This window comes from Humulus lupulus, chromosome X (assembly GCF_963169125.1).
Source record: "Humulus lupulus chromosome X, drHumLupu1.1, whole genome shotgun sequence".
Lineage (NCBI taxonomy): Eukaryota > Viridiplantae > Streptophyta > Magnoliopsida > Rosales > Cannabaceae > Humulus > Humulus lupulus.
This window is the reverse complement of record NC_084802.1, coordinates 189,407,110-189,479,198: the sequence shown is the minus strand read 5'-3', so window position 1 is coordinate 189,479,198 and position 72,089 is coordinate 189,407,110. Positions and strand designations below refer to the sequence as shown.

The 72,089-nt window shown below is 36.0% G+C and overlaps 2 protein-coding genes and 1 long non-coding RNA gene across 3 annotated transcripts; all 3 read right to left on the bottom strand.

The window, feature by feature from the left end:
- Positions 1 to 15,542: 15,542 nt before the first annotated feature.
- On the bottom strand, positions 15,543 to 19,569 carry LOC133805124 (protein NRT1/ PTR FAMILY 4.6-like). The gene is made up of 4 exons (XM_062243224.1): positions 19,352 to 19,569; positions 17,616 to 18,053; positions 16,633 to 16,766; positions 15,543 to 16,401 (listed from the first exon to the last, which is right to left on the bottom strand). The coding sequence occupies exons 1-4, from the start codon at positions 19,565 to 19,567 to the stop codon at positions 15,543 to 15,545; spliced, it is 1,647 nt and encodes a 548-aa protein (XP_062099208.1). The 5' UTR covers positions 19,568 to 19,569.
- An 11,065-nt stretch (positions 19,570 to 30,634) lies between these two features.
- On the bottom strand, positions 30,635 to 31,548 carry LOC133804416 (uncharacterized). The gene is made up of 3 exons (XR_009878461.1): positions 31,238 to 31,548; positions 30,852 to 30,928; positions 30,635 to 30,680 (listed from the first exon to the last, which is right to left on the bottom strand). It is a non-coding gene; the product is annotated as an uncharacterized LOC133804416 (long non-coding RNA).
- A 30,608-nt stretch (positions 31,549 to 62,156) lies between these two features.
- LOC133804048 (protein NRT1/ PTR FAMILY 4.5-like) lies at positions 62,157 to 65,141 on the bottom strand. The gene is made up of 6 exons (XM_062242197.1): positions 64,916 to 65,141; positions 64,680 to 64,770; positions 64,358 to 64,575; positions 63,708 to 64,142; positions 63,489 to 63,616; positions 62,157 to 63,382 (listed from the first exon to the last, which is right to left on the bottom strand). Exons 1-6 carry the CDS (start codon positions 64,916 to 64,918, stop codon positions 62,515 to 62,517), a joined length of 1,743 nt encoding a protein of 580 aa, XP_062098181.1. The 5' UTR covers positions 64,919 to 65,141; the 3' UTR covers positions 62,157 to 62,514.
- Between the last annotated feature and the right edge of the window lie 6,948 nt (positions 65,142 to 72,089).

Genomic DNA, 72,089 nt, shown 5'->3' with positions numbered 1-72,089 from the left:
TCCAGGACATGGCCTCTTCAAGCCTAGCCTTGACTCGATCAAACTCCGCGCGGTCTGCGTTGGCCTGGGCAACTGTAATGCCCCGAATTTTTTTGATGTGTTTTAATGGCGAGAATAGTAGGCCGGGAGGGCCATACTTGTTTAATTATGCCATTAAATGAATATATGCATGTATATGTGAATTATATTATAATATGATGTTAAATGCATGCATGTGGGTCCACATTTTTAATTACAGGGGTGTGATGATAACTTGGCCCGTTGAGGGTATAATTGTATATTTGTATGCATGTCGCTGATATGCTGTTGAGACCACATTATAATGTGGGTTTGTTCGAGCTATTAGGCATGAGACGATCTTGGAATATTGATTAGCGGTCTAGTCATAACGGGTTTAAGTTCGGGGCTCGGGATGAGTCTCGGGGTAATTTTAATGATTAGAGCATTACCAGGAAGTAAAGGGTAACGGGATATAAATTATTGGTGTTTGGGATTATCAAGGATAGCGATAATTGGAGAGCGTTAATTATGATTAACGAGATAGGTTGGAAATGACAAATATGCCCTTGGGAGCTTTAGAAACCCTTAATTGACCTAGGGGTATAATGGTCTTTTTACCCATAGGATAGATATAAACTCTTTAGGCTGTGAAACAGAGGGAAAAACAGAGCAAGTAAGTGAAGCTTACCCGTACCTTCTCCTTCCTTCATATGTACTGACTAGTCAGGGACACTGACCTAAAGAGTCAGAAATGGCATAGTGTCATGAACGCCGAGCCAAATGAAGATTAGATCTAATCGATATCAGTGCTGAATGGCTCTAAGGCATTAACGCTGGACCGACCCTAAGGTCGATGAAACTTATAAGCGCTTGTCTAGTCTAAGACTAGTTACTAGAGCCAGCGCTTAAGGCCCCGGTGACTGTTTGTCACATGGCTAAGTAATGATGTTCCAGGGTTATGACTCTATGGTCATGAGGAAGGTTATGTTGGTGACTAGTCACCATGCACCTATCCTGTTCGAACTAATAAAAGTTCACTTATCTATTAAGCCCCGGTGACCCTATCGTCACAAGGCTAAAGGGAGCTAGACCCGACTTAGTGACTTTTGCGACTGTCACCTATTTGTTTGGACCGATAGTCCTGAATGATTATTACGATCATTGTTGATATTATATCATGCTTTATTGTGTTTTCTTGCAGGGCCTTGGCTCATGGGTGCTATGTGGTGCATGTAAAGGGAGAGAAAAGCTCACCCAGCCTTGAGTGGAGAGCTTAGGTGGTGATGTGTACATATGTGGCAGTTTGACCACCACGGCCAAGGAGTTCACAGAGGAACTAGGGGGTTTACCCTATTTTTGCCGCTTAGGTCGGCGGGTTTGTAATTTTGAAACTGTAATGACCATTTTGAGTTGTAAATAACTTGTAAATGTTTTTTTTATGGGCCCATGGACAGTTTTATGTATTCAATAAAATATATCATTTCCTTTTTATTGATTTTCCACCTTAACCTGTTAATGACACTTAGAACACGTTTTTAACCAAAGGACTTGGGTAGCGAGCCAAATTTCTGGTTCACCGTAACTGTTCTGGGGTAACCAGGGCGTTACAGCAACCGCCTTGTTCAAGGACTCCCAAGCCTGTGCCGTCTCCCGAGCCAGGGCCTCCTTGGCGGCCTCCCTTTGGTTCACGGCCGCCTCCAGCTCCAGTTGGAGCGTCTCCATCTTCATAGCTGCCTCGGCCACCAGGTCAGCATTCCAATGGGACAGCAGAGCGTCCTAGAACAAAGCAAAGTTAGAAGAATCCTTATAAACAAAAAAAAAAAGGGAAGAAAAAACACGAGGCGAACCTACAGCGGTGGCTTGATGGCGGAGGGCCTGGGAGATGAACAGCATGTTCGGGTTGACGATGGTGGCATACCGTTTGAGTTGGAGGTTGGACATGGTGTTCCCCACCTGGTCCAGTAAGTCCGCTGCAAAAGGGGTCGTGTCCTGCCCCAGCTTAAGGCGAAAGCCCGTCTCGGCGGCTGGCCGATCCACGATCGGCTGGGGGACGCTGAAGGCCACTGGGCACTCAGCGAACTCAACCTGACGACAAATCGTCAGGGCCTTGTATGTCTCATCCCTCCTTTCCCAGCCACTCTCCAAGGTCCGGGAAATGAGCCTGGACTGCTCGTCCCGCAAGATGGCTTCCCCCTCCTCGGGTAGGGCCAATGTATGGGGAGGACCGGTGTCGCCGAAATCTCCTTCGCGGCGAGGCATCTTTCCCTGTATGACTCTGCAACAGAGCCAGCCCGCCTCGTCCGGGGCCTTTTGTTCCCGGTTTCGGCCTCTGCCGCACCCAGGTCCAAGGCCCTCTTCCCGGAACTCTAGCTTACCGCAGGTTCCGGCTCCAGATCGATTACTGGGGGTTGGGCGAGGTCGGGGACAGCGGCCGGGTCCACGGCCGTAACAGAGACCGCGGCAATTGTGACCTCGCCGGGTCGGGGATCTGCCCCTGGCGTCCCCTTGTTGCGGGAGAGGTCCGGGCCCGGCGCCTCGGGTGTCTTCTTGGCAGCCTTTTTTGCTGCGACCCTGGCCGCCCTCGCGACCCGGACTTCAAGAAGCTGCCTCATCTCATCCACGGGATCAGACATGTCGGAGTCTCCTATCTAAGTGACTCAACTCATCTAACTCAACTCAACTCATGTCAGAGTCTCCTATCTAAGTGACAAAACTAAAAGGGACCCGGGACGAACCCTTATCTAAGTGACTCAACTCATCTAACGCGAAAAAGTAGACTCGATCCCCCGTATTGAAGGAACCCGGACAAACACATGAGAACTTCCGAGCCTACGGGAACGGAAGATGAAGGTCTCGTCTCCCCGTCAGCCCCGAACGTCGGGCCTCGAAGTGCTAGCCTATCCCTTGTTAAGTCCCCAACTTGGGGAGCATAAGTTAAGATCAAAGGTGAGTTACCTCGCCCTGATATGCTAGCCCTGGGGGTACCCGTGTTCGGCAAGGCCCCCTCGAAGAGGGCTTCCAGCTCGTCAGAAGCGGCCGCCTCCGACTGGGCCAAGTCCCTTTTCCGCTTGGCCACGTCCGCTCGTGCCGCCGCCTCCACTTCCCCGATGTGCTCCAGGGCTATCTGCTCCCTTATGGTGGGATTCTTCTCACACTGAATTCCCCGAAGGCTCGGGACGTCGATAGTCTGGTGGGCCGCAAGCAGTCCGACCAGTCGGAGGTTGTACGTATTGACGTAGCCTCCTACGTCCAGGTCTTCTGCGCTCAGCCCAGAGTAAAACCTCTTCTGGTCCAAGATGATCTGGGTGAGAGGAGTCTGGGCAAAAGGTCCTGCCACCCGAAGTAACATGGTGAGAAATAAAAAATGAAAAGGAAAAGAGAAACCGGCCATGTAAGGGTCGTGGAAGCGCTTACCCACTCGCTGGAAGTCCAGCAACAGCGTGGGGTTCTTCTCCATGAGGTACCCGGACATCATGAACCAGTAATGATGGACGTCTGGGGGGTGCTTCCAGGCGCTCATAGGAGTGGGGTAGTTGCCCTGCGGCTTCAGCCTGTAGAAGTCGTCCAAGGTCTTGTCCTTGGCATTGACTTGCGACTCCAGCTTGTAGACGTCCAAGGTCTAAATCCCAATTCTAGCCTTAGGTTGACTACTATTAGTGTCATAAACTACCATATGGATTGGGAACGAATCCTCGTATTCTTTCCTAAGTCCCGGAGATAACTCCCTAATCACTCCCCTGGGTAGCTTAGGGGTTCCTTGTACCCACCTCTTCTTACTATAGTTTAATTTCTTGATCCCTAAAGGGTTAAACCTAACTTTCTTGGCTATGTTCTCAACGTATATCCTAGGGAGTCTCTTCCCCATAGCCGAATATTGATTTGTGGCTTGACCTTCTAAGTGAGCTACCTCGCTCCAGGCCTGGTTAAGAGCATCCTTAACACTCTACCAAGAGATTGTGCTCATTAGAACCTCAAAACACTCTAGACACTTAAGTAAGCCCCCTACCCACTTAATCTCTTGAATGGCATAGTTCATTGCCATGATATGCCTAATTAACCTCTCAAAATCATCATAATTACCCTTAAGACTCATTTTCATTTCCCTAGTCCTTTGGATCCAATAGTCTCGGGTTTCCTTAGCCCCTCTCCCTCGGCCAGACATAACTGTTCTCTTCATCATCACCATTATCTATTCATTATGAAACCCACAATTATCGTTAGACTCAAAAATACTTGCAAAACTTAGAAATATACTTACAGTGCAGTAGCTGGGGCCTTTCTGATCTTCATATGCATACTGTGAGGGTCTACAGGAGCCTAAGTAACGTAGGCTCTGATACCAAATGTAACGACCTGACTTTTCTTAACTAGACCCACCGAACACGACTATGACTATCCGGGGTCAACTGGACCCTTACGGCCAACTTTGGTAAAAATCGGATGTTAAAAACTAAATAAACTTTAGAGTAAACTTTAGAAAATTTTACATTGGAGTACTTTGAAATAAAATAGTATTTGGATGGGATCCCATAGTTTTAAAAACAAAATGTAGTTTAAACGTAACTTAAGAAATAATCTGTGGCCATAGGGCCTTCTTTAAGTAAAGCTAGTAAACATGAAATTGATAAAACTGTTACTAGACTTAGCGGAAAACTTAAGAGAACCCTGACAACCCTGCAGGTCGGTTGTTTCACAGTATGCATACGTCAGACAGAATCCCCTCCAGCTTATTGCACTGCTCCTTAAGCTTTGCCCTTACCTACACACAGAGTAACTGATGAGCTATAACGCTCAGTAAGAAAGCTAGCTACAACTTATTACTCTACTATCCAAAACAAACTTTTCATAACAGAAATGCATATCTAGAAACTGCAAACTGAGCAACACGTCTAGCATAATCACATAAGTCAAAGTGTTGCGTAACATACTGAAAACATATAACTGAGTCATCGTGTTATCTGTGGGGTTTTAATCCCAGTGTGGCCTCCACGACCCAGAGAATACTCACCTCCCATACCAAAGGGGTACACTCCGCTAAAACACTATGACTTTACTGACTTGGCTGATAACCTCACTGTACGGCTGCATGGGGAATCCGCCCTCACAAGGCCTTGTACTAAGCCATCGAGTTATCTGTGGGGTCATGATCCCCGGGTGGCCTCCGCGACCTAGAGAATACTCACCTCCCGTGCCAAAGGGGTAAACTCCGCTCAAACTCGATGACTTTACTGACTTGACGGCTAACCCCACTACACGGCTGCATGGGGTCCACCCTCACAAGGTTTCCCTTGACAGTCACAAACATTGCACATGCATTCATGATAACTATACTGCACTAAGCACATTCAAACCCGATAGATGGGTACTATCATGCGCATCCAGCCATATAATCACACATATATATAGCAACTAGAATTTAACCAGTAGTATACAAACATGCAAACATTTCACTAAGATTACAACAAGCTAAGTTACTCTTGGTGTATATTTCCTTACCTCTTGTCCTTAGTTTTCGTGAATTATGTCTTTGTGAGTATTTCCGATCGCGTTTAGACCCTATAATCATATTGGGACAATACGTCTTAGTTTATGCTTTACTAAGGAAATTTAAATATAATTAAGGAAATTTAAAAATCAAAAACTGAAATTCCCGACCCTGGCCCAAACCCGAGCCCTTGGGGTAAAATGACCATAATACCCCTCTCAAAATACCGAACTCAACTTAGAAAATTATTATTTTCAATAATAATTTTATCCTAGACCATTTCCGAAATTTCAAGTCAAAACTCCAATTATTTCTTAAAATTTCATTTTCTGATGCCCGAGTCCAAAACACGAGCCCCGAGCCCACTTCTTGATCTTGAGACTTAAAATTGGTAATATTGTACTTCCCAAAATATTTTCCAAGTTCTTGAAAATATTTTGTAGGTTCTAAGTCATCAAATCTAAACTTTGAAACTAATTCCCGAACTTAGAATTTTTCTTGAAGCTTACATAATAATTTCCGAACCTAGCTTATAAATTATTACACTTGGACAATTAACTAGAGAATTTTTATCCTTAATTCTCAATAATCAGATTTTTGGTGTTAAAGTACCTAATCCCAAGTCTTGCAGTAACTTTCTAAAGTTTTGGGACCAAATACCACATTTTGTCCCATTTGGTTACAAATCTGTAACCATTTGTAACCAGTTGAACACATGCACACGTGACCACCAATGGTCACCATCTTCACACACACCTTTAGCCTCTCTCTCTCACGCCTTGCCCGACCCCATGGTTCAACAACAAGGCAATCATGGCTTCTTCTCTACACCACCACAACCATCTTCTCGGCCACCACAACCAACCCATCACCACCACCGACCTTAACTCTTCTTCCACGTCAACCATGGAGCCAACTTCCATGTCCGCATCTACCATTCATCACCCATCACCAAAACATCACAAACATCAAGCCTTATCATATTAAACCATTTCTAACCCCTTAATGACGGTTTCTAGTCCCAAAACATAGATTAAATCCATATAAAATGCCCCACAAATTCATAGCCATCCTAGGAAATGAAAATATAAAATCGGAACCGTAAACTACGAAGGAAATCTATGAATATAAACCTCTTACTGTGGCCGGTTCTTGGTGTGTTATTTCTTTTCCTCAACTTATTACACAACACTATGAACACAAAAAAACCATTTTACATGAATTTGGTACTCAGAATCTAAGAGAAAATCAACGCAAAGGTATGTTCGGACTTCCGTTTTTCTTTTGACTATTCTTGTACCGAACTCCCAAGATCACTCTCTCCTTTCCTTTGCTTTCTTCTACAAGGGATTAAGAGACTAAATAAACGTGTTCAAGGTCTGTATCTTCAATGGAAACCCAAGAAAAAACACTCACCTTGCTCTTAACTCCTTGGACCCGATCGTACCCTCAAGAACACCAAGTGTTCTTCGTTTGTTTCTCTCTCGGTTTCCCTTTCAAGTTCTAACATGGCTGAAGCAAAATGATATAAACATGGCACCCCCTCACAACCAAGCTCTAATAACTACCCTTGATCATTCAAAATTTCCCACCAAAACTTGATTTGTGTGGTTGGCCGGGACACACACGTGAGAAGCACAATAATATATGTGCTGAAATGTTACATGCATTTTATCCAAAATAATGCATTAAACCATGGCTTAAAATAATTAAAATCAAATATGGTCTAAACACTAAATAATGCAACTTTGGTATAAACTTATGTCTATGATTTTATGTGAGTCCTTTCAACATAAAATCATAATTTTAATCCTATAAAATTCTTCTTGAATTTTTCAGACTCTTTCTTAGTGAATAAGTCACAAAATTATAGTCTAAAATAATTCTATGATTTTATGTGGATTCCAAACACATAAAATCATATACTACTCTTTGAACAAGATGTCCATCGTAGATTAATTTCACATTTATATCCTCATACTATGGTCTAAAGCGATCAACTCACACTTCTTTAATTAAAATAATATTCACCAAATATTAATTTAATTATTACTCACTCTTAAAGAAAAAAAATTCACAGAATAATGTTTACAAAAAAGATAATAAATAAAAATTCCGGGTTATTACATTGGGGGGTAAATGTTATCCCCATTTCCTACCTTGGGCCCGGAACCGCGATCCAGGCCCACTAGCCAGGCGATTGAGGTTGGGCCTGGCCCAGGCTCGTTTAGCAAGAAGTATGATTGTCTTCGGCAGCCCAAGTGTGGGCCCAGGCCCGGAAGGTGTCCGGGAAGAATGATCCGAGACCTTCATCTAGGAGAGGTACACCTGTTTGGGGTTACAGTCGGGATGTATGCAAACGGTCCGGAAGCCTGGTAAGCGATCTGGGATCCTGGTGGATGATCTGGGCTTGCGGTAAATGAAGAGGGACAGAAGTAAATGAACCCGGATCAAATCCTCAGGGTTGGCAGAATAAAGCATCCGTGACCGTGACCTTAACTGTATGTAGAGTATCTATCAAGCGGCGTACTACCAACGAACAGAAACAAAGCTAGGACCCTTCAGCGGCAAGCTGCTAGGTATATCCTGGTCGATGGAATCTTGTACCGAAGGGGATATTCACTGCCACTCCTAAGATGTATTACAAAGGAGAAAGCCAAGGAGTTGATGAAAGATGTACACGGAGGTTTTTGCAGGGACCACGCTGGGGGGAAAAGTTTGTCAAAAAAAAATCTTAAGATAGGGCTATTTCTGGCCAACCATGAATCAAGACTCAATGGAGTTCGTGCGAAGATGTGACAAGTATCAGAGATTTTCTAAGATCACACGAGCAGCTCTCAACGAGTTAAAGCAGATGCAAAGTCCATGGCCCTTCGCAGTTTGGGGAATAGATCTAATCAGATCCTTGCCTACAAGAAAAGGATGTGTAAAATACGCAGTGGTTGCCGTCGAATACTTCACCAAATGGGTCGTGGGTGAGCCACTCGCAACCATAACGACCAAGAAAGTTCTCGACTTCGTGGTCAAGAACATCATTTTTCGCTATGGATCACCAAGGAAGATAGTTTCGGACAACGACACCCAATTTGACCGTGATTTATTCACAAATTTCTGCAAACGGCATGATATTATCAAAAGTTTTTCCTCAGTCGCTCATCCTCAAGCGAACGGGCAAGTCGAAGCAGTTAATAAAACGCTGAAGGATACCCTGAAGAAAAGACTTGAAGAAGCTAAGGGAGCATGGCCAGAGCAGTTGCCTGAAGTCCTTTGTTCGTACAGAACTTCCCATCGGACAGCAACTGGTCATACCCCATTTTCCTTGGCATACGGGTATGAAGCTATGTTACCTGTCGAGTTAGATCCACCCTCGCACTGCAGATTAACATACGACCAAGACTCTAACAACCCGCTATTGATGGAATCCTTGGACTAGATTGATGAAAGGCGTGAACAAGCCCAGCTCCGAGTAATTGTGTAGCAACAGAAGGTCGCCCGGTATTTCAACTCTAAAATACGAGATAGAAAATTCAATGTTGGAGATCTTGTACTTCGAAGAGTTTTCCTTAACACCCGCGACCAGGCTGCTGGAGTACTTGGGCCAAATTGGGAAGGGCCTTACCAAATTGATGGGGTCCTACCCCCAAGCACTTATAAACTTACACGCTTAAACGGAGATCTCGTTCCTCCCTATTGGAATGGAGAACACCTGCGCAAGTATTACCAATGAAGAATTCTTCTTAAAGAATTGGCTTGTATAAATTTACTTTTTACAAGTTTTGGAAAAATGTAAGATCTTATTGATCACTCGTGCAGACATGTTTAGTCCATTTATTATGAGAAATAAAAGGGATTGTGCTCAGCCAGTCATTTCTTGCCAACTATTGTATTTATTACAAGTATTTGCTCATTACGTGTGTTGTTTTGCTGTATTATAATTCTATTCATATAGGCTACGAGTAGTAATGTTCAAGCAGGTTCTGGTCAAGGCAAGTGACCAAGGACCTAAAGCTCCTCGATCACTTGGGGGGCATATACGATACAAGTAAGCAAAACATATCGTTAAAAGGTATGTAAACACATGGCAAAATAAGTGAAAGCATGCTAGGGTACTTAGAGTATTTTTCAAAATTTTATATTTTGTTAAATCAAACCAAAGTACTATGCTAAGTTCGGTCATGTGAATAGATGTTATAATAATATGTAAATATGTTATAATATCAAAATGAATCCTTTTACACCGCGAGCAGTCACTGCTCGGATATAATTGTTTAATTAAAAGGAAAAGCTGCCCATGCAGCAAACAAAAATTATATATTGTCTTTACATCACGACCCGTAGGTCGTGTAGTTAAAAAAGATGAAATATAAGAGAAAAAAGAAAAGACTAAGGAGCCGGAGGATCTTGGGGAAGGTTCTGGTCGACAACGCCCGCAGCCTCGTTGTTTTCCCCGTCCATCCCAGCAGCTAGTGAAATTTCAGGGGAACCAGTAACCCTTGATTTTTCTTCCTCAGCCAACTGAACAGTGCAGCGAGCAAGCTCAGCAGCTCTCGCATTTTTAGGAAGGTAGTCAAAGTTGGCACCCTGATTATGCTTCCAGAAATCATAGAAGCATCGAATAGTGGCACTCTTGTACCTCTCCAAATTGTTGGCGTTGGCTTTCTCCAACTCCTCAATCTCTCCTGCCTATTCGCGACAAAGTCCACCTCGAGCTGTTGGGCTGCCCGGAAGTTAAAGCGGTTGGACTCCCTAAATTGGTTCCTCTGCTCGCGAACCTTTTCCAGAGACCTCTGTTTCTCCACCACTGCCAGCTGGTCAGCATGTTTGGCCTCAGCAGCTTTAAGTTCATCCTCGTGTCGTTGCTCCGAGGTTCTAGCCTGCTCGGTGATAGCGCCTAAGCGGATTCGGCCGGCAGTGAGGGTCAGCATGGCCTACAGTCAGAACAAAAGTCAGACAAACAGTAAACTAAAAAAGACCTGTTTCCGCAGAGAAATGACTTACACTGGTGAACTCGTTCAGGGTACGGATCAGGATCGGGTCGACTACCATCGTCTTTGTAGCAGCCATTTCCTCTCGACAACGGTCGTGCTTCGCAATCTTGGTGATCCTCTCGTTGATCAGTTTAAAGGCGCGACCAACCATCTTGCCCCCTGATAGGAGCAGGATCGGCCTGCTGGGATTGGTCGGTCGGGTCCGTGGGAGGAGTAGTCGATTCGGCTGGAGCAGAATGAGTCTGCTGCTCGCGGGGAGAAGCTGGAGTTACGGTGGCGAAGGGCCTATCCTCCGAAGGGCCTGCATTCCGAGCCTTCTTCGCCTGAGCCGCTTTGCTGCTCTCCCCGTGGTGTCTTTTGCTGCTTTTCTTCTTGTTCGGGGAGGCCGCGGCAGCCTCAGGAGTGCTGTAGATGTTGAACACATTGACGGATTCCATGTCTGAAAAAGAAGAACAAAGTTGGACAGTTAGATGGCATAAATGACCAAGTGTATTACGTCAGAAAAAGAAGCAAAGAAGGATTGCAAAGTCAAATACCCAAGCTATTATTACTGGTCGCTATCCTATAGACTCTACTAGCCTTATACTCACTCTTTGACATGAAGAAGTCTGGACCTAAATGTGGAGCATATTTAAAGTTGCTGTCCCTGTCGAATAGATGACAAGGGATTGGCAAATCGTTTAAAAGGGAAATAATTGTACCATTGTCATCCGACGAATCTTCAGAGAGTTCGACAGGCTAGGTGGCCTTCTTTTTTCCTTACCCCAATGGGTCCGAGGGCCTCTTTGCTGGGGGAGTGACAGCAGGTTCCCAGATCGTGATCCCAGTCGGCCTCCTTCGTAGAGGTGACACTGAGGGTTGCTGCTTATGTTCCTCCTCGGCAAAGGCGTTCTCTGCTGAAGGCTCCCTCGTGTCCTAATGAGGGACCAAGAGGCTAACCAGCCTAAGGTTAGCCTCCGTAACCAGATGCTTAACGCTCTTTTCTGCGTCAGTCATGCTGGCTAGGAGCACTGATCTCAACTCCATTTCCGAAGTTGGGTCTGGTCGCAGCCATGGACCTGGAAGACATTAACAGTTTAAGAAAATGTGGAGGAAAATAGGAAGTGAAGAAGTGACGGCTAGTGATACGAAAGTTTTACCTCCTTGTGCGAAGGCCAGGTTGTCCACGACCATGTCAGTCATGAGGAAGTACTCCTGGTAGTACCTCCCCACGTTTGATATGTGGGTTGTGTCAGTCGGGAAGGTGCGCCCAGTTTCCTAATGACAAAAGTGAAAAAACCTCGTGCCTTCTTGGTTGGGGTTGGATTTGAGGTCGAACAGGTAGTTGACCTCATTAGGCGTTGGCACGGGCCATTTCTTTGGGCTATATAGGATATAGAGTGCAGCGAGCGTCCTATATCCATTTGGGGTTATTTCAAAGGGGGCAACTCCGACATAGTTGGCTACCCCCTGGAAGAATGAGTGAAGAGGCAAGGTAGCCCCTGCCTCGATGTGAAACCTCGACCAGGCGATGAAGGTGCCCCCAAGCAGGTTCGTCCTTTGGTCTTGGCTGGGTCTAACTAGGGTCACCCCCGTGAGATCATATTTCTTGAGATAATTGGTGATCATCCTGATCATCACTCTGCTCGCAGGAACCAAATGCCACTCAACATCTGGCTGAATGGTGTGTCGGGGTCTGGCGTGTCTTTGGATGTTGGGGTCAGGAGCATTTTTGTCTCGACCACTGGTCGAGGGAGCAACAGCCGAAAGAGCAGGCTGATGAGAAGTGTTTGGGCTTTGGGCTTTGGTTTTTGTGCAAGCCATATTTTGAGTCAAGACAGGGGAAGTGTTTGGATTGGCACGAGAAAATGGAATTTCGGGTATCAATGATGAAGGTTGTTCTTCGTCCTCGAGCAGTTGAGCTAGCAGGTCGTCGTCGATGGGTCTTTCTCCTCCCCACGGGTCTTGCATGTAAACTGCGAACAGAGAAAGGAGGAGATGTGACGCCCAGCTTGGGAGCTTATGTTGAAAGTTGGAATAACGTTGCTCGCGTCTACGACCAGCATCATTCTAACCGAAATACTAAGTTCTATGCGAACAGTTTGAAAAACAGATCAAAAAGTGAAAGTAAAAAGTTTTTCTCGAAAAAGCTTTTTCAACTCCAAAGGGGCGGGAAAAACCCAGTTTTTAAGCTAGCCTAAAAATCGAATTTTTACTTCGATTTTACGCCCTAAACCTATGTTCCTGACTATCAAACTGATTCATAACTCTTACAGAGCGAAACTACACTACCCTATCAAGCATCAAATGGTATACATAAAATCCTTACGAATTTTTACCTAAGAACACAAAAAGTTTTAGAACTCAAAAGCAGTATGCATGGCATTTCAAAGGGTTTAAAAAAATTACTTAGATGAAGGTTGGAGATTCTGAAGTGAAGCGACTTTGGGCAAGCAAACGGAGGATCCTTAGAACAGCGATGGAAGACCTTCGAAGTTTTGAGCTCTGAGATGGAGTTCTTGAGAGTTCTTGACAAGAAAATGGCGAGTAAAAAGTTAAAAGGTAAATGTGAAGATTATTTATCGAAGCTGAGATGTGTTAAAGATGGGTAATCATGAGTTACCTTTTTCAAGGCATGGGGGAGTGTAATAGCCGCTAGAAAGGTTATTTGGAAACCGAAAAGGCATGATTGGACGTGATTAGGTCACAGTTTTCAAGAACGCACGAGAGACTCTGACAGATTTCGTGGGGTATACGACAAGTTAGTTTCCTAAGTTAACTTATTGCTGGTCGCAATAGATAAACTTGGGGGGCAAATGTTTACCCAAAAAACAGATGTTGATGACGTGGCAAGGATTTTCGACACGTGGCAGAGATACTGCTCGCCAATCGACCAGAAACATTTCTACATACGGAGATCAAGTTTTATATACGACCAGACTGGTCGTATACTCCGTTCATTTATGTAAAGATCTGTACAGTTGTAATGATATCCGAGAATATCTCTTCATTATGACCTGAAGATCCGTTTATTAAGAGAAGATATTATTACTTTACTCATGTAACCATTCCTGAGCCTATAAATGTGCAAGAAATAGCTCAAGGAAGAGAATCTTTTCTCTTTTTCCAAACTATATTACTATTATCCATCGTTTGTATTGTTTTTCTTCTTCTAAGGTCTGTGAAACTCAGGAACCTTAGTTCTTTGATCACACCTTTGGAGTTCAATACTAATAATAGTATCAAGTGGACGTAGGTTATTACCAATCACTGGGGCTGAACCACTATAATTCTTTGTGTTCTTTATTTCCCATTAGATTTTTTTCTCAAGCTCTTTATTATTTTTCTGTCGTTTTCTAGACTCTGCGTTGTTGACCAAAACGAGGGTCAACACTAAGTTAAAGATTTTTCTATATAATATTAACTAAAAATATATATACCTCTCGGTTCAACTATATACTCAGCGGGAGCGGCCCAAACTTTGGCACTGCTCTGGCACCGTCGTCGTGGCGGCACAAAATTTAAATGTGTTAGGGAAATTAATATTAAAAAAAATTAAATCTTAAAAAAATTGAGAGAGATGCCAAAATATACCTGCGACGATGGGTGGTGACTGTTCGCCAGTGGTGAGGTCGGATGGGGTGGTGGTGGAGGTTTTGGGAATTTATGAGAGAGAGACTGACAGAAAGGGGTCGAGGAAGGGTCGGGGAAGGCTCAGATGGGGTTGGCTAGGCCGGTTGGGGCCGACAGGGGTTGAAGGAGGGGGTCGAGGACGGTTTGCAGAGAGAATTCGAGAGGAGAGAGAAAGAGAGGTGCAGAGAAATGAGGAAGAAGAAGAGGCTAGGGTTGATATATCATGGCCATTATTTGCGGCGAAAATTTTCGCCGCAAACCTATATTTTCGTCACAAATAAAGGTTACTGATAATCATTTAGCAAAACAGTGACGTCCCACATAAACCCTAAGAGTCAAATAATTATTTCCGGCAAAAAATTTCACCGCAAATATAAAGAGAAAAATACCCGCGGGAAACTTCCTACCAAACTTTTCAACCACATTTTCATAACTGTTCACATTTTTTGCGACGAAAATTTTCGTCGCAAATAAGATTTTATTTACTGGCGCCAAACAGCGCACACTATGGTTTTTGCGCATTTAAATACAGTTATTTACGGTGAAAAAATCTCCACAAATAACCTTATTTTTCACCGTTAATATCCCACAATTCCCTGTAAATTTTTTAGACGATTATTTGCAGCGAATTTAAATATTCGCCGCAAATAATATCACTTCAAAAAATACTAATTCTTGTAGTGGGGCTATAGGTCTGGGTTGAAGGCTTGGGTTGGTTGACGAAGGCGGAAGGCTCAGAAAGTGAAGGAACTGGGGGTGGTGGGTCTGGTGTTTCTGGGCTCGAGGACATCGAGAGAGAGCTCGGGGATGTTGGTGGGGTGGTTATGATGTTGGGGTTTTTTTGTTTACTTTTTGTTGTATTGATCTCTGGGCTTGAAGCTAAGTGTTTGGAATATTTGGGACTCGATTTGTAAATGGTAATGTAAATTAAATTTATATTATATTTATATATATATATTATTTAGCGATAGTGGAAAATCGACGATATTGATCTCAATAAGATCATTTTTAAACTATCGCCTCTAACTACACCAAACACATCACCAGAATAAACCACTCTTAAAGCATAAGCTATAATAAAATATTTACGTTCATAAAAAACTTATTTTAGATTTTTTTTCTTAATTTATAACACAAGACAATCCTATATTACATTATTAGTACCACAATTATATGGAAGGAGAAATGTTAAAAGAGTGACTAGGGTGCTGAGCTGCTTATATAGTGTTATTGGTACAAGTCAACGTCGAGTACCACACATTTCAATTAAATTTAATTGAAATATGTGAAATACAATACTAAATTACATCAACAAAGATATGACACTACTACTAAGGTATTAGTTACCCTACGGTTGCCTTATAGCTAGCAATGCTCATACAGAAGACAGACTAATAATCCGTAATCATACTTTATAAGCTTCCCCGATTCCCCCATTTATTAATGTTAATTACATATCAAGCTTTAATTTCCTTCAAGACGTCATTTTTCTCAATCACTTCAAACTTTTTGTACCTATACCAAGACGCACATAACACATAAACTCCAAAATTCACCACACTCAACCCAGCCAACAGCCAGTAGAAGTATTCCAACTTATCCCTGTTGAGGTTATTGTTGGCCAGCCATCCACCGCTGACCTTGTTGACAACCTCCACCACCACCGTGCTCAAGTAGTACCCAAACGCGAACGAGCACCACGAGATGGCTGTGCTCAGCGATTTCATTCCGGCTGAGCTCTCCGCGTAGAAGAATTCCAGCAACCCCACCAACGTAAACATATCCGCTGCTCCAAATATGGAGTACTGGTATCCGAGCCAGAGTAAGCTCATCGGTAAGGGAGTGAGGCTGTCCACCATGCCGTGCTCAATGGCGACATTCTTGCGCTTCTTTTCAACTATTCCCGCGACGGCCATAGAAATAGCCGAGAGGACGAGGCCTATCCCTATGCGCTGAAGGTGGCGAATGCCAGTGGGAATGCCAGTGATTCTTCGAGCAACCGGGACGAAGATCTTGTCGTATAAAGGAATGAGAATGAACATGAAGAGAAGTGGGATGGCTGGGATTGAGGCTGCAGGAACTTTAAAGCCGTTGATGCTTGCATCCAATGTGGTGCCTTGTTGAACTGAGAATGTTTGAAGTTGCGCCAAGCATGTGTTCATGAAGACTGTGCTGAGAATAATGGGAAGCATGCGAACTAGAATCTTTGTTTCTTCCACTTCAGTTACTGTGCACACTCTCCATGCTCCTAGTCTCTCGGCTGTTGTTGGTGAACCATCATCTGAACTTGTTATCACTGCTGCTCGGTCCAAGCACCTAATTTAGAATCAAATTAACATTAAATAATATGCGAACGTAACTGTGTTTATATACATGTGTGTTTGTTTTTCACTAGCTTTCTTTTTAAAAGACAAATTTAAACTTAATAAAATTAATTTTTATATGAATTCGATAAATGGTCAGCACTTTTAAAACTTTATCCATGTTACTATATATAGTTGCATATAGTGTGTAGTTTGGATGAATTAAAATTTCGTTGTGGCATACTTGAATTGGTCCGTTTTTTGAAGGATTTCATGATGATCATTTAAAGCTGATTCCTTATCTTGTCCAACCTCATATAGTTCATCTGAATTCTCTGGAATAGGAAGCTTCCGATTTCGAATAGAAACCACGAAAACCTGATCATCATCAATCAAATAACGCAAAATAAATATCACAATGTAATTTCTAATTCATTAAAGAGGAAATAATTAAGATTTTATCTTCTAGGCTTTATTTTTGTTGTATAAGCCAGTATATATACCTCAACTATACATATATATATATATATTACAATTTATTAATATATTGTATAAAAACAAAAATATGACCAAGCAGCAGTTTATAACTTTAGACGTAGTAGCATTATTTTTAGGACTACCGCTACCAATTATAATTAATATTAAAAAGAAATTAAAAAGTAGTAGTTTAAACTTATAATTAATTATAGGGTCTCGAGAGACAATAAAATATTGGAGAAATTTACATAATATATTTAATTTTATTAAAAAATTATTACGGACTGACAATTTTTTTTCCATTTTATGATTTTAAGGATTTTTTTATGGTTTTGACAGTTTTTTTTTTTAGGTTTATATATAGTTTTTTTTATGTTATTTTTTAGTTGTTTAAGTCTATGTATAGTTGTTATGTTATTATGTTTATGTCTAATTGGTGTTTGATTGTTTTCGCATATATTTTGAATTTTTTTAAAACGTGTTAGAATGTAATAGATTGAATTTTAGTTATTGTTCAATTATTGTTTTTTAATGTATTAGTTTGTAGTAGATTGATTTTTAATTGTTGTCCAATTATTATTTTTTAGTTTATTTTTTAACCCAGTAATTTTGTAAATAGAAAACTTAGAAAATTATATTTTTAAAAATTTAAGGAAGTATATTTTAAAGAAAGAAGATTAAGTACCGTAAAAAAAAAAAAAAAGTACATTTACGAAAAAACCCTAAAATATGTAAATAGTGGGTACGTACTCTTAGAAAACGGAGGAGTGGGCTTCCTTTGGGAACGTTATTGCGATACAAAGACTTGCCGGAGCTAACAGAAAGCACCGCAAGGAAGACGGCTATAAGGCAAAAGGCGAAGCCCCAATCCCAGCCCTTGGTGGTGCTTATCCAAACCACGAGGGTGACACCGAAGATTGCTCCAATGGTGAGGCTGAACAAGAACCAGTTGAAGAAGCTCGACAGTTGACTCGCCTCCTTTGGGTCTCTCTCGTTAAACTGGTCAGCTCCCAAGGCTGGCAGAGCTGCTTTGATTCCTCCCGACCCCAGGGCAATAAAGTAGAGCCCCGCGTATAGGACTGCCGCTTCGCCTGTGGTTGCTTCGACGCATTGGTGATTAATATTATCTACGCATGTTGGGGGTCTTAGTTCTGGTCGATGAGCTTGGACCAGTAAAAGTGTATATCCCTGTTCAAAATAAAAAATAAATAAAAAACTTATATATATATCAAATAATTAATAACCTAATTAAATGTGTACGTACGTACGTATATAATTAATGTAATAAAATATTATATATGCTCATATTCAATCCTATTTTTCAATTCTTCGATAACAATATCACTGTATTACATGAATTAATTGAAGGGTTCTTGTCATAAATAATTAATTAATTGTCAAATTTATCACGATCAATAACAGTTAATTATTATGGTATATACGATTGTGCAGTTAGCTAGCTTGAACACTTCTTTACTCGCAAGTTGCAAAAGTTAGTGGATTTTTAATTTTGTTTTCTATTTTTATTATTAGAATTACATATATATATATAGGCTTGGATGACGTACATATGTATTACTTTATGTTTTTTGCTATTTTTCATTTATGGTGGCTCTGTATTTATGTATCATGTCTTGGCTGTAATTAAGGTGGAGTAGAGTTATAGCTAGCTATATATGAGAATATCAAGTTATATATATAAAAATATAAATATGTATTTATATATAATATTTAATATATATATGGCCATATCAAGAAAAAATGAAGACATTTTTGGTCGTTTCACGTGGTAGGTGCTACATGTACGCTGGAACTATATGAGTGCTTATCATGTTCATGATTTATAAATATATTATTATTATTATTATTATTAATCCATCATTTTCTCCCATTCACCACTAATTAAGGTATCCCATTCACCACTAATTAAGGTCAACGGTCACTGCCTATTGCAAGACTTTTCCATTAAAAAAAATAATAAATAATAATAATAATAAATGTTTGGGTACTCTCTCTCTAGTCTCTGTATATAATTACATGTAATTCTAAGCATTTCCTTAGCCCACTTTGTACTTTATTATTGCAAGGACGTGGGGATAAATAAATTGTTAGTTATGTTAACATTATCATCACACTCAAAAAATTCCACCATTATAGCAGCACTTCCATTCTAAGTTATATTTTCTTAATTAATATGCCTTTTGAAGACTATTAGTAAAAAATAAATAAATAAACATGAACAATGACGTGTACGTGCGATGTTCATGATATAAAGCACTGCCCTAAAACTTCACCATATGCTACATTTATATTCCCATTCTGGTGACTATATATTTACATTATTATTTGGAGACCAGGTGTTAAAATAATTAAATGCAAAAACAGATCGAGTCTAAAAGGAAAATGTAATATGTATAGAAGTACATGATATGATATATAGTACAATATATATAATTATATATATATATATATGAATATATACGTACCACCAACTCGAAGCAGGCGAAGATGACACAAGTTTTAAATCTGGTCAAATAGGTATCACATATGAATCCACCTACGAGCGCCAACAAAAACGAAGTTCCCATAAAGTTGGTGAGCATGGTGGATGATTTGGTTAAGCCGTAGTTCATTTTGCCAAAGAAGTAAGTCACCAGGCTTACTGCCATGGCAATGAACGCCATGTTCTCCAGACCCTCCATTGCTGAGAATAACAATATATATTATCAATTAATTGTCTATAATTAAGCCTTTCTAAACCATAATTCTTACACTTTTCCTCATAAAAAGCTTAATCTAAGAGTATATATATTACACTTACCATATACAAACAGAGCAGCTCTATTGCCTCCGTGCTTCTTACTTGCTTTGTTGGCTTCCGGAGAGCCAACTTGAATATCTCTGTTGACCATCTTCTGGTGAAACACACAAGCGCAAAAAATTGAAGAATTAGGGCTGAGAGTTATTATTATATCACAAGAAACACAGTTCTTAGAAGATCATCATGATATAAACTGGACCATAATAACCAACATTTGATAATTCGTACCATATAGAGATCTTCGAGAAGGCTGAAGACAATATTTGTTGATTGTTTATAATGAGTTACCGGTTTGTTGATGGGGTTTATGTATCATATGTGGTACTTATATAGACGATATTTGGGACAGCCCCATATACAGCCAATGATTACAAAATGGAATCAATATGGGGCATCTCTCATTAAACAAAAAAGGAAAGAAAAAAAATAACTTTTAGCTACCATATTTTCAACTACCAAAGCAGTTAGTTAAATTGGTAGCAAAATATTTTAATAGTTAAATCTTCAAAAAAAAAAAAACGACTAAATACATTCGCTACCAAATTGTTTTGGTAGTTTATTAATATTTTTTCAACATCTATATGTTTTATTTGTAGGTAAATCTATTACTGCTAAATTATAAGTTAGTTTGACAACTTTATAAATTATTGGCTATCAATTATTTTTAGTAGTTAAAGTAAGATTTTCAAAAAAGAATACCTTATTTCCCTTCAATTTAAGAAGTTTTATTTTCACTATTTTTAAGGAATTTTTAGCAATAAAAAAAGGTTTTAATTTTTTACCTATTTACAATACATATTTTTTTGTTTTAAAAAAAGCTTCTTTTTTTTAAAAAAATATATATATTTATTGAAGGAAAATATCTTTTTATTATATATTAATCTTAAAATAGAGTTACTTCTTCGTTGAAAACTAATCAAGCAATGTATAATATAAATTTGCTTAGTTTTATTTATATAATTTATTAATTATATTTATTAAATTTGTATTATTGTTATATAAATTTTAAATAAATAAATAATATTATATATAAAAGAATCTTTGGTAAGAGAGGACACGTGCTTTGAGAAAGCTAATCCCTCTATCGAGGAACTTTTTTATGATTTCTGACCAATTCAGTTTTGGCCACGACATTTGCTTCCGGATGTGGATTGAGCATTTTGTTGATGACATAAACATAATGAAAAATTAAACAAAAATATTGTTTATGATTTTTTTAAATATGTAAAATATGATTACATTTTGAAACATAAATGATCATTTTTTTAATAAAAATTAAGATTATGTATTGTATATTATTATAATGATATTTTATAATATTTAAATTTATATTGATATAAGTATTAAATATTGTTCACTGTCTTTTTCACTATCAACCTTAATAGGAGAGATTAAAGAAATAAACTGTAAGAACATAAGGATTTTTACGTGATTCAGGTTATAAAAGAACCATAGTCCACGAGTCTATGGTATTAAGAGGATTGTAAGTTTGTGATTGCAAGCTCCAATGGTGTATTCTCGGACAGCATTTAGATTGCTCTAAGTACAAGGAATTTTCTCTCTAGAAAATCGAACCCATTACAATGAGACTCCCAGCCCTATTTATAGAGGCTGGGGTCATTAATGTTAATCATAAGTAATTAATACACATTATCCCCATTATTAGGGGATTAATACACTTCAATGCATTGGGTTGCATTGAATAGCGACTACGGCCCAAGCGAGATTTGCGAGGCCCACTGTAGAAAGGTAACCACTCTACAGGGAGCATGCCCTTGGGACTGTCAGGGCATGCTGTACGTACTTCTGTGTTAGGCAGCGTAGTGCGAGTTGTCGAGTCGTACCATCGACAACACTGTAGGTAGATCACCCAAAAAAGGTTGTCCGATCTTCCTCTGAGGCAGCTAATCTGCATTGGCTGACACCTGGCTTATCCTTAAGATTCTGAGGACTAGGTCCTCGGCCTGGAATATAACTGAGGGAAGGATATAACCTTATGAAGACATTCATAGCTCTTGAGACATAGCCCAGGAGAGATGTCGACGCCCTTTCACTATCCGAGGAGAATGACCTCCAACTGTGGGACTAACCTCCCGAGGACATATCCTTGGTGCGTTGCCTCATAAAAAAGAGGCACGTGTCCTACTCGGGTGATCATGACTCCTTGGGTGAAAACACAGACAACATTATCCCCCAAGTCTCTACTTGTCCTCAGACAGTGGAGACTTAAAACTGATGAAGGCTTCAAAAGGTCCTCGAGTAGGATACGCTTAGACTTTTGCTGATGTCACTACGAGATTTCCTGCCACGTGCCATAACCCCATTGTTGGGCCCATCAATCCATGCAATTAATGCAAGGTCAATTCCACAGCCCGAAACATCTTTTCCGTACCCTAGGCGTCCTTTCAATTTACACTCGAGATTTCCCTTTTCCAATGCCAATGATCACAATCCGCACTGCTCCAATTTTAGGCCCTTAGATCGTCCTTGAGTACCCAGGTCCTAGATAATCCAACGATTGGGGTGAACTTATTTCGCCTCCAAGCACCGGGTCTATAATAGGTCGAGAATCAAATTCTCATTTCAAATTTGTTGTGCCTTCAAACTCGTCAAACTCTCTCAACTTCTCTTAGACCCTTTTCCAGCATTGCCTCCTCTCCAGCTCCTTCTACCACTCTGGACTGGCGCGAGGCTTTTTACTTCCGGGTGAATAGAAAATTGTTCTTCAAAGTTCGCACTCGGTTCAGCACAATCCGACGCTTCATTTCGAGTAAATATCCCCAAACTGTGATTTCCTGTTTTCATTTCTCCTATAATAGTGACCTAACCATCTGCATGTGAATAGCAAAACAAACAATTCAAACAACATACAATAAATTTCTTCCTTATAGCTCCGCAGCACACAACTGAATTTCTCAGAACCTACTTCACTAAAACACACAAAGTTCCCAACCTTCCATTATCACCGCAGCACACAATTTTAATCTCAGAACCTACTTCACTATGGATAAATATTTAAGATATTCAAATTTCTCTAACATTTGTTTAATAATCCAAGCTAGCAAAATTAATTCACTTAGCAATCCACTTTGCTATTAAATCAACAACCAACAAAATTAAATTAATAATTAATAAATAAAATATCATTAAATATCTAACAATATATAATTTACTCTTGTAATTAATATATAAAAGATTACTAAACAAATATCACTAAAAAAATTTCAATGAGCCACTAATTAACCTAAACAAAAAATGTAGTATATATAGAGCTTAGACTTATAAACTCTAACAACTAAGTCACTAAAAACTCAATAATCAACAAAAACATATAAATTTTCATATATCTCTAATTTTTCAAATTATTTAAAAAAAATTATTTTAACATAACTATATATATAATTAACCTAGCCACAATGTGAATAAAAAAATTAATATATATAATATACATAATTTTTAAATTAAATAATAATAAAAATTAAAAAAAATCATAAACATATACTTGAATCAAATCTATACACAACGTGATATGTAAAATTAAAATTAAAATTATTTTCTACATTGTCAACAAAGTTATTTTCTTATAAACACACTCTAAATCTCCACATAATCACAACAAATAAAGAAAAATATCACTAAATGTCATTTTAACAATGATTTATACTTATAATTTTGAAAACTAACCTCAAATGTGTGCTTAAATAGAATTTTTGAGTCAAAATCTCAAGTTCCCACCACCTCCTATATTCTCCAAGAAAATCTTAAAAAATTTGATGAAAAAACTCATAATTATAAAAAACTAACACAAAATCGCATATTAATAGCATCTTAATTAATACAAAACCTATAATTTTTTTTCAAGAAAATTTACCTCAAAACTTGAAAATGGAGAGAGTTTTCGTAGGTTTTGAACCCTAAAAATCGCTAGAAAAGCCCTAATTCGCCTCTAGCCAGGGGACTTCTAACGTCTCCCAGTGAATGTCCCCCTGGACACGTGTTTAGACCCCAAATTTTCAACGTCATCCTGCACTTTTAATGTCTTACAATTTTAGCAATTAATAAAAAAAATTCAATATCTCTCAACATAAGACATTTAAAATCTCTCCTAATTTTTAATTTCTTACACATAGAAATGTAAAATTATTGTAGTGTATATATATATACCCTCGTAAGTTTTATTTTTTTTTTTAAAAAAACATTTGTTTAATCTAGTAGTAAGGGCTGATTTTTTTTAAGTTTGTTTGGTGATCTTTCCCATCTCGTAGTAATTAATAATGGAAGTGGTTCTTTATACATCTTATTCCTATATTTTTTAATTAGCTACTCGAGATCCCAAGCTGCGGTTGGATGGCAACGTCAAGTATTACAAAAATGAGATTGTTTCTTGTCCTATTCAACTTGTCATCGAAGTACTCGTCGAAAATATTATAATGAATTCAGGAAAAAAATTATTATTTTTTTTTTTATAAAAAAATCCAAAAATTGTCCATACAGGTGACAAATTAACAATGTTTAGTTTTATTAATTAATTTTATTAAATTTATATTAATGTCATATAAATTTTGAAATTAATTAATTAAATAATTTATTTATTTTTGTTTAAATTTATGTTTGTAGTAACTTTTGAATTTAGAGTGACAACAAAAGATTATATATTATATGTTTAATGTAATATTAAATATTATAAGTAGATTTTAAATTTAAGTTTCTTGCTAGTTTTTTTTTAAAAAGTAATTTGTTGTTAATTATATTATATATTTAATATGATATTATTCTTTTATTTAAGTTTAATCAAATTTTATTTAAGTTTTAAAAAATACGATTTTATTATTTTTAAATAATTATCATTGTAAAATATCTAAAAATATTATATTTTAATTTTTTAAAATATAATTATTTAAAAATGATTATTATTGTAAAATATCTTTAAAATATTTTTTTTTAATTTTTTAATTATTTATTTTATTTTATTTAAGTTTAAGTATTTATAAATTATCGTTAAATATAAGAATATTCAGTTAAATATGATAATATTATGTTAAAATTAATATTAAAATAATAAAAAATGATTAAACCAATAGTATTCATTATCTACGTAATTATTATATAAAAGAGATATATATTATTATGCCCCCAATAGCTCTTGTTCTCGCTTTCTGCTATATATGATCACTCTTGCTAAAGTTAATTACATTATTAATTTTTCTTAATTAGCTGCATCAACCGTCCAAAATTTTAAGTGTACCAAAACATCCTATCATCATAAATTCAGCATTAAGATATAACTCCTCGTAAATAAAGGCCAATCCAACTATATAACAATTATAATATGTTGATTTACAAATTGACAAGAATCACGAGACTCCATTTAAAAATTAATTGGTGATTAGTAGAGTTACATATGTTCTTATTAATGGTTCAATATTCTTACACTTATTTCATGTGGGACACAATAATCTAATATCCCCTCAAGATGGTGGCGATTTTTTGCTCATAAATCTTGAATCACCTAATCACAAGTGACCCATTTTTTTTTCAGCTCGCTTATTTTTTTTGGATCTCAAGTGTCTTTTCGCACTATGCGGATCTCAGATTTCAAGTGTTTTTTTGCACTATGTGGATCTCGTGCGGCTTGACTCACTCTTTTGGATCGGTGTGGATCGAATGCCCGCTAGGGAATTGACTCTTGATACTATGACAAGAATCATGAGACTCCATCTAAAAACCAATTAGTAATTAGTGGAGTTACACATATTCTTATTAATGGTTCAATATTCTTATACTTATTCTACGTGACACATAATAATCTAATACAAATCATCCGATAAGCGTCTGATTATTATTCATGAAGTGTGCATAATTTTAGGCTGGTGGTCTGAAGTGGTCGAGGCGTGTGTTTGTGGTTAGAGCAACATTAATCCATTTTATTAGGAGTACATCAACTTCGAGTACTTTTCAATATATTAATTAAATTGAACTACATATTATGCCGGCTAGCTCTCCTTTCGTGGTACTCCATGAATAGGTTCCAAATAATTGATAAAGACTCGACATTTATTATAATTAACACGTTTGATTAAAATTTGGATTGCATAAAAATATCATGACAGCCCCCTTATTCCCGTAATTAGGACCCAAGTTCATAGCAAGCTCCAGTTTTATAATTAGCCCACTACACTACGCACTCTTTATTTGATTAAAAAATTTATGGGTCTAATTATGTTATCATTTGATTTTATTATATGATCTTGTTTGCTTGGAGGGTTATAACTTATATATATGGTTAATGGCTCCGAAAAATGGCATGAACACTAATATTTATTGATTAGTGATGATCACCCATCCGGCCGCATGATTAAAAGAATACCCTACCTAGCGTTGACTAGACAATGTTTACAAGGGCTTCCATCATCACATGCTAAAGAAATAAAACAATTGTTTATTATTCATATTTGTTTTATTATTTAAAGAGAATATACTTAGTTGTTACCCTCTATTTCATTAAAATACAAATTTGTTACCCTCTAATACAAAAAATACTTATTAATTACTTACTATTTTTAAAATTAGTCAAAAATAGTACCTTAGAGCTTAATTTGAACAATAATTTTTTGATAATACCTCAAATGCCCTTACTTATAGATATTTAAATAATAAAAATAGGATTTATAATATATATATAAATAGTAATAAATTAAATCATAAAAATTTCTTAATAAAAAGTAATCTGATTAAAAATAATTTAATTTTAAAATAATAAAAAAACTAATTAAAAATATATTTTAATTAATAAAAAATTAAAAAACTGATTTTTTATTTTTTCTATTTCCTTTTTCTTTCTCTCCTTCTCAATTATTTCCTGTCCATCTTCTTCTTCTTCTCCTTCTTCTTCTTCTTGTTTCTGATACTCTCGTTCTTCTTCACCTCATTGCCTGTCAAATCCATAAGCTAGTGCTGAAGGTAAAAGGCGACAGAGGGGCGAGCTTTTTCAGTGGATAGAGTTAGACGGCGGACTTGGTTTGAGACGATCTGGGCTGCTGGGTTTCTTCTCGGAACAGGCGAGCAAGGGTGGCGCTTCAAGTCGCGGCAGAGATGGATAGAGCTCACTCAACGCTCGCAGCGATGGAGATGTGTGGTGGCGTGATGAACATACCGATTGTTGGTGGTGTGATTATTGTTAGTATTTTAATTTTTGTTAAATCTAAACTGTTATATGTATTTTCTTGTTTACAAAACCCATAAATGAATGTGCCCAGTTACCAGGATATGAATAATAGTGTATGAGGAGAGAAATGAACTTCCAGGTAGAAAGAAAAAATATAGCAAAAAAAAATTTTGTTTTTAGTTTTGAGTTGTTTAGTAAAAACATAAGGGAGAATGAGAGAAAGAACGAGAGAATGGACGGAAATTAGAAGAAAAAAGAGGTTTTTTTTTTATTAATTAGATTTTTATTTTTTATTATTTAAAATTAGTTTTTCTATTATTTTAAAACCAATTTATTTTTAATCAGATTACTTTTTTGAAACAGATTTTTATAATTTAATTTATTACTGTTCACTTGTATATATTATAAATCTTATTTGTATTATTTAAGTATTTATAACTAAGGGTATTTAAGGTATTATGAAAGAATTACTAACCAAATTTGAGTACAAGGTATCATTCTTGACTAATTTTACAAATAGAGGGTACCCACCAAGTATTTTTTATATTAGAGGGTACCAATCTTGTATTTTAATAAAATAAAAGGTACCAACTAAGCATATTCTCTTATTTGAAATGGGATATGATGAAGGGGTTGAATATTAGGGATACATATGAGTCGAGTTTTCAGAATTTTAATTGGGAAATTTACAAAAATGCACTAAAAGTTAAAAAAAAATCTGAAAAATACGGTGCATTACAAAAATACGGAATTTTTAGATAAAAACATGGAATGGAAAAATTGTAAATACGAAGTGGCAAAATCATAAATAAAAGCTGTAAAATACAATTTTTTGTGAACAACGTTTACAAACTAGTAAATATCTGTTACAAACTTGTAAATATCTGTTACGTGTTTGTAAATAATATTTACAAAATCTATTATAGAATTGTAGATTTTTTTTTTTTTTTTTGTAGATAAAACTTACAAACAAATTTGTAACTAAATTTTTTATTTTTGTAACAATAGTTTACAAATCTAGTTTTACAACTAAGAAAGAAAGATATTTTTGTAACTAATATTTACGAAAATATTTTATAGTTAAGAAATCATACTATATTATTAGTTAGCGGAGGAGGAGGGTGAGGATGATTTGGTGACGGTTTTCACTGCCGGAGGAGACGGCAGCGGCAGCGAGGCTACAACATCAGTAGTCTCAGTGGTGGTGGTAGGAGGAGTCTGTGTGGATGGATCAGCGGGCTTGTTTGGCGAAGGGTCAGTGGAGGGGTTGGTTTTCTTGTTGGTCATGGTGTTTTTCAGGCGATCGAGACTTGTCTTCTTTCCCAACTGTAAAGCAAATTAAACTTTAGCCATTAATGGAGGAGGTAAACAAATATATATATATATATATAAATCTACAGTCAAGTCGACGAGTAATTAATATTAAGGAGACATAGTTTTATTGCTGAGAAAGAGTATGTGTTCACTATACCTAAAAAAGCCTTATAATAAGTACTCGAAAATGTCTTCTTCTTTACTATGAGAGAAATCAAAACCAGGATCACCATTATTCTCAATTACTCAAGTAATAAATCTAAAACAAAAACCATGGAATTATCAACTGAAATTAAGTTCATCACAATATATACATATATTATATATATATTCAAAAACCAGTCAAGAGATTAGAAGATGAAAAAACCATTAACAACACTTTCTAACAGTCAAAAATTGATGTTGATGATGATGATGATGATCAGTAGTTTTCATATTACCGTAAATGTGTAATTATTTTATATTACCGTATATTTAGAATTTAATTCCTAAACACCGTGCTTAATGTAATTATCCCATTTTAATTTGGGTTTGGATTAGAGAAAGTATGTACCGAAATCCATTCGAAAATATTTGTCCACAACTTTAGACAGAAAATGATGTAATGAAGAAGAATATCAATTGTTTGAAAATACCCATAGGCTCACCCCAAGCGTGGTATTAATCTCCGATGTGATTTTTCTATCAAATTGCTCATTAGGATCGTCTTGTGCCACACGTCTGGAATATATCTACTTAATAATGTAGTCTTACTCATAAATCATATATAATACAAATATATCATCAACGGGTCAAAAATTACGAAAATGACATTTTAACATAATCAGGCCAATAAGAACATTTAATACACCTAAATATGCATGAGCAGTCATATCATAATAAAACTCATATAATTCACATAATCGCACATGTATAATCACAATTAACACATAAAAATCTAATTATGCTCTCCTGGCACAATAATCAAGGCACTAAGCCTTATTAGTAAATTTGGGACGTTACAAAGGTGGTGCGATATAGTTGACTTTATCTATTATAAACTTTGTTGGTTTATAATTAGTTATTGAGAAAGTTTGTTTTTGGGAGTAATTGACGACAAAACTCCCTTATATTTATCTTTTCTACACTTAATCCCCTATTCTTTTTTTTTGCTGGTGAAACTCTCCAACCCCCCGTTGCGTTATCAAATTTACTGTCCTTGTTAGTTTTGTTGTTAACTGCCAGTGTGGAGCCACATGACCATCTAAAACGAATGCCACATCATAATAATTAATTAATTTAAATAAAAAAATTCTAAAAAGATTATTTAATTAATTAAAAATTAAAAAAAAACTTTTTTATTTAAAAGTGGATTAATAAAAATAAAAAAATATTTAGAAATACATTCATTTGAATTAACTTTTTTTTTTTTTTAAAAAACCCTAATTTTCCCCCACACGACATCTTCCCTTTCTTCCTCTAGCTTCTCATCTTCTTCTTCTTCTTCTTATGCTTCTTCTTCTTCTTCTTGCAGATAGATAGTTGGTGAAGTTGGGGTGCTTGGCTTGTATATGGTCGAAGGTAGAGCTAGAGTTGGTTGGGGCTTGTGGAGCTCGGGTTTGATGGGGGAGGTGGAATGGTCAAATTGGGTCGCAACTAGCACTACAAGAAAAAATGCTTTTAATAACACGGAAAATGTGTTATCAAAATATACGATAACACTTTCTGATGTGTTAAGACCGACTATGTTATTGTAGGTCAGGGTACTTTACATAACACTTTATCAGTGCTATACAGATGTGTTATTGTACTGTCAACGATAACACAATTTCTGTGTTATTTTAATAAATAGATAAGTGTTTAATTATGTTATTTATAGTTGATTATATAACACTTTTTTTGTGTTATACTACACTTTAGTATAACATTTTTTTTGTGTTATACTACACTTTAGTATAGCACAGGTGTTATATTAGCTTAGAGAAACATAATCTTTTTTTACTTAAACAAAACTAGGAAAACAAATATGAAAGTTGAAGCCAAATAAGGTAACATAAATAGATTTTTATTAATTACTCAAATGTAATTACAATATTTAGTCTACTAGTCTAGGCTTAAGAAATCATATTACAACATAATTTATGCCCAATTCTGATTCCTTTATCACTAAATACAAAACAAGAAATGTATACAAAAATTAGTGAAATACATTCTTCCATTCTAAAGGCCTCAACTACAAATGTTGTCAAAAATTGCTCCAAAGAAATCATCTCAATATACCTGTACATTGTAAAAAAAATCCTTTTATTATTAAGAACATAAGACTTAAGCTAGTTTCCACCTGTAAGCATATAAAGTTTAAATTAAATTTGTAATAACTCCAAAACTTGACGAAACAGCAGGGTATAGCAAGATGTACTACCATGCAAAAAGACTGAAGCAACAAAACATGCAACTTAAAACAATAAGCTAAACGAACGAAGAGAAAATTCCACTTCCATAGTTATGAAGATTTAAAGCAACAATAGCTCTTACACTAGAGGAACACATAATTACAAAATGAGATTTATAGAATAAGAATATCAATGAAAAATGTATAAATGATGATAATACTTAGCGACAGAGATGGTACTTATCTAAGAAGAATAAGAAGAAACACATTGCCAGATAAAATTATATTGCAAATAAATCAAACTCACAAACGTACCTTGACGGAACAGTAATTTGCTCCCATTATGAGAAATTGACCTTTTTGACATGCAGCCTTAAAATATTTGTTAGTCCCTTGAGCCAAAAAAGTATTAAGACGTGTAAGCAAATACAGATTATGATCAAGGTAGAATATTGTTACTCTTAATGACAACAGCTCTGAACAAATTATCAACCACAACAGGAGAGAATCATTTAAAAATATGCTTTGTGCTTTCACCCCTTGAGCCCCAATAATTTAGAAGGAGAAAAGCACAAGAGAATAAAATTAAATCAAAGTGGAATCCTACTTGCTGATAAATTATTTCCATCAGCAAACAACAAATCATAAAGCAGAACAACCCTCTTAACAAAACAAACTGCTTAAACTTAAAGATATTTCACCTTAATCGTGGATCACTTGTACAAGGTGTAAAGAACCAACCTTGACCGCAACTATAACCAGAATAGATCAGCTGCGACGATCAATTAGAAGAGTTTAGCTGGTAAAATAAATAAGCATTGTGCTTTTTTTCCAGCAGGGTACATTTACATCAAGATACAAATATCCAAATAACAATTTTAGTTCTAAAAAATCATTGGTAATAGTCCGTAATCACAAGACTTTTCACATAATAAGATAACAAACCAGACCTTATTAGAAATTGGTCCTTGTGCCAGGTAAGGTTTCTAATTACGTAAATGATGAAAGCCGTAAGCCACCCGAGCATCCATTTCTGTAATATAGATCCAAAAAATAAGGAGGCTTGTGTAGAATGATAAAAAAATATAGCCCTGGTCTACTTCATATAAAACTAAGAGGGAGCGAACCACACACACACACATATACTAATACAGAATAATTATCAGCTCTTAGACAAGTCAAAAATCACACAAACATACCTATGCTAAAGTAATTATAAAATACTTCTTCATAACAAGTCTTTTTCTCAGGCAACTCCCCTTCAATCGCCAACCCCTACATTTAAATACATTTCACCTATTTAGGTTAATTTGTTCACATGAAAATAAATAAATTTAATACTTCACATTTTACAAAGACTAACACAAAACATATTCTAAGTTTAATATGCAGCACATCAAAGATTTCAAAACAAAGTTCATTTTCTTACAAGCAATTAAAAAAATAGCTTTAAAAAAGTTAAATTTTCCATGTTTATATTGTTTTATATATCTTGACGATTAGAATAAATCTCTCTAGATACAAACACTAGAATGAAAATAGGAAAAAAAAACAATTAATTACATCAAAACTTCAAAAATCCCATCAACTAGCCTCTACAATTTTATTTTTCTGCATGAATTATAAGATTCAAAAGAATGATGCACAAGAAATTGCCTAATGTCACATCTAGCATTATACACAATCCAAAGCAGAGCAATAGATTATATGCTATAATGCTATATAGTCCACCTTCTCACTGATTATTCTTACTTAAAAAAAACTTTTGTGAGGCTTGAACAATATGAGAACCTAATATTTCATAGCAGAGCAACAGCACAGATATTAGGCCCAGAATGCAACATGATCGTTATAATGGCAGAGCATTAATCAACAATGGTCTGCAAAACAACAACACAAAGTCCAATCTTTCATAGCAGAGCAACAGCACAAAGTCCAATCTTTCAGATATCTGCAACAGTAACAACAATGGCAGAGCATTAATCAATTAACAGCTCAATCACACAACACTAATCGAACGGTTAAGCATAAATATTCATAGAAGTGATCTAACCTTCTCAGTAGATCCAAACTGTACTAGTCTTCGTGGTTCAACCGGTACTACCACAATGGTCTGCAAAGTGAGTTTGATTGTTAATAATTCTGAGTTGTGAGCTAGAATTGTACAACTTTGACAACATATGAGAAGAAAACATAAAATTTATAACACAAGTTTCTACCATACTAATCTCAATTAAAGTACTCAAAAAGAAAAAAATTGTACCTTTATTCCAAAGGAAAACTGATAGCAAACCTCAGAATCATCCTGTAGAGTGAAAGAAAATTCACAAAATAAGCAAACATAACAAGAATTCTAACTTCAAAAAATTCAACATATGTATGTGATTTCAACTCTAAAAACTGAAAAAGAAAGAAGAAATACCTTAAATGTGTGTTTATTTTCAGTAGATCTGAAAGAATTCCATTCCCCACTTGGCCCATCAGCTTGAATCCATTGGTACTTCCCATTTAAAACAGTTTGACCAATAATTCTACATTGACACATATACAAACAACAAACATTAATGTATAGTTTCATGAAAATTCAGAGAAGCATCAAAATATGAGCAATGCAGAAGAAAGAGCACATAGTCCAACCATGGAAAACAGAAAAATTATATAAGTTTCATGCAAGTCAATACCTGAAATCAAGAATTTCAACATCTACGAGTAATTATACACAATTATGTTAGGAAAAGAGATGCTTACCGCCCATGTATAAAGAAGGCTGACTTTTGCCATTTCCTTTCCCGTGTTCACCAACTGAAAACAGACAAAGTCTACTAAGTAACTTTCTAACAACAATATCAAATTCGTAAATTTATGACTAAAATATCATACTCTAGATCATGCTGAAATATTCACACACATATTTAAGTTACACTTGTATAGAATTTAAAAATAAAGGTTATATTTCTGTATTAATTATGCTCATGCTAAAAATTCCTACACAATCTAATGCATCAAATTTTAACAATAATACCTACTTCTAACATTTGATATGAAAATACCAAGTTACCAACCTAATAGCCTCAGGATCATTTTTTAAAGCCTGCAAATGCTCAGAATTGGATGACAGACCACCATTGGAAGACACTCTCTCTGTTTTACATGAGTCACTGATGTCTTGTGATTGTGTGACTGAACACTGTGTTGATGAACGTTTAATGTCATAAGAAGTTGCACTCTCATCTTCATTTATCTCTTCAATTACTAAGCGTAAAAATCAATCAAAAATAAAATAAAACTTACAAAGTTTAACATAAAGCTTCATGTGAACTTCATGCAAAGTAATGAACTAACATCAAATGAAAATAAAATAAGTACAAAATTAACAAACCTCTTGGTGCACATGCACCTCCCTCCTTCAGTAATCTTTCCTCAGCATCCCTGTTAAAACAATATATGCTAGTTAAAAAAAAGAAAAGGAAGGAACAATTGATGTTAATCTGCTATAACAAAGTCCAAGAAGATCATTCACAAGAAATCACACCTCAAGACCTCTGCAATTGTTTCATCATCAGGAGAAACTTCATGAGCCTTGATAAGATCAGAGACAGCATCCTAACAACAAGAATGTCCCCCAATGGTTAGCAGGGCAATTGCATAAACATCCTTCAGAAGACATTTATTATAAGCATTATTTTCTGAAACAATTTTTTTATTATAAGATCAGAACTGATAGATTGAAAATAAGAAAATGAAAAGTTCTAATCATACTCAAAAACCAAAAGTTCACACTGAAAGTAGAGAAAGTTCTCTTCAAGTAGGCCAAAGTAACAGTAAATATACTCACAAGACAGTACTTCTGCAAGGCATCATTGTACTTTCCCTGGCTATGAAGCTCATTTCCCTGCCAAATTATATGCAAAACAAGTGTGAATGAAGACAATGAAGATAGACTAGGGGAATCTACGAACACTTTATGAAATATATGTTCCACAATGTTCTAATCAGTCCTTAATCAACAAAAAATGATTAAATAAATCGAATTGCGGGTAAGAGTTTTTTAAAGACAGTATTTGATTTTTTTCCCCTCTAGAAGCAGAAAGCAATGAAAAAGATTTCCCTATAAATTGCTAAAGGTTTTCCTTTCATCTCTAAAGGGAACCACAAGCGAGTTTGGCAAATAGGTTCCTGATCTAAAGGTCTCAGGTATACATATCCTATAACTATAATAATGGGGTATTCTTTCCCTTTTAAGTACTTTCTGCTCCCTGTTTATCAAAATGAAAGTTAAGATTACTAACATCCTGTGGTGCTAGTAATTATTAATAAAGTTGGTGTACCAAACAAATAAAATAGTTCATTTCGTTTTGGCAGCACTACAAATGACAAAATCCACGCTACCCTCTAAGTCAATAAAACAAAAGTTAATGAATTTAACGTTCAAAATGTATTGAGAATAGAACTTCAGCTTAGGCATACTATCTTTCATCATGTAGGTGGCCAACTTAATGCAATGCTTACTGAGCCATAAAAATTAAGAATCTCAATGTTAACATTAAAATTGCTCAAAATGTAAAAGTAAAAGATCAGAAAAAACAAATTTGTTTCTTTAGCATCTGAGCTCCATTCAATTCATAAGTGATCTGGGCATCAAGATGTGTACGCATAGCTGCTATCTCTTCAGGCATTGAGTTAGCCATCTTCTCTCCAATCTCAGCCATCTCCTCTGGACGGGTATGCTTCAATTGTTCTGCTGCATTCTTCAGGTCTTCAGGGCTCAAGTTCTTCATGCCTTCAGAGGCCATCTTCAATAACTCCGGATTAGACATCATCTGCAGCGCCAGTTAGGCAAAATTACCATCACAACCATAACCAGTTAGGAGATCATAGGTGAATTCTAATAAAACCAAAACCCCAATTATCAATGAAAGTCTTATAAGAATGTTTTAATCCCACGATACAATGAGCCTAACATAAAAGTAACAAATAGAATGTTTCATGACCTGATTTGGAAAAATATCATGAACAAACCAAAAAACTATTACAAACATACCCACTTCTCAGATTTAATAAATTCTCTTTACTTTGACAAAAAAAAAAATCCAACCAATTTAACTTTTAACTATAAGTGTCCCATTTTACTAATAATAAAATCAAAAAGAATACTACATGGTCCTTGCATTCTCAATTTTACTGTTCCAGTCAGTATCTCTAAAAGAAACAACAGAAAAGCAAAGGGCAGAACAAAGACAAGGACAAAACAATTAACCAAAATAGGCACAAACAAGGTATATAAATCATAATGTCAATGTCCACCAACTCCAACCTTGCACTGACATAATCAAATCAAATCAAATCCAATGAACTCTTTGGCCTACGAAAATAAAGTAACTACAAAAGAAGAAGCTTTAAGAAGAAAAGAGAATAAATATGGTTATACAGGGTCATCAACTTATTCTTAGAGAATAAATATCGAAATAGAAGGCAGGGTAGTGAGATCCCTTTGCCAACATCCCAAGCCTCATCATCGAGAGCCCGTCGTCGTCGCCACCTGCAGAAGATAAAGAGAGGGTGAGCAAGAGAAAGACGAGAAAAAGGAAGCTACCGAGATACCTCTGTCGTAGTACCGAGATTCAAAATCAGTGGTCATATAATAATAAAAGGCCACAAATAGAATTATAATTGTGCTTCATCTTAATCAATTGACTATTCTCCTTCACACCATGGCAAAGAACTAGCACCTTTCCTCATTTAACTACAACAATATCAAAGTTCAATAATAATGTAAATTTTTTATCATCAATAACCTTAACTACCATATCAAATTCAACATGACACAAAGGCTTAAGTCTTTTACATATGTTTCGATCAGAGCACTTTGATTTTTTTTGTAGCAAGAGTACTTTCAATTTAATAACAATATAGAAATATATATGTATATATAACACAACCCAAATAAATCATTCAATGTCATATTAAAAAAAACTACTGCAATACCAAATTTTGGTTTTCAAACAATCCACTTTCATTTCCCATGATTAAGGGTAGTCATGACTATAAAACTTTTGGCAATTGTCCAGATAGAAGATCTAGTCCTTACTCAATTCTATCTCATTACACTCTAGCTTGTAATTAGGTATGCTCAAATTTTTGTGTTCTCTCTTGCTGATATACTCAAAGCAATGCCCTGATACCACAACTGGAACCCCATGGTTTCCTGTAGCAACAGAAGTCGTGTGCCTGTACATTATATCAAGATCAATCAGTGACTCTTGAAGAGTTAAAGAGGCAATTGGGGAAAGAAAAATTACTATAGATTTTTTCCTCAAATCTAAAATATTTGTGTATTTTATATACATATATTTACCTTTCTCATCGAGTATGTTATTTCAAGATTTATATAATTATACTTTACATTCAAATGAATCTACTGGCAGTGTTTGTGCTTTATCTAACAGAAATATGAATGAACAAACAACTGTGTATCAATATCTAAATGTTTGTGCATTATCTAAATGGAGACTTGGTGTGGTGCATGCCCAAGTTGGGAAACAGACAAAAGACAATAATATAGCAACAATAACAATATCAATTATACTACTAATAATGAAAAATTTTAGTTTCCGTTTAAGTAATAAAAACAACACGTGGCCAAGCACAGAGCCAGCTCATTGGCAGTTTTTTTTTCTTTCCTTTTTTAAATTTTCTTTTAATAGCTAAAAATATGACAAAGCTCCAATGAAAATTTGAAAATATAAAAGCACCCCCATGAGCTAAATTCAAAGGTCATCTCTGTAAACGATAGACAAATTGAGAGATTTGGGAGTGTGAAAAGTGATTTCTGTATTGAATAAATAATTACAGATACAAGAGAGTTTATATACAATAATTAAGCTTGACAAAACTAACTCTAACAAACACAGATACTAAATACAACAATGACTAACAAGAAGCATCTTTAAAAATCCTCCCAGCCCAAAATGGAGGCACTCCACTTAACAGAATGTAAAGAATCACTCCAGCACTCCAAACATCTTTAAAAATCCTACCAGCCCTTTAGATTGTGGCTTTGCCTAGAGGGTTCAATATGAACCAAATTGAGATTTCAGGGAAATTGAGTGAATCAGTCACCACATGGAAACACAATTTTCTTTGGTTCCTGCACAATTTTATGACAAGAAACAATGATCAAGGTCTGATATATCTATTTCATATCAACAATATTATGGAATCCAGAATAAGTAGTTACAAGTGTAGAATGAAATAAAGCCAAGAAGCCGCCGCAACATTTTTTTACCATTGCTTAAAATCTGCATTATTGGGAAAGGAAACATAGAAGAATAGTAGGAATTCAAATTACCGCCGCTGCAGAAACAGTGGAGATAACAACCACTGCACATGCCAGAATATTATCAGAGAAGACAACATAATGATGAAGGTTCTGATCATGCAAAAATTTTAGCTTCTGTTGCTTGGGAAGTTGCCTCTCTTCTAGCTCTAAAGCAAAGCATTCGGCAGTAAGGAGCATAGCAAGACAATGGAGCCCTTTCGAGGTTGTTCGTGAAGCAATATGGACAAGATATGCTGCTTGCTTCTTTTGCGATCGATTGTGTGAGCCATAGCACAGAGCTTAGCAGCCATGGCAGAGCAATCAGGGTACACCGCACTGGCTTTAGACAATGAAGTTTCCATGTGTCTCATTTTCTGCAAAGCATTGCAATATCACGGCTTTTAGATTGAAATGAATCTCTGGAACTCACTATTACAGAAACACAATTAAAAAATAAAACAAAATTATATACCTCCTGGACAACTCGAAATCCTTTGTACGCTCACCAAGTGATCGCTCCACCTCTTTAATTTGTAGTCTCACCGATAAGCAATACTGTAACCTAGATGCTCAAATGGTGAAATGAATATACTAATCTGGCACTTCATTTTTAGACAAAGTTACAAATACCAAATTGCTTCTCACAGATTGACCAACCAACACGAGTGGGTGCTACCCCAACTTAAAACCAGAGTAGTAATATTCGAACCATTCCAATCCCAATTTCTCATCCTAGTTTATGCAAATAATACTTAAAAATCGAAATGCATTTGGCTTTAGCAAGAAAAGGGAAGATAGATAGATGAATGGAGGAGGGCAGAACCTTAGATTTTGGAGCTTGCCGGAGAAAGAAGATTAGCGCCTCAGAGTTTTGGGTTGAGTGAACTGGAGATGGTTAGAGCTGCTCGGACTTTTGGTTGAGGAAATGGAAATGGGTCTCTCGGTCTCACATCTTTTTAGGGTTTCTCGGTCTCACTGGAATTGAGGAAATGGGTCTCTCGATCTCACGAGGAAATGGGTCTCTCGGTCTCACTGAAATTGAGGAAATGGGTCTCTCAGTCTCACGAGGAAATGGATCTCTCAGTCTCACTGGAATTGAGGAAATGGGTCTCTCGGGCTCACATATTTTCAGGTCTCAGGAATGAAAAAAAAGGCTAAGTGGCGGGTCTCACAAATTTTCAGGTCTCAGTAATGAAAAAAAAAAAGGCTAAGTGGCGGGATGGTGTATATTACCGCCCTTTTTTTCATGCCAATATAACACTCTAGCATAACGCATTTTTATTAGTATTATATTCATGTGTTATAGAAATGGGTATTTGGTGTAGTGTAGATGGGGTTGTGTGCGGAGTGATGGCAACAATGAGTTGGTGGGGCTTGTTTTCTGGGTAATCAAAGGCACATGCGGAGATGGGAGGGTCAGGGCTGTGGGTTTCGGGTGTAGGTGAATTCGGGGTGCGAGGGAGGTGGAAGAAGGGGGTGAACGGAGGTGGAGTATTGCAGGTGGTCGGTGGTGAGAAGGGTGGGGCTTGAGGGAGGAGTAGAGTTGTAGGTGGTCAGAGATGGGAGGGGCAAGGCTTGAGGGCTGACGGCGAGAAGAAGAAGAAGAAGAAGAAGAAGAAGAAGAAGAAGAAGAAGAAGAAGAAGAAGGAAGGAAGGAAGGAAGGAAGGAAGAAAAAAGAAATAAGGGTTTAGATTTTTTTTTTAATTTCAGATTTATGAATTAATATTATTTTTTTTGTTTATAATATATTTTTTAAGTAATTTTTTTAATCTATTTTAAATTAAAATGATTTTTATATTTTAAATTAATTTAAATATTTTTATTGATTTTTTAATTTAAAATAATGATGTGACATTCGTTTTAGATGACCATGTGACTCCACACTGGTAGTTAACATAAAAAAAACTAGAGGAAATTATATTTTATATGGGATTTTTAATAGAGTGTGCAAAAATATGGTTTTTAAAAAAAAAAGTTAATCTATGGCTTTTTTTAAGAATTTTCACTTTTATGGGTTTATTTTCCCATATTTTTGTATAAAAGTTAGTTTATGCCATAGTTTTACTCTTAATCAAATTTGGAAGGATTTGTTTGTAATTTGATTATTATTTTTTAGGTTATTTGTTTTTTTATATTGTTTTTATATTACTAATTTTATATTAAATTTTTCTTTGGTTGTTTTGCAATTTTTTTTTTGTAATATGAATTGTTTTTAAAATTATTATTTATTTATTATAAACATGTTTTTTTAAGATTGTACGTTTTTTTTTTCAAATCCTAGATAGGGTAACCAATTACTTGATTGATCTTAAAAAAAATCCTAGAGCTAGGTTAAATAACATGCACCAGGAGGGGTAACCAGTTATCCTGAGATTAGTAACTTTCTGCCATAAGAGGGGTAACCAATTACCTAAGAGGGGTGACAAGTTACTCATATTAAATATGAAAAGAAACATCAAATTTGAAGGAAAAAAATGGAAGAACACTTCATTAAAAAAGGAAGAAGAAGTAACTATGATTTTAGTAACATAAGTAACTAGTTACCATAAATATACACACACTAGAACGTGAAAGTAACCAGTTACCCTCAGAAATATACACACAAAGAATGTGAAGGTAAACAGTTACCCATTCACGTTTTCATATTTTTATTAGTTTTCTTTCCAAATTTTGGTATTCCTACAAGTGTTACAGTAAAAAGAAAATGCTGAAAAAATTGATTTGAATTTTTTTACATATAATGGAAAAAACTATAAAAAAAATTACAATAACAAAAGATAATAAATAAAAAATAGTAGAATAATTATCTAATGTCAAAATATATGTGAGAAAAAAAAGAAAAAAAAAAGAAATTGAATGAGAAAAGAATAAGTACAAAATTGAAAAAAAAAATATGACAAAAAACAAAAGAAATGATGAATGAAAAAAAAAATGAATAAATAAGAATGAAAAGAAGAAGAAGAAAAATAATGGAACAATGAAAAGAAAAAAAAGTATGAATGAAAAAATTGGTAGAAAAAAATGGAAGAAGAAAAAAAAGCTCATATGTTTGAAAAAAGAAAAAAAAATGGAAGGATAAAATAATAAATACAAAAATGAATAAAAAATAGAATGAAAAATAACTGAAAAATATGAAGAAAAAAAACAAAACAATACAAATGAAAGAAAAAAAAATAGATAAATGAATAAAAGTGAAAAAAGAAGAAGACTGAAAAAATAGAAAGAAAAAAAGATGAATGAAAAAATTGGTAGAAAAAAAAGGAAAAAATGGAAGAAAAATCAAGTAAGGAAAAAAAAGAAAAAATAATAAAAAAATCATGGAAAAAAATAAAAATAAAATTACCTTCAAAATCAAAGAAAACATAACTATGATAAAAAAAATGTGACATTTCTATATTATAGTTAGCTACTAATTGTGTTTCCCATACTTTAACTTTTTCTTTAATAAATTTCTCATACAAATTAAGAAAAGTACATCTCCCACATTTTTGCACATTGATGGTTGTTGACTATGTTTTTAGCCAACGACGTGAGAACGTCAAATACGACAAACATTCAAGAGAATTTAAATAACACAGACAGTTTAATCAAGAAAAGTATATAACACAAGAGATTTTATAGTGGTTCAGCCTCGATTGTCGGTAATAGCCTAATCCACTTAGAGTTGTGATTTATAGATCTGTACTCAAGATCAGATGGACTGAGCCAACTAAGTTTCTTCAGTACAGATTGCAAAAATACAAGAATTCTCTCAAATGCCAGCACTTTCTCTCTCTAGAATACTCATACCCAAATTTCTCTCTCTAGAATACTCAGACCCAAATTTTCTCTCTCTAGAAAGAAGAAGCCGAAGAACCCCTCTCTAATCCCATAAGCCCTCTATTTATAGGCTTAGGGTCACACATCTGATATCCCTTAGAATCGGGATATTTTATTATATTTATTACATTTAAATTACAAAAAACATTCAAAATGTAACCAAACCCCCCATTTGTGGGAAGAATGAGAGATTCCTGCATATCTTGTTGAAGCTGTTTCTGGGAATCTTGACTTAGTCCTCCTCTAGCTAGTTGATCCACCTCTCCTACTGACCACTCATGCAAGTGCTGGTCGGACATGTGCATGGTGGTAGGACAAACATTTGTTGGTCGGACGTGCATGGTGGTAGGACATGCACTTCTCTCCTCATCCTTGGGGTCTCCTAGGTCCACTCTCTTGAGTTCTCCTCGGACCAAGGTCTCTTGGGCTCTCCTCCTCGTACCTCATCCTTGGAGTCTCCTAGGATCACTCTCTTGGGGTTTCCTAGGACCACATCCTTGGGGTCTCCTAGGACCATTCTCCTTAGCCTCCTAGGATGCATTCTCCTTAGCCTCCTAGGATGCACTCTCCTTAGCTCTCCTAGGATGCATTCTCCTTAGCCTCCTAGGATGCACTCTCCTTAGCTTTCCTCGAACCAAGGTGCTGGTTATGACATCTTTCAAGCAGTCCAAATTCTTCGTCAGTCTACCGGGTCCCTTTATCACAACTCTGAGGAGTCAATGTATTTATTGACTATTAATGTGTCTTTTACTGACCATGTACTGCCATTTTTCCTCTATTGCCACGTCATCAATCTCCATTTTTGGGGATAACATTTGCCCCCCAAGTTTATTATATGATTTTCCTCGTATGATAAACTTTTCTTCTAGCAAAATATTCTCGAGGTCATCCAAAAGCTCCTATCTGGTTGATAACTTTCACATAAACTTCCACGACTGAACTTGTCTTGTGATTTCTTCAAACTCTATTTTCTTGATATAATGAAAACATAAGCTCCCTTTTGATTCTCCCTTTGTCTATTTTATCATCGTATAGACTGGTTGTTGAGTATCCTCGATTTTTTTTAGCAATGTGATCCGATCGGACCATGGGTGAACTCCTTGTCTTCTCCTCGGACTAGGGTCCGAGGCAATTGCTTGGCTTCTCCTCGGACTAGGGTCCGAGGCAATTACTTGGCTTCTCCTCGGACTAGGGTCCGAGCCACTCCCCTTGGCTTCTTCCTCGGACTAGGGTCCGATCGGACATGTTTTTGCCTTCTCCTCGGACTAGGGTCCGAGGCAATCACCCTTGGCTCTCCTCGGACTTGGTCCGAGCCAACCATCTTGGAAGCTCACCTCGGACATGTCCGAGCCAAACATCTTGGAAGCTCACCTCGGATAGGTCCGAGCCAAGCACTTGGAAGCTCACATCGGATAGGTCCGAGCCAAGCACTTGGTTCCTCCAACTAAGGTCCGATCGGACCTTTTGTGGCCCCTCCTTGGCCAAAATCTAAGTCCATCTCTTGGCATGCATGGGACCTCTCCTCGGACTTGGTCCGAGCCAACCATCTTGGAAGCTCACCTCGGACATGTCCGGGCCAACCATCTTGGAAGCTCACCTCGGATAGGTCCGAGCCAAGCATCTAGGGGCTCCTCAAGCTAAGCATTTAGGAGACTCTCCTCGGACATGGTCCGAGCCAATCCCTTGGCACACATGCATGGCTCTCCTTGGACATGGTCCGATCGGAGCTTTCATGACCTTTCCACGAACCAAGGTCCAAGCCAATGACTTGGCTTCTCCTCGAACTAGAGTCCGAGCCAAGCATCTAGGGGGCTCCTCGGATTAAGGTCCGAGCCAAGCACTTGGGATGCCATCCATGGACCAAGGTCCGAGCCAAGCACTTGAGATGCCATCCTTGGACCAAGGTCCGAGCATACCATTTGGACTCCTCGGGTGCATTTGGCCTGGTTATGACACGGTTCCTCTTGGTCGGATGTAGCACCTTAGGCACCAAATTTCTGGGCCTAGATCCTTGGACATAGGCGAGATGCTCCTCGGATCAACATGCATCCGATTGGCCATTCCAAGGTGTGTGCTCGACTCCACATTTTTCAAATACTTTAAGTACCCTTAGGCACTCTTAAGCATTTGTTTGATTCACTCCAGGGAAGTCGATCGGTGATACATGCTTAGCCTACCAGGGATGTTGTATCTGTAATATCCAACATTTTCATAATACATTTATTTATTATAAATCAAAGTTTTAATACATAAAATGTACAACTTTACAAATTTAAGAAATAGTAATGGAAAAATAGTGTTTAAAATATGATTTTATGTTTTTAATGAGATTAAAGAAAGAGAAACTTGAGTAGTCAAGTATTGGACCTGAATGTCATATAATTTTAATTGGGGATTTTTATAAAATTAAGAAAGTTTTGCTAAAGGACTTATTTGAAAAGAATTTTAGTATTTTGGGTCCAAGTGTAATTTTTAAAAATAAAAAAAAAATAAAAAAAAAAGGCTTCAGCCTTTCTTTTTACCCGAGCCCCTCTCTCTCTCTCCTCAGAAACTCTCTCTCTCTCTCCTCAGAAAACCTCTCTCTCTCTCTCTCTCTCTCTCCTCTACGTATTACTGTTGCCGACGACGCAGGAGTACTTTCCGGCCACCATTTTTAGCCACGCGCCGGACCGTTGGATTCAGAGGCCTCCGAACTATCGACCCACGCGGGAATCTAGAGCTCACTCGCCGATTAAACGCCTCAACCACTCGATTTAAGTTCGGCCACCCCGCGACTTCAAAGTTGCGATTCGGCCACCTCGGGCATCCGTTTGCCGATCCGTCACCACCATCGTGCTCCTCGTGTTGTGGGCTTCAAAACCCAATAACTTGTTCCTACATCTACCATAGTTGGGTGGTGGGCCCACCACGAGCCACCGCGATCCACCGTAGATCGACGGTCGAAACTTAGTGTTCGAGGTTCCGAAGTACGTTTTGAGTCTCAGAAAATCATCGTTTGACTTATTGTGGAACCCGATCATTTTGGTATAATTTCTTTAACCTATATATTGTGATTTAATTGTGATTGATTAGAGTAATTGTTATTATGTGTATTTATGGTATATAATTATATATTATTGATATATGGAATATTTTCTGTAATTTACTGGCTGTCTGGGATTATATATATTTTTTATACAGGTTTTGATTTTGGAATTGTCCACTTTATAGCCGTTGTGCTGTCTAATTTTCTAGAAAATATTAGATATTAAATCAAGTATAAAAATACATATTTAATTGATTTTATATTAATATGGAAATTATTATGATTAAGTAATTTTAATTATTATTGTTATTATTTTGTTAAGTAAATCAAGAATACAGATTCATATATATATGAAAAGTATGATTTATAGTAAACCTATTATCTAACCATTATTATTGTATATTAATATTTGAATATTAAAATAATATCAAATATTAGTTTCTTACAGTTATCGATATTTGTAAGACCAGTGAAGTTTGGAGAAAGTATATTTATTATATCACTGGAATTGATATTATGACTAATTAATAATAATATAAATATTTATATTTATATTATTATCATTATATTGATTATTACAACTTTATGTTAAAAATATGATTTCTTTTATAAAATGACTATTTGAATATATACATCCATATACGTATTGCTATTGAAGTATTTTGTTATTAATATCGAAATAAGTTTAATTATAGACGATAATTATTATTTTTGTTGGGATTATTATTATTATTATCATAAGGGTACATTATCTTATGAGCAAGGTTTAAAGCATGGTTTTATATGAAGAGTTATTTGCATTACGTTGATAATAATTTATTATTATCATTTATATAGTTTCTGGTATTATTAATATACACTATCAATAGTGTATATTTATGATTTTGATAGAATTTAATAAATGATGTGCCTTGAATAGGATTTGTATGGATTTGATTGATTGACTCTTGGTGAGGAATTTTAAAATAAGCTAAGGACCTAAGGTAAGTACATCTCACCTTTTGTGCTTAAGTGTAAGATGCATGACTACATTGATTGTGTACATCTGATGAGTTAAGTATGGTATGATGATGATGCATATGATAAGTATGTGAAGAATGGTTATATGAACACCATAAGGGTGTTGTGTGATATGTAATTGATGAATTCTGTGATATGTGAAAGATGTCTTACTTGGTTAAGAATGATATGAATTATGTGCAAGTATGTGTTCTTATGTTGATGGATATGTGGATTACTCTATGTTCATGATTTGTTATATGTTATGATATATGAAGCGTTTAAGTTTTTAGGCTGGAAACCTTAGACCTGAGCCATAGCTCTACGTTAAGGTATAACAACGCCACCAACCCAAAGCTTCATGTATTATGACTAAAGATGTTTTGAGTTATATGAGATGTGATACAATGCCTTGATTGAATACCATCAACATCAGTCATGAACACGAACATTGGCATTTCAGCATCAGCATGTATGCATGGCATGTACAGTTATGTGATACATTATTATGTGACATAAGACCATGCATATGAATATGAGAAAAGTTATGAAATGTCTTGAAAAGTTTTATGTAAAGTTAAACATTTTAATGACACAAGGCTTAAGCAAAGTGATAATAAGATGTTAAAAAGGGTGCCACTGTTTCGATGAAGCAATCAAGTAAGTTCAGTAAAGAAGACGGAGGTCTATTAAGGCTTATAGTGGCCGCCCACTAGTGCGGGCTAGGTCAAAGTTGACCATTTAGATATGTTTGCCATGTTCCCGTCTTTCTCCTCCATATGTGTAATAAGTATGGCAGCTATGGCAACGATGAAATGAGTGTTATGATGAGCCTAGCTGAGATGATGGCTAGCCGGAGGAGAACCCATGGGATTCTATATGATATGTGTAACAAGCCCTGCAGGCATTGGCTGAATCAAACAGTGTGCACAAGTGAAATCGGGCCCATAAAAATGTGAAACTAAAAGAAAGAGCATAAAAGTAAAGTTTGAAAGTCCATGAGCAATAAATGAAATGCATAAGTATATAAGTCAGCATATTAGTATGTGTGCACTACAAACTCACGACATTCATGTGTATGTGTATGCATGAGATTTGCTTACTGAGCGTTAGCTCATTATGTTATTTTCCAACATTTTTCCAGGTGTGGCTTTAGCTGTTGAGCAACTTGTGGAGCACGGACTCAGTAGCAATGCAATAATGGTTTAGAGTTTTCATATGGCTGCCTTAAATTTAAAGTATTCATACGTGTAATAATTTCTACTAATAAGTTTATATAAAAGTTTTAAATTTTTCTGTATTTCTTCGTATCATTTTATTTAATTCTTTTGGTCAAGTGCCTTACATACTCGTAAACCCTAGAATTACGAGTATGTGGCAGACGTACCCTACCTTAGGGACGTTACAAATGGTATCAGAGCTTTGAGTTTGTAGATGTCGTATACTCGTTATGTTATTAGATTTTGGGATCTGAAATGCTACTGAGTTCCGCCACAAGACAAGCCACACGTTAATGGTTAGTATAATTTATCCATATTTTAGTTAATGTATGTTAATGATGTTGTATAATTGTATTAGAAACTCATTGTGTGTTTGAGTTTCCATGATATAAGTATGAGTTTGGATTAAATGAATATTCTCATGCACGGTAGAGAAATTGAAGTTTGTTATTTATCGGAATGCATGCCTTGATTATTGATGTGATAAATAATTGATGATCTATCGATGTCGATGTTTGGATTGTTATTTGATATTCTCAAGCTTTGAAAGTGACCTATCAGTTCAGTTAGTGTGTTAAGGGTTAATATGTCAGGTTAGTGTTTTGGAGAGCAGAATTTTAGGTTGTCACTGAGAGCACACACAATAAGAGACTTTAGTGAAACAGTAGTAATATATAGAAAAAAAAAATAAAATACATAATACATAATACATTAAGGATTGGGGTTTTGGACACGTTCTACCTCGTCGATCAACTTTTGTTGTTCAACTCTAAGGGTCTCCCCAGTAGTTTGCAGTGTCCGAAATTTTTCCTTCATATCGACTGAGTAATTAGCAAGAAGTGTAGTTAAAGTCCCATTCTCCTTAACCAACTTCTCCTTCTCTCGAGTCAATGCCTTGTTGGCATTTCTAATGGCTATCATCTCTTGTTTTTGTGTTTCTATATACCTTTTCAAGTGGTCAACCTCTTGTTCTCTTGCAAGAACCCGTTGGCCTAGGTTTGAGACCGATGCTGCCGCCTGAGTGGTAAGAACTAAGGAATCTTTTACAGCTTGTAGGTCCGACCTATGGGATAAAATTGTTTGGTCTTTAGGGGTGAGTATGCTTTGACCTATACTAATGGCCACCTTTTTATCGAGCATAGCTGAGTCCTCCACCGTGACAAGGCCAGTATCAGAATAAAATTTGGGAAGCCAAACTCTAGGAAATTGAGTATTTCGTTCTGGGATGTGTACCGTAGGATACACCATTAGCTGTGGTAGGGGTGCAGAAATTTTTGGGGAAGGTTCGATAGTGGGTAGATTTGGCTCAGGTAAAGCTAAAGTTAGATCTAAGTTCAGCTGAGATGATGAGGATGCCATGGGTTGCTTAGCTTGAGTAATGGACGGAAGTAATAATGATTTGGTTTTCAAAAGCTTGAGATTGATTGTGTTTTAGTGGGTATGTGATGAATTTTATTTATAGAAAAATGCGTTGAACTGTTGGGTCATTGGATCCTTGAATTTGTTTGTTTTCAAGATAGATATCACAGATTTTATCTTGTTTAATGTGTTACGCTATCCTCTCTGATGATGAAAGTCAAACTTATTAAATGTTGTCGACATAGAAATCACTTCTATTGATTTTGCGATCCTGATTTGAACATGGAAACAATTTGTAAATTGTTGAATGAATCGAGGTGATAAATGTTATTTACTGAATTACTCTGTAGTGTGAATTACTTTCGGTGATTAAATTATAGTATATTAGCTGTTTTATCCCGAAAGTAAGATAATGTATTACTTGTGTGAAGTGATGACTGAGTATTATTGGTATAGGTGTTGAAATGAGACATGTCTAACTTATTAGACATGTGAGAATTATTCGTTTTCGTAGATGAAGTGGTGGATTGGTCAGTCAAGACTTATCCCATGTTTTATTCAATGAAGGGATACTAAGCTAAGTGTGTGAATTTCCGAGTGGCCACGGTTATTTGCATTCTAGCATAGTATCAATATGCCCTTTATTATTTTATACATTTGGAAACAATTTTGATTTTTAAATGTTTTCTTAGAGAAAGAATGAGAGTCAGGCTTTTCTGAACTGGTACCTAATGAATGGCCTATCTCACTATTTCTCATTCAGGGCAAGAAGTCGGTTTGACAACGAAAGGGTTTCACAGAGACTTGGTTTTAAAGAATAATCTTCATCGGCTATATAATTGTTTTCTAGTTATCCAAATTTTTTATGCCGAAAAACTTTTTATTGAACAAACTTGTTGCTCAATTTAGCATCTATCATCAAGGTATAACCAGTCAATTGCATCTGCTTAAAAAAAAAAAAAAAAAAAAAAAAAAAATATTGACTGTAAGACATGAAGATCAAGGATGTTTTCATGATGATGGTCATTTTCTCTTCTTACGTTATGTGGTTTGTGTTCAAAAGTATGGATGATAAGGATTCGTTTGTACTTTCGTATACATTCATTGTAATTTATACTATTGTTATAGCTTATTTCCTTTCTATCTATATTGTAGTCCTCATGTGAGGTGTTTACACATCCTCGCCTTTTTATATATGATAAGGATTACAAGAAGTCAGGAATAAGTTTTGTTTTCGGGGTGAAAGTAAGTGTTGTGTATAAAATCTTATGCTGTGAAATGTTGTTCTGTTTAATTGTAATGGTAGTTCTTGTCTCCGATTATCAAATTTTAGTTTGAAATTTCGAGGACGAAATTATTTTAACGGGGGAAGGATTGTAATATCCAACATTTTCATAATACATTTATTTATTATAAATCAAAGTTTTAATACATAAAATGTACAACTTTACAAATTTAAGAAATAGTAATGGAAAAATAGTGTTTAAAATATGATTTTATGTTTTTAATGAGATTAAAGAAAGAGAAACTTGAGTAGTCAAGTATTGGACCTGAATGTCATATAATTTTAATTGGGGATTTTTATAAAATTAAGAAAGTTTTGCTAAAGGACTTATTTGAAAAGAATTTTAGTATTTTGGGTCCAAGTGTAATTTTTAAAAATAAAAAAAAAATAAAAAAATAAAAAAAAAAGGCTTCAGCCTTTCTTTTTACCCGAGCCCCTCTCTCTCTCTCCTCAGAAACACTCTCTCTCTCCTCAGAAAACCTCTCTCTCTCTCTCTCTCTCTCTCTCTCTCTCTCTCTCCTCTACGTATTACTGTTGCCGACGACGCAGGAGTACTTTCCGGCCACCATTTTTAGCCACGCGCCGGACCGTTGGATTCAGAGGCCTCCGAACTATCGACCCACGCGGGAATCTAGAGCTCACTCGCCGATTAAACGCCTCAACCACTCGATTTAAGTTCGGCCACCCCGCGACTTCAAAGTTGCGATTCGGCCACCTCGGGCATCCGTTTGCCGATCCGTCACCACCATCGTGCTCCTCGTGTTGTGGGCTTCAAAACCCAATAACTTGTTCCTACATCTACCATAGTTGGGTGGTGGGCCCACCACGAGCCACCGCGATCCACCGTAGATCGACGGTCGAAACTTAGTGTTCGAGGTTCCGAAGTACGTTTTGAGTCTCAGAAAATCATCGTTTGACTTATTGTGGAACCCGATCATTTTGGTATAATTTCTTTAACCTATATATTGTGATTTAATTGTGATTGATTAGAGTAATTGTTATTATGTGTATTTATGGTATATAATTATATATTATTGATATATGGAATATTTTCTGTAATTTACTGGCTGTCTGGGATTATATATATTTTTTATACAGGTTTTGATTTTGGAATTGTCCACTTTATAGCCGTTGTGCTGTCTAATTTTCTAGAAAATATTAGATATTAAATCAAGTATAAAAATACATATTTAATTGATTTTATATTAATATGGAAATTATTATGATTAAGTAATTTTAATTATTATTGTTATTATTTTGTTAAGTAAATCAAGAATACAGATTCATATATATATGAAAAGTATGATTTATAGTAAACCTATTATCTAACCATTATTATTGTATATTAATATTTGAATATTAAAATAATATCAAATATTAGTTTCTTACAGTTATCGATATTTGTAAGACCAGTGAAGTTTGGAGAAAGTATATTTATTATATCACTGGAATTGATATTATGACTAATTAATAATAATATAAATATTTATATTTATATTATTATCATTATATTGATTATTACAACTTTATGTTAAAAATATGATTTCTTTTATAAAATGACTATTTGAATATATACATCCATATACGTATTGCTATTGAAGTATTTTGTTATTAATATCGAAATAAGTTTAATTATAGACGATAATTATTATTTTTGTTGGGATTATTATTATTATTATCATAAGGGTACATTATCTTATGAGCAAGGTTTAAAGCATGGTTTTATATGAAGAGTTATTTGCATTACGTTGATAATAATTTATTATTATCATTTATATAGTTTCTGGTATTATTAATATACACTATCAATAGTGTATATTTATGATTTTGATAGAATTTAATAAATGATGTGCCTTGAATAGGATTTGTATGGATTTGATTGATTGACTCTTGGTGAGGAATTTTAAAATAAGCTAAGGACCTAAGGTAAGTACATCTCACCTTTTGTGCTTAAGTGTAAGATGCATGACTACATTGATTGTGTACATCTGATGAGTTAAGTATGGTATGATGATGATGCATATGATAAGTATGTGAAGAATGGTTATATGAACACCATAAGGGTGTTGTGTGATATGTAATTGATGAATTCTGTGATATGTGAAAGATGTCTTACTTGGTTAAGAATGATATGAATTATGTGCAAGTATGTGTTCTTATGTTGATGGATATGTGGATTACTCTATGTTCATGATTTGTTATATGTTATGATATATGAAGCGTTTAAGTTTTTAGGCTGGAAACCTTAGACCTGAGCCATAGCTCTACGTTAAGGTATAACAACGCCACCAACCCAAAGCTTCATGTATTATGACTAAAGATGTTTTGAGTTATATGAGATGTGATACAATGCCTTGATTGAATACCATCAACATCAGTCATGAACACGAACATTGGCATTTCAGCATCAGCATGTATGCATGGCATGTACAGTTATGTGATACATTATTATGTGACATAAGACCATGCATATGAATATGAGAAAAGTTATGAAATGTCTTGAAAAGTTTTATGTAAAGTTAAACATTTTAATGACACAAGGCTTAAGCAAAGTGATAATAAGATGTTAAAAAGGGTGCCACTGTTTCGATGAAGCAATCAAGTAAGTTCAGTAAAGAAGACGGAGGTCTATTAAGGCTTATAGTGGCCGCCCACTAGTGCGGGCTAGGTCAAAGTTGACCATTTAGATATGTTTGCCATGTTCCCGTCTTTCTCCTCCATATGTGTAATAAGTATGGCAGCTATGGCAACGATGAAATGAGTGTTATGATGAGCCTAGCTGAGATGATGGCTAGCCGGAGGAGAACCCATGGGATTCTATATGATATGTGTAACAAGCCCTGCAGGCATTGGCTGAATCAAACAGTGTGCACAAGTGAAATCGGGCCCATAAAAATGTGAAACTAAAAGAAAGAGCATAAAAGTAAAGTTTGAAAGTCCATGAGCAATAAATGAAATGCATAAGTATATAAGTCAGCATATTAGTATGTGTGCACTACAAACTCACGACATTCATGTGTATGTGTATGCATGAGATTTGCTTACTGAGCGTTAGCTCATTATGTTATTTTCCAACATTTTTCCAGGTGTGGCTTTAGCTGTTGAGCAACTTGTGGAGCACGGACTCAGTAGCAATGCAATAATGGTTTAGAGTTTTCATATGGCTGCCTTAAATTTAAAGTATTCATACGTGTAATAATTTCTACTAATAAGTTTATATAAAAGTTTTAAATTTTTCTGTATTTCTTCGTATCATTTTATTTAATTCTTTTGGTCAAGTGCCTTACATACTCGTAAACCCTAGAATTACGAGTATGTGGCAGACGTACCCTACCTTAGGGACGTTACAGTATCTGCTCTCCTGAGCAAGAAAACTTTGCACCTGATCAGCTAAACTTGTACCTGTTGGCATTTATACTTTACTTCTCCTTGCTAACTTAAAACATTCTAAGTCTCCTCTAGGCTTAAAAAGTTATAAGTTTTTTTTTTGTGAATAGTAAAGTCACTCTGGTGTATGCCTTATATTTTCGCATGAGTACTTAGTTTTCTAACTTAGAAATTCTAGACATTTCATAAGTCCATGCTAAGTATACTTTCTCACACTCTTATTGCTCTAGCATTTTATGAGCATGATGTTTATGGTCACATGAATATTTGCTCCTAACTTGAAATTTTAAAAAATTCCAAGTTACTTAAGCTTTGTCAAACAAGTTAGCTCAATGGCCTTTTTGGACTTCGAAAATTTACAAGTCAGCCTAAACACAGATATATTAACTCGTGCTCTTATTGCCTGTGTTAAATTATTTACCAGTATACCCCATGTGCCCCCCAGGTGATTGAGGGTTGAAAGATCCTTAGTCACTTGCTACCTAATCGAATCTGTTCGAGCAGTTAATTACTCGTGAAACACATAGAATATATGGAAAATATTCTAGCAGTTGAACACTGCTTGAACATATCGACCAGTTGAGCACTGCCCGATTTTACCGACCAGTTGAACACTGCTCGGATAACTAACACACATGCATATTTGTAGCAAGAATCGACCACGCTGCGCGTAGTCTCTTTTATTACTCATAAATTAAAATGGACAAAACATGTCTAATAACGAGTCTTAAACAACCAAAATTGTTCAAAATAAAATGACTGGTTAGCAAATAACCAGTTCATACACCAAACTTAAATAACAAGTCTAAAAAACTCAAAACCAAGCTACCACTCTGAAAGCGGTATTTAAAAATAATATCTCCTTCGATGCTCTATGTGCACGCCACTCCAGTGATTCCTACTCCTAGCACTCCTCCTCAGCATACTTCTCCTTTGCTTAGTTGCTCTCCCCAGCCAAGTGTGGACCTCCGCATATAGTGTCTAAGGTGAAGTCCACAGGTCCAGGCTGCAAGGGTGGAGATCTTTGTCGCTTGAGACCAGAGTTGCTACTACCTCCTTCTCCTTGGGGTGTCTCCGCCCGGTACTTCCTCAACTTGCCCGACCGGAGAAGAAATTCTATCTCGTCCTTGAGGTGGTTGCATTCATTCGTGTCGTGACCATAATCTTCATGGAAGCGACAAAACTTGTTCATGTCTCTCTTCCTCATCTCTCTCCTGATGGGTGGAGGCTTCTTGTAGGGAACCTCTTCTTGACTAGCAAGATATATCTCTGCTCGGCTGGTTGAGAGAGTGGTGTAGTTAGTGAATTGAGGCTCATACTTGGTTGGCTTTTCACTTGAACTCAACTTTGCTTTCTTTTCCTCATGGTGGTCAGACCCATTATTTCCACGCTTCTTTCCACCATCACTAGGAGAGTCAGTTGGTCTGCCCGGGTTGTTTATGCCATTCTCCCCTTTCTCTATTGCATCATCCAATTTCATATATTTGTCCGCCCGGTCAAGAAATTGTTGAAGTGTTGAAATTGGATGGCGATGGATGTTGTCCCATAGAGGACTCCGATAAATTATCCCAGCAAATATGGCAACCATCTTCCCCTCGTCTCCTACAGCAGTTGCTCTATTGGCCTCTCTCATGAATCTCTGTATATAGTTCTTTAGAGACTCATCTTTTCCTTGTTTGATATCTGCCAAGTCGTTGGCATAAACTGGTGGAGTCCGGGCAGTGCTAAATTGTCTACAAAACTCCTTCCTGAATGCCTCCCAAGATGTAATGGAGTTTGGCTTAAACTTCCAATACCACTCCTGGGCAATATCTGTCAAGGTGGTGGGGAAGACTCTACACCGATAGTCATCACTTACTCCGAGCAGTTCCATCTGATCTTCGAATTTCCCTATGTGCCTTATCGGGTCTGCCTTTTCTGTATAAATTGGCAGTACCGGTGCTTTGTACTTTGCTGGTGGTTGGGCTGCTCTTATTCGATCACAAAATGGGCTGCCACTCCGGTGGTCGATCGCATCTATCTCAGAAGGTCGTTTCGACAAACCTTGCACTGCAGCTGCTAGCATGTCAAGCTGGGCTTGGATGGCTGGAGCAACTGATGAGGTTCCAAGGTCTTGACCGCCCAGTCGGGCATTACCATCTGGCGCGCCACCGTCAAGTATTTCTACTTGGCTGGCAGGGCGGTCCAGATTTTGCCCTTCGACCGGGACAGTCCTCCTCTTGTTGGTGATAACGTCCCTTAGATCCTTCTGAGAAGCATGCGCTCCTACCCGATTGAACACCGTACTCTTCGACTTCCCAAAGGGATTACTACGCGGGACTTCCTCTCTCCTGCTACGCTGCTGGTCGGGGTGCAGTGGAGGCTTCTTGGCGCGCTCTGGGCAGTGTTCTCCTCCTTGATGGTCACGACCCTCCTTTTCCTTTAACTGGTCGGTGGGATGACTATCAGCCTCATCACGACCATGCCCATCTTTGAATTGTGAGGTCCTCTTCTCCTTAGGAGCCTTATTTTGCTCCTGCCCAGGTGGAGTCTTCCGACTACCCGATCGGTGACTTCCAGATCTTGAAGTTTCTGATCGGTGGCTCTTGGAGGGGGTCCTAGAGTGCTCCCTTTGTGTTGAGGCAGTGTGCAATCGGACTCCATCTTCCTCACCAGGTGGGTTATTACCACCCCTCCTTGGTCTATCATTGTTCTTACCACCAGCTTCTGTGGTCCTTGCTCCTGGGGTGGTTGCCCCTCGTGTTGTAGCTTGGGCATTGGCTTGGGCCAACTAGGTAGCTGCCTCTAAAGCAAGTGCTGCTTCACGATGTCTCTGGTTGACCTCCTCCTGTTGTCGTCGGATCTCCTCACCTCTAGCGTCCATATCACGCCTTTGCTGCTCTAACGCAGCTCTTTGCCTGGCCATCTCTTCAGCAAACTCCTCCTGCCTGGCATGGAATTGTGCCATCTCCTCCTGGAAGGCCCCCATGGCCTCTTGGAGCTCTTCAACTCCTGGAGTCACGTCCTCGAGCATGACTCTAGGCTCATTCTCATGATATTGTGGGCTAGGACCTTCAGATCTAGTAGGCTCTTTAGAGGAGCCTGTCTTCTTGGAGGCTGCATTGGTGTTCTTAGGTGCCATCTTGCTTCAGGGACCGTCTGTTCTTCTCTTCAGGCTCTCAATGAAAGCACCAAAATGTTGACTGTGTTTTTAGCCAACGAGGTGAGAACGTCAAATACGACAAACCTTGAAGAGAATTTAAATAACACAGACAGTTTAATCAAGAAAAGTAAATAACACAAGAGATTTTATAGTGGTTCAGCTCCGATTGTCGGTAATAGCCTAATCCACTTAGAGTTGTGATTTATAGATCTGTACTCAAGATCAGATGGACTGAGCCAACTGAGTTTCTTCAGTACAGATTGCAAAAATACAAGAATTCTCTCAAATGCCAGCACTTTCTCTCTCTAGAATACTCATACCCAAATTTCTCTCTCTAGAATACTCAGACCCAAATTTTCTCTCTCTAGAAAGAAGAAGCCGAAGAACCCCTCTCTAATCCCATAAGCCCTCTATTTATAGGCTTAGGGTCACACATCTGATATCCCCTAGAATCGGGATATTTTATTATATTTATTACATTTAAATTACAAAAAACATTCAAAATGTAACCAAACCCCCCATTTGTGGGAAGAATGAGAGATTCCTGCATATCTTGTTGAAGCTGTTTCTGGGAATCTTGACTTAGTCCTCCTCTAGCTAGTTGATCCACCTCTCCTACTGACCACTCATGCAAGTGCTGGTCGGATATGTGCATGGTGGTAGGACAAACATTTGTTGGTCGGACGTGCATGGTGGTAGGACATGCACTTCTCTCCTCATCCTTGGGATCTCCTAGGTCCACTCTCTTGAGTTCTCCTCGGACCAAGGTCTCTTGGGCTCTCCTCCTCGGACCTCATCCTTGGGGTCTCCTAGGATCACTCTCTTGGGGTCTCCTAGGACCACATCCTTGGGGTCTCCTAGGACCATTCTCCTTAGCCTCCTAGGATGCATTCTCCTTAGCCTCCTAGGATGCACTCTCCTTAGCCTCCTAGGATGCACTCTCCTTAGCTCTCCTAGGATGCATTCTCCTTAGCCTCCTAGGATGCACTCTCCTTAGCTTTCCTCGGACCAAGGTGCTGGTTATGACATCTTTCAAGCAGTCCAAATTCTTCGTCAGTCTACCGGGTCCCTTTATCACAACTCTGAGGAGTCAATGTATTTATTAACTATTAATGTGTCTTTTACTGACCATGTACCGCCATTTGTCCTCTATTGCCACGTCATCAATCTCCATTTTTGGGGATAACAATGGTATAAAAGCCATATTTTTTAAAAATTCCCAAAAAACTAACGAAGACAGTAAATTTGATAGTGGAATGGGAGATTGGGAGGTTTCACTGACGAAAAAAAAAGAATAAAGGGTTAAGTGTAACAAAATGTAAAGATAAAAGATGTTTTGTCGCCAATTACTCTTTGAAAAATATTTATATCTAATTTGCATTTAATCTTGAGGAAATTACACAAAATATGAGATTTTTTTATAAACTTTGAAAAATATGGCAGTTTTTTTTTAAAGTTTTTTATGGTGTATTTTATTTGTTTACATTTTTATGGCAGTTTTTTTCCCATATATTTGTAAAACTTTATTTGTATATCATAATTTATCTATTATACTTTTTTAGTACCTATATTTTATTATTTTGAGGTTATTTTTATAATTTTAATCTATTTGTGTTAATTTTTATCATTTATATTTGATAAAATATTTTAATCTATTTCTTCCTTGACCTGCCACGCAGAGAGAGACTGACAGAGGACCACTCAGACACCATGAAAACTTAATAAAACAATTTAATTAAACTTAAAACCTAAAATGAAAATCAATTTGTGATTCCTTTTCCACGTTTCTTTCTTGTCCGCCTTTTTCTCCTCTTCTTCTTCTTCTTCTTGCATCGTCAATATTGCAGCAAGCTCCAAGGCAGATGTCGATCTCCGTCGACGGGCAAGCAGAGGCGCTCAGGCATGGTCATGGTATCGTGATGCTCGCGATGCACAAATCTAGGGAGGTTAGCAAAGGGAAAGGCTAGATCTGCGAAGAACGACGACATTGGATCTTCGCGAGGTCGGCAAACGGTAAAAACAAGGTCGACGAAGAGCTGGGTCTGTCCACTAAAAATAATATCTTTTGATTGCTTTTAACTAAATATTTGAAAGAATTACTACTGTAATCAACAATTTTGAGTTTTTTTTTTTTGTGATAATAATCGTATGCCACTGTCCATTTTTTTTAATGATGTATGGTAACCGGTTACAACTATAAAAATTAGTTTTATTATTTAAGAGGTGTTGTAATAACTGGTTACAACTATAAAAATAATTTTTATTTTTTTAAGTAATGTACCATTATCAAAATATCAACTGAATTGTAATTGGTTACTTAGTGAGATTTGGAAGAAAAAAAAACTGATATGAAAAAAATAAACTAAATTGATCTTGAAGGTAACTGGTTACAACTAGGTATGAGAAAGAAAAAAAAACAGAGACAGTTGCAATGGTAAACAATTACTTAGCCATACTTGGAAAAAAATAAGATTCAAACAAAAAATCTAAACTAATCATAATCGTAACTGATTACAGCGAGGTTTGAAAAAAAAATCAAATCTAAAAAAAAGAATCAATTGCTATGGTACCTGGTTACTTAGTCAGGTGTGAAAACAAAATCAAATCTAAACAAAAGAATTTAAATTAATCGTTATTGTAACTGATTACACCTAGGTCAAAAAAAAATATGATATGAATAAAATGAATCAGTCGTCATAGTACTTGGTTACTTAAACAGATTTGGAAAAAAAAAACCCAGAAAAATCAAATACGAAGTTGATTTGCAGGAGTGTTTGACAACAAATACATTTTTTGAGCAAACGTTCTAGTTCTATTTCTTTAAATAATTAATAAACACATAAATATTTATGTTAGAACCTTATTTGGTGAACATTTGGCTACTAAACCTATATCCAATTGACCTAAACATCAAAGGGAAAATCCTTTTGACAACTTTTGCCATTTTCCAACCAAAAAAACTAATCAGCTAACCTAAGCTTTCATATGTTAAAAGTACCCTAAAATTTCAACTACCTAGCTTCTTATACTACCCTAGTCTACACCAAATAATAGCAATCAACTTTCATTGAGTACATTTCTTATATCAAATCAAATATAAACTCAAGTATCTGGTTACTTAAATAGATTTGAAAAGAAAAACCCAGAAAAATCAAATATGAAGTTCAAAATCAGATGTGAAAAAGAAGAATAATAAAACTAGATTTGAAGAAAAAAAAAAAAAAGAATAAGAAAGACAGAAGAAGGAGAAAAATAAGAAGGAGAAGAAAGAAAGACGAAGAAGAAAAAGAAGAAAGAAAGAAAGAAGAAGAAGAAGAACCAGGTCGTCATCGGAGGCAGCGACGGAGGTGGCATCGCTGGAAGATATCTGAGATAGATACTGAATGAGGGAGGAGAAAGAAAGAAATGAGAAGAGAGAGAGATCGTGAGAGGGAGAAGAAAAATAAGAGAATTAAATTTATGGTAATTTATTTACCATATTTGAAATTTTTTTTCCAAAACTTACTATATTTTGTATAATTATTTTTTTTCCCATAAATTTAAAAACTATATATATTTTCCCATATTTATATAAACTACCTTTTAATCTTCAAAGCTATTATCTTTTTAAGTAGTTGAGTAATTAGTATAAAAAATATCTAAGTTTATTACATTATAGTACTTAAATACCTATTTTTTTTTTCTTTTACAGTTAAAATACATTTCTTCAATATTTATTAACAGTGGTAGATATCTCAATGTTAAGTGCCAAATAGATAGACAGATGTCAACTTTTGATTGAGCCAAATCATTTAAATCACTCCTAGTCATTAAAATTATACCACGTCACTCAAAAAATTCAAAAATTATTTTCTCAAAATTTTAATTATTTAAAAATTAGATAAAATAAAAAACAAAATTAAAAATATAATTCCAGTAAAAGTTTTGAAATAATTAAAAACCAAAAATATTTTTATTTCTTTTTCTTCATCTTCACTGGCGGAGGAGGAGATGTGGCAGATTTGGGCTCGCAGCTGGGCTCCGGCGAAGATGGGTATGGTGCTCGTTGTCAGGGAACGACTGGAGATGTGTTTGGTTCATGTGTGGTTGACAAATAACAGATCTGTGAAGGGGATGGCTTGGACGCATATCTGTGAAAGGATAAAGCTTAGAAGCAAGAAGAGTAGTAATGGACATTCAAGGCGTCATTCTCTTGGAGGAGCTAAGAACTTCTGTAGATTGTCCTCCAATGGATAATATATCTCTCTAAAAGAATTTCAAACATACAAGTAGGAGCCCTTCGTCCCACAGTGTCGCATCAAATTCATTTGGTGGGGTAGTAGGTCGCTAGAAAAAGACAAACTAACCCCAGAGATGACTATGAAAGATTATTCATACCCAAATTTTAGGGTTTTTTTTTTATTCATACCCAAATTTTAGGGTTTTTTTTTATTCATACCCATTTTCTGGGTTTTTTTTTTTAAAAAAAAATATTCAAACCCATTTTCGGGGTTTGTTGAATTCATGTTCTAAAAACATTGTGATATATTTTTGAAGGAGACTTTTTTGTTCGGCTATTCGCAATACCACCAAAATCCTTCTAGGTTGCTCCTTTGCTCACGTTAATAGGAATTTCAAATTTTGGGCTGCTTGTTTATGATGTACAGGGATAAATTCATATAGATTCAATAATTTGTAACTGTTCTTAATGATTTAGTGATGTGCAAAGCATCATTCCCAATTAATGAAGTTGCCACTACGTTTCTATCCTCTTTAATCTCCCATTTGGAACCCTTCTTAATCTCCATTAATGAAAGTATTCATACTCTTCTTCATAATTTGTTCAAAATTACAATTATGCCCTCTTAAGATATTATTAAAAAATAATTATAAGACTAAAAAAATAACTTCATAAATATACACTTATTTATCATTCCAATACTGCATCCCATGTACCAAACACTATCACTCTCTTCTCCATCCTCTTATTCTCCTTCCATCCAACCAAACATAGCCTTAGTGTTACTTTAACTTGTGGATTACTAACGGTTTTTCTGTTCGTTTGTTTTTCATGTCACGTACTTAATTTGTTGAGTTAGTTTTAAAATCTACGTGTATAAATTGTCTGTGGTGCTCATTGTGCTAACTAACTCTGTACAAACAAAAATCCTAGTTCTTTCTTTGTTGTTTCTTGCTTTGTTTTAGTTCTCGATTTCCAGGCTGGAAATCAGGAAACTTGGATTGAAGAACTTGAAGATCGTCAATGGAGATTTTGTTTTGATGATAAGGGGACTTATTCAAGAGTGATCCGAACGGATTTCAGACAAGACTTTGAAGGAAGTTCAAAGCATTTAAGTTGAGTGGGACGGTCAATCTACAAAAACCTAAGATAGATTGAGGAATAAGATGTGTAATAGTAACTTTCTGTGCTTGTGATTAAGAAAGTTCTGAGTTTATCATTTGTAATCTTGAATTCTTTGCTTGGCACTTTTGATGTTCTGATTCGGGTCTAGGTCCCATGCATTAGGTTTTTCTTTGATTGATTTAACGAGGTTGATCTATCTTGATTTAATCACCTCAGTAGCGAAACTAACTTCACTTTGCATAACTATAACAGGGCAACAATGCGTGCATACATCAGTGATTATAACACTATAATGTTTTTAAGCCTTTGGGGGAGACATGTCGAAGGTGATTGAATATATGATAACCCGTGCGTTTCATGAGCTATAGGTTAAGTCGTTAATGGTCAATAAGAAGTACATATTACCTTAACAAAACTAGAAACCAAAACTTATGCTATGCTATAACAGCTGAGTGGGAACAGAGGAAAAAAAAAAGAAACAGCTAAAAGGTGCATATAATTGAGGGAAATAAAGTGGAGATGGAATACTCTTTTCTTGTTATGATTTGCAGAAGAAGAGTACTTTCGTCCAATGAAGAAATTAGAAATAGGTTAACTGATCTAAATTTACACACTCCAATATATTTCTCTTGTTGATACCATTATGACCTTCTTGCTTGCAATACATATCAAATTTGAGGGAACTAACTAGCTAGTAGAAGAAAACGACAAGTCTAATCAATAATGTTAAAATAGTGAGGTATTTATAATGAAATAAAAACTCTATGCCTCACTTACAATTGTTTTATATACACTATTTGCATCTGTGCGCAATTTTGATTGATTTCTCTTATGATTATGTGATGGTCATAAATTATAATACGAACAACTATATGTATTTACGCACAATTTCTTGGAAAGGATACAGACTACAACAAACTAATATATTTTATACAAGTGAAGATTGCACGCAGCCCCGCACGTACGTACCACATGACATTGACACTGACAGTCTTATAATGCGGCTACTAGCTAGATAGGATGAAAACCCTAAACAAAACTTATTAGGGATCACTATATTATTATTATCCGATCGGGCCTTAATTTCCTAGGGAAGTAGAATTAGCATCATCTTTCTTGATCATTTCCACCTTCTTATACTTGTACCAAGATGCACACATCACATAAACTCCAAAATTTACAACACTCAACACGGCCAATAACCAGTAGAAGTTTTCCAACTTATCCCTATTGAGATTATTGTTGGCTAACCATCCCCCGCTGACCTTGTTGACGATCTCCACCACCACCGTGCTCAAGAAGTACCCAAACGCCAACGAGCACCACGAGATGGCGGTGCTCAGCGCCTTCATTCCTGCTGAGCTCTCTGCATAGAAGAACTCCAACATCCCGACAAGGGTAAACATGTCCGCCGCCCCAAATATGGCATACTGGAACCCAAGCCAGAACACGCTCATTGGTAAGGCATCAGGGCTATCGACCATGCCATGGTCAATGGCGACGTTCCTGCGCTTCTTTTCTACTATCCCCGCAACCGTCATGGAGATAGCCGAGAGAACTAGGCCAATCCCAATGCGCTGGAGGTGGCGGATGCCGGTGGGGATACCAGTAACTCTTCGCGCGATTGGGACGAAGAGTCGGTCATATATAGGGATGAGAACGAACATAAAGAGGAGAGGGATGACAGGGATTGAGGGTCCGGGAATTTTGAAGCCAATGAAGTTTCTGTCCATGGTGGTGCTCTGTTGGACTGAGAAGGTTTGGAGTTGTGCCAAGCACGTGTTCATGAAGATTGTGCTCAGTATGATCGGTAGCATGCGAATTAGGATCTTTGTCTCTTCCACTTCAGTAACTGTACACAGTCTCCATTGTAATCCTGAATCGGTGGCTCTTGTCATTGATGCACCATCGTCTGTTCTTCTTATCACAGCTGCTCGGTCCAAGAACCTAGGAAACAATAGCATTATGACAACGTTACATTATTTTTTTTCTTTCAATATTTAGAACTCATAAAAGTTTACTCTTAATATATAGTTTTAGTGTGATGTATAACTTGAATTGGTCTGTTCTTTGAAGGATCTCATGATGTAAGGTAGCTTCTTTGTCCAGATAAACCTCATGTAATTCATCTGCATTTTCTGGAGTTGAAAGTTTTCGATTTCGAAAAGAGGCCACGAAAACCTGATCATCATGAAATAAATCAATAAATTAAATACACTCTTAAGTTTTCAATTCAAAAGTTGTAAACCTTCGAAATTAAATACTACTATACCCTTAGAAAACGAAGGAGTGGGCTTCCTTTGGGAACGTTATTCCGATAAAAAGGCTTCCCCAAACAAATAAAAACGATGGAAAGAAAAAGAGCTATGGTGCAAACGCCGAAGGCCCAGTCCCAGCCCTTATTGGTGCTTATCCATACGACCAAGGTGACAGCCAAGATTGAACCGATGGTAAGGCTGAATATGAACCAGTTGAAGTAACTGGACAATTGTTTTGCTTCTTTCGGGTTCCTCTCGTCGAACTGGTCAGCCCCCAAGGCTGGCAGAGCAGCTTTGACTCCTCCGGTTCCCAGGGCTAGAAGGTACAGCCCTGTGTATAGCATTGCTGCTTCGCTTGCGGACGCACCTTCGCATTGGTGTGTGATGCTTAGGCACTGAGGCGGTCTTAGATCCGGACGGTGGGCTTGCACTAGTAGAATTATATATCCCTGCACCAAATTGATGTGTTAGAAGAAACCTCCCTCTCTTCTCTATCCATATATATTATGTTACCAAATAATTATGAAGACTTTGTAACTTTGAATTAGATAACAATGTATTTAGTCAGGCCTATCTCTTCAGCTGAAAACTACTCGCCCTTGTCTGAATCGAATATTAAAAAAAAAAAAAAAACATTATTATAATGAACAATATAGGTTCGTACCCCTAATTCAATGAAAGCGAAAATAACAGCGGTTGCAAATCTGGTTAAATAGGTGTCACATATGAAACCGCCGAGGAGGGATAGTAAAGAGGCAGTTCCTAGGAGATTGGTGAGCATGGTCGACGATTTTGTTAGGCTGTAATTCATGTAGCTGAAGAAGTATATCACCAGGCTAATTGCGTTTGACACAAACGCCATGTTTTCCAGCCCCTCCATTACTATACACAATTAATTAATGTATACATAAACCACTTCTGAAAAAATATATAAAAAAACCTCTATTATATATATATATATATGTGCATACAAACACATGACTTACTATATACAAAAAGAGCAGCTCTATTTCCTCCTCGCCTGATTGCTTTCTTTGGCTCGGTAGTGCCACCACTTTCAAAATCTCTACTAACCTCCTGGTGAAAACGGTAATTATTAACTTGACAACGGTAATTATTAATTGACTATTCTATAGTTGTACTTGATGAGTTGAGAGACCATAATGATCAGACCATATAATAAACACCAAGATTAATCATACACACACACACACGTACGTACCATGGTGTTTGGAGAGCTCTCTTCAGGGCCGAGAAGGCAATATTATAGTGTTGTTGATTAGTTGGTTATTCCGATGATTTACGGGTTTGTTGACGTCTATCTATATATTACATATATAGAGACGAATATGGTCATTTTTAAATTAAAGATTTAAATCATATTAAAAAGGTTGTGGCTGTGAGCTGAGAAAGACTTCAAACAATCGTAGTATAATATTGTGATTAACTCTAGTTTTATTTTCCACATGTAATTAATAAGTATCACTTAATATTTATATATGTATACAACTTTCAATATATTTGTATAGCCATTAGGTAGTTTTGCCAACAACTGCAGTTTGAATTCAATTATTAAAATAGAAATACCAAATTACAAAAATGAAGTTGGTTATTTTCCAATATTTTAATTGAGCATCTCCATAGTACCAGACCTTTTAATAAATCAAGGAAAAGTAAATTATGTTTTTGTATTGATTGTTTTAGGGTAGCTAGCTCATCGGAACATCAATACAGAATGCCAACCCGTCTGTTTTAGACTACATATAGTCTAATTAATAAATGTCTATCCAACTGTTCTACTTTCAATTATTATGATATATATATATATATTATTATAACTTTTTTGGCGGCCACAATATTATCCGTGACCATAATTCACTTCTAATAATTCTCGCTGCTAATATCACATCGAAAATTTATTTTATTTTAAAATATTATTAGCACCTCGATTAAGAATATTACAGGCCTTTAATAAATTAAAAAATACTAGGAAATAAAAGTCGACAATTTTTTCTTTTTTATAAAACTATTAGTGGCGACACGTTAAAATTATTTTTCTTCTTTTATTATTTTGGTAAAATTTTAAAAACAGAAGAAAAAATCTTTTTTTATCCATTATAATTATTTTTATCAATAATAATAATTTTGTTATCAATTATTTTTACTTGTATTAAATGTTTATTTCATTCCATTTAATCTCATTTTCATTACTACCAAACATATATACTTCAAATTGGCCAAAATCAATTATGTTCGTCCGACCGGGCATGATTCATCAGGAAAACTTGAAGCGTATCATTACTTTTTTGTAAGGATCGATTTTGTCAAGACGTGTGCGCGTTTCTGATACATATAGGGCAATTTTAACCTATTTTATCAGTATTTTAAGTGACTAATTAAGTACACTCAAACAACAACAACAATAATAATAATAATAATAATAATAATAATAATAATAATAATGTATACATTATAACTAAAGCTGGTTCCCTCATATGTTTATAATTTTAACAAAAACAAAAGTGAGGTTCCATTTCTTATGTATTAAATTACCAAAATTTCCCTCGATTTGGATTCTAGCTAGTTGATGGAACGAATTGGAGTTGCAATTCTTTTAATTGGCTCGATTTTATATATATATATATATATGAATTAGTACTGCCTTACTCGATTTTTGAATTCAAACTTTTCAATTGAAATTGAATTCAATTTTGGTGTCTTATTATATATTAATCAAATTGTAGTATTGATGTCATGTGTGATCTTTATGTATGCATGAGTATAGATGTATGATGACATTAATCTTGAATCTTGATATATATTATGATTGGCTTTAAACAATAATTATATCTTTTGATCATATCTACACGATCGGCCAAACCCCGACCCAGATCATTAAAGAAATCATATACATTGCGTTGACAGTAATATTTCACCTTCACGTGCTCTCTAATAAATTCATACATATTATTATATTATATGATTACAGGGCCAGTTGAATTTTTCACTCAAATAAAAAAATAAAAAAAATCCAACATTTCCTTATCTAAAACTCTAAATTAATGTCTACAAAAATTGATTTTACATTAAGTCAAGTTTACTAAGCAATCGGTTATTAACTTTAAAAGGAATGATAATATAAAAATATATATACATATTTTTCTTTTACAATTTACTCACCGTGTTTAGTTACAAATATATTTAATCAACAAATTATTAGACGTATTTGTTAATATATCTTCTATATAAAAAGTTGGTACATAACCGAAAAATTTTATTTTAACATTTTTTTTAATTTTAACATAATATTATTATATTTAACAAAATATTCATATATTTAAAAATAGATTGTAAATATGACTTAAACTTAATTAAATAAATTATTAACTTATGATATTTTTGAGATATTGACTTAAACTTAAATAAAATTAAATAAATAAATAATTAAACAAATTAAAATATGATATTTTTTAGATATTTTACAATAGTAATTATTTAAAAATAATAAAATCGTACGTTTTATAACTTAAATTAAATTTAATTAAACTTAAACTTTACATATTATAATAATATCATATTAGAATAATATCATATTAGACGTATAATATAATATAATCTACTATCAACTAGCAACAAACTTAAATTTAAAATTCACGTATAATATTAATATTATATTAAACATTTAATATATAATCTCTTGTTGTCACTGTCAAATTCAAAAAGTAGAACAAACATAAACTTAAACCAAAATTAATTAATTAACTAAAACAGTTGATGCATGTATACCACTCTACACTATGATTTTTCCTATTCTTATTTTATTTCTATTATTAATTTCTTTTTAAATATTATTGTAATTTATATAAATATGTCATGTAGCCATGTAAATATATATATTTATGTCAATGTTGTATTTAGATGTCATATATGTAGAGATTATTGATATAAATATTTATATATACTGTAGAACTATAATTCATTATATTATTTTTTTTTTTTTAAAAGTGAACAACTTTTTATTAAAATTATAGACAATATTTTGCCCTAATTTTTTTTAATACTTTTATGTCATACATTGTATTAAATATCTTTTACTTATTTTTATGATATTGGTTATTTATTTAAAATTTATATGATAATTAAATAATAAAAATAAATACATGATAAGCATGTTTACAACTTTAAAATTAAGCAAATGTGCATTGTACGTTGTTTCTACCTAGTATATTTCCATTCAAATTTGGTAGGAAAAACTCTCGTCAATCTGATTCATTTGCGGGGGTATTTGAGTTATTTGCGGCGAAATTGGTCACCGCTAATGAGGTCAAAAAATTGGTTATTTTCATGAGGTTATTTGCGACGAAATCATAAGTATTTGCGGTGACATGTTCGCCGCAAATACTTTTGAATTTTTAAAAAAAAATTAAACTTTTTTCAACAATTTTTAATTTTTCTATTATTTAACTACAAAATAAATTTATTAAATTTTTTTGTTTCAAGAAGTTAATAATTTTAAATGAAAATATAAATTTTGTTTTACTCTTTTACAAAATAGAATTTTTCATAAAAAATTATTTTAGTTTTAGAAAATAATTAACCTTGGTGTTAATAGTATTTTTTTGGGGGGGATTTTTTTAACTTTTCTTTCAATTTTCTCTTTGCCTTTCTTGTAAACTCTTAAACTATTTTTTTTTTAAATAAATAAATTGGGTTTGATTGGCGACGATCAAGACCGATCCATGCATTTTGAACACTAAAGTCAACAATAACACTCTTGATGAATACCGATTATTATTCTTAGAACACCCCGAATAGCGATCTGACCATTGATTAGGTCTGGAATAGTACATAATCACTCAAGGTTGCCTTAGAATACCACATATAGTTGAGATTGACGGCGATCGAGACCGATATGTGCATTTTGAATACTAAAGTTAACAAGAATACTCTTGATTAGTGCGATTATTATTCTTAGAAGACCCCGAATAGCGATCTAACCATTGATTAGGTCCGAAGTAGTCCATAATCACTCAAGGTTGCCTTAGAATACCACATATAGTTGAGATCGACGGCGATCAAGACCGATTTGTGCATTTTGAATGCTAAAGTCAACAAGAACACTCTAGATTAGTGCGATTATTATTCTTAGAACACCCTGAATAGCGTCCGACCGTTGATTAGGTCCGGAGTAGTCCATAATCATTCAAAGATGCCTTATAATACCACATATAAGTGAGATCGACGGTGATCGAGACCGAACTGTGCATTTTGAACACTAAAGTCAACAAGAACACTCTTGATTAGTGCGATTATAATTCTTAGAACACCTTGAATAGCGAACTGATCGTTGATTAGGTCTAGAATAGTTCGTAATCAGTCAAGGATGCCTTACACTACCACATATGGGTCAGATCGACGACGATCGAGACCGATCAATGCATTTTGAACACTAAAGTCAACAAAAACACTTTTGATTAGTGCAATTATTATTCTTAGAACACCTAGAATAGCGATCCGACCGTTGATAGGTCTGGAATAGTCCATAATCACTCAAGGATGCCTTATAATACCACATATAAGTGAGATCGATGGCGATCGAGACTGATCCGTGCATTTTGAACACTAAAGTCAATAAGAACACTCTTGATTAGTGTGATTAAAATTCTTAGAACACCTCGAATAGCAAACCAAACATTGATTAGGTCCAGAATAGTCCGTAATGAGTTAAGGATGCCTTAGACTACTGGATATGGGTGAGATCGACGGCGATCGAGACCGATCTGCATTTTGAACACTAAAGTCACCAAAACACACTCTTGATTAGTGCGATTATTATTCTTAGAACACCCCGAATAGCGATCTAACTGTTTATTAGGTCCGGAATACTCCATAATCACTCAAGGATGCCTTGGAATACGACATATAGGTGAGACCAACGGCGATCGAGGTCGATCTGTGCATTTTGAACACTAAAGTCAACAATAACACTCTTGATTAGTGCAATTATTATTCTTAGAACACCCGGCATAGCGATCTAACCGTTGATTAGGTCCAGAATAGTCCATAATCACTGAAGGTTGCCTTAGAATACCACATAGAGTTGAGATTGACGGCGATCGAGACCGATTCGTGCATTTTGAACACTAAAGTCAACAAGAACACTCTTGATTAGTGCGATTAAAATTCTTAGAACACCTCGAATAGTGAACCGATCATTGATTAGGTCCAGAATAGTCCTTAATCAGTTAAGGATGTCTTAGACTATCAGATATGGGTGAGATCGATGGCGATCGAGACCGATCTGTGCATTTTGAACACTAAAGTCAACAAAACACACTCTTGATTAGTGCGATTATTATTCTTAGAACACCCCGAATAGCGATCTAACCATTTATTACATCCAGAATACTCCATAATCACTCAAGGATGCCTTAGAATATGACATATAGGTGAGATCGACGGCAATCGAGACCGATCTGTGCATTTTGAACACTAAAGTCAACAATAACACTCTTTATTAGTACGATTATTATTCTTAGAGCACCCCGCATAGCGATCTAACCGTTGATTAGGTTCAGAATGGTCCATAATCACTCAAGGTTGCCTTAGAATACCACATATAGTTGAGATCGACGACGATCGAGACCGATTTGTGCATTTTGAACACTAAAGTCAACAATGACTGTAACGCCCTACTTCCTTAGAGCCGTTACTAAGTGAGTTTTAAGACAAAACAGTGTGCAAAGAACTCGCTAACCGAGGTTTTCTTACGAAAGTGTGACTAATTAAAATTTAAGGCTGTAATCTTTGAAAATGCGTTGATTCAATGAAAACTTCTAGTATTAAACATTTGGGATCCCAAAATAAGGTTTGAAAACTATTTACATCTTAAAATGAGTTTACAGTTGATCAATCATAAAAATCCTAGATTATTACAGCCATTTTTCGAATAAACCCCCAGCCAAAGCAGCGGGGCAGGCCAAACATGTACGCGTCGCTTCACGCTCTCCGTACTCATGGTTGGTTGACTCAGACATTGCCCTTACCTGCAACACAGAGCACCCGTGAGCCAAAGCCCAGCAAGAAAACTCATGCAGAACATAACATATGCAATTTATACAGTTTATCATAACAGATAATCCACATACAAACAAGTAAACCATTAGACTAAGCAAACACGTCCATGCCGCCCCCGAAGCCTTACCGAAGCCTGGGGTCTCGGTCCTCACCGCAGGGATATCACACGTATCCCCTGGGTCCTACCCTCACCATAAGCATCCCATGTGCTAGGTGTTACTTCCGGCTCCGCTGCCGTACCCGGCCTACGCCGCACTCGGCCCTTGCCGTTCATTTCATTATAATCATACATAGCATAAATCAAACAACATTCATACAATTATCAATACATGTAAGTCTACACCCTAACATGTAATGCAATATAGGGCCATGCCCGGCAATCATCTCATCATGCAATATAGGGTCGTGCCCCGCAATCACACTATGGGCCCACGCCCTATCCTACGGGTGTTATAGTTTTCTTACCTGTATTCCGAACCTCCTGATGCACTAAAGCCGCGAGCACGGTCCTCTGGCACGAGCCCCACCAACAACCTAGTCACAACACACAAGAAGCATCCCTCAATACTAATCAAATCAAAAACTGCTTCTCGGGACCAATCCCACACTCTCGGGACTCCCAAATCCCTAAAACAATTCATCGGAAACATCCCCCGAACCCCCGGAGCAAAAGCTCAAAAATGCAACTTTTGGTGCCCTGAAAATGGCCTAGCGCCGCGGCACCCCCCTCAAGGGCCGCGGCGCCCAGCGAGATGCCCCTCTCCTGATGCAACCTCGCGCCGCGGCGCCCAAGAACAGGGCCGCGGCGCTCCTTCGCGAACCCAGAAAATCTGGGTTTTCTCTTGCATTTCTCCGAGCTAAAACCTTCTAAAATCATACCAAACCAATACCCAAACCCCAAAACTCAATTCCAAGCTTCATATGAACAATATAACAACCTATAGGCACTAGATACAAGATCAAAACATCAACACACTCAAGAATCCACCCCTTGATTCCTATTTTCAGCAACTCAAACCAAAAACTCAAACACACAACTCAAGCTCTAGATTTTACAAATCAAAACATAAATCAAAACTTAGATATGTATAAAACCCTTACCTCAAATGGAGAACCCACACAAAGTCCTTGATCTCCTCCTAGACTCCCACTTCTCCTTCTCTTCTTCTTCTTGCCCTAACTTCTTTCTCCTTCTCTTTCTTCTCTTCAATTTCTATCAAGCCTCAAGTGACATAAATGCCCAAACCGTATACCCCTAAATCCCAGCTGCAAAATGTCTATAACCCTTGCCAAATGACCATTTTACCCTTTCCTACTAA

Coding starts and splice junctions, on each gene's coding strand:
- LOC133805124 (XM_062243224.1), bottom strand. CDS start 19,567: ATGGAGGGTCTGGAGAACATGGCGTTCATTGCCATGGCAGTAAGCCTG. Junction 16,767..17,615: donor CACTCCTCCGTTTTCTAAGA/GTACGTACCCAC, acceptor GATGATGATCAG/GTTTTCGTGGTTTCTATTCG. Junction 16,402..16,632: donor CAAAAAACGGACCAATTCAA/GTATGCCACAAC, acceptor ATTCTAAATTAG/GTGCTTGGACCGAGCAGCAG.
- LOC133804048 (XM_062242197.1), bottom strand. Junction 63,617..63,707: donor CACTCCTTCGTTTTCTAAGG/GTATAGTAGTAT, acceptor CATGATGATCAG/GTTTTCGTGGCCTCTTTTCG. Junction 63,383..63,488: donor CAAAGAACAGACCAATTCAA/GTTATACATCAC, acceptor ATTGTTTCCTAG/GTTCTTGGACCGAGCAGCTG.